At 39.1% G+C, this 71,465-nt stretch overlaps 4 protein-coding genes and 1 pseudogene across 5 annotated transcripts; 4 read left to right on the top strand and 1 right to left on the bottom strand.

Moving 5' to 3' along the window:
- Positions 1-861: 861 nt before the first annotated feature.
- On the top strand, positions 862-2,292 carry LOC148720109 (adenosine receptor A3-like). The gene has a single exon (XM_088739404.1). The coding sequence runs from the start codon at positions 1,202-1,204 to the stop codon at positions 2,042-2,044; it is 843 nt and encodes a 280-aa protein (XP_088595530.1). The 5' UTR covers positions 862-1,201; the 3' UTR covers positions 2,045-2,292.
- Positions 2,293-21,392: 19,100 nt separating this feature from the next.
- LOC111319086 (E3 ubiquitin-protein ligase RNF213-like) lies at positions 21,393-26,909 on the top strand. Its single transcript, XM_022921917.2, has 6 exons — positions 21,393-21,542; positions 23,438-23,645; positions 23,971-24,045; positions 24,860-25,057; positions 25,431-25,520; positions 26,736-26,909. Exons 1-6 carry the CDS (start codon positions 21,400-21,402, stop codon positions 26,907-26,909), a joined length of 888 nt encoding a protein of 295 aa, XP_022777652.2. The 5' UTR covers positions 21,393-21,399.
- Positions 26,910-37,311: 10,402 nt separating this feature from the next.
- Positions 37,312-62,705, bottom strand: LOC148720108 (transient receptor potential cation channel subfamily A member 1-like). 2 transcript variants are annotated; one of them, XM_088738363.1, is made up of 30 exons: positions 62,399-62,705; positions 61,128-61,221; positions 60,295-60,470; positions 59,891-59,998; positions 59,424-59,532; positions 58,836-58,933; positions 58,477-58,524; positions 58,032-58,217; positions 57,587-57,775; positions 57,168-57,254; positions 56,785-56,870; positions 56,500-56,661; positions 55,766-55,880; positions 55,201-55,370; positions 53,062-53,146; positions 50,896-50,952; positions 50,168-50,248; positions 49,730-49,800; positions 49,024-49,192; positions 48,340-48,384; positions 47,668-47,748; positions 47,169-47,335; positions 46,308-46,368; positions 46,075-46,143; positions 45,330-45,503; positions 44,944-45,012; positions 43,933-44,043; positions 38,843-38,952; positions 38,428-38,493; positions 37,853-37,989 (listed from the first exon to the last, which is right to left on the bottom strand). In XM_088738363.1, exons 1-29 carry the CDS (start codon positions 62,426-62,428, stop codon positions 38,469-38,471), a joined length of 3,033 nt encoding a protein of 1,010 aa, XP_088594489.1. In that variant the 5' UTR covers positions 62,429-62,705; the 3' UTR covers positions 37,853-37,989; positions 38,428-38,468. The 2 variants fall into 2 exon arrangements, with proteins under 2 accessions (XP_088594488.1, XP_088594489.1); XM_088738362.1 differs by lacking the exon at positions 38,428-38,493 and having other exon boundaries at positions 37,312-37,989; positions 62,399-62,691.
- A 2,318-nt stretch (positions 62,706-65,023) lies between these two features.
- Positions 65,024-68,997, top strand: LOC148720107 (serine protease 33-like). The gene is made up of 2 exons (XM_088739496.1): positions 65,024-65,220; positions 66,355-68,997. Exons 1-2 carry the CDS (start codon positions 65,130-65,132, stop codon positions 66,555-66,557), a joined length of 294 nt encoding a protein of 97 aa, XP_088595622.1. The 5' UTR covers positions 65,024-65,129; the 3' UTR covers positions 66,558-68,997.
- Positions 68,998-69,031: 34 nt separating this feature from the next.
- Positions 69,032-70,023, top strand: LOC148720106 (adenosine receptor A3-like; annotated as a pseudogene).
- The last annotated feature ends 1,442 nt before the right edge of the window (positions 70,024-71,465 follow it).

Below are 71,465 nucleotides of genomic sequence, written 5' to 3'. Positions count from 1 at the left end.
CCATTTGCAGCTTAAAAGTCAAACAGGTATTGTCACTCACTAAATTGGCTCGCCATTAAGTCTTGTGATCGCCTTCGTATGAAATTTTGTTGTTGTTGTTGTTGTTGTTGTTGTTAAGTCCGCGTTTTACTAGTCCGCGTTTTACTAGTCCGTGTTTTACTAGTCCGCGTTTTACTAGTCCGCGTTTTACTAGTCCGCGTTTTACTAGTCCACGTTTTACTAGTCCGCGTTTTACTAGTCCGCGTTTTACTAGTCCCCGTTTTACTAGTCCGCGCTTTACTAGTCCGCGCTTTACTAGTCCGCGTTTTACTAGTCCAGTACAGTCCAGTCCCGTCCTCGAAATACCATATGCCGTCGTCAACGTAACGTAACGTAACGTAGCGGTATCGTTCGTCGGCAAGTCGAAAGGGCGCGGTTTTTCTTTCATTGCTCTATTTTTATCTTGACAGCAAAGCGGCCTTCTTTTACGAATTAATTTTGAATGGCTTTTATTTAAATAGTTTGGTTATTAAAGTTGGAAAGTGGGACTAGCCTGTCTAATTTCGATTTTCCCTATGGACAGCGTCTTTCATGTTTTGACGATTGAAAAACATTCCTCAGGCTTAGCTTGCTATTTTTTTATATTTCAATTTTATATTGTTTCAGTGTCGTCGCCAATCTAAAATGGAAATAAAGACTTGCGACCGAAACGGGGGATGATATCGCAATAAATGACTGAGTTGATGGAAACACATTGAGTTCTATATATTATTCATTTTAGGAACTACTTCACATGTCACGCTGTCAGTCTTTAATTCATTCTGTCTCCTCTCAAAATAGCTGAGACATCTGACTCGGCGTTGGCTCTAACCACGCACATGCATATTCAAACTGACAAGCTTTCAGCTTTAACAAGACTGTTTGGATTCGAAATTTTCCTAAAATTTCAGTTTACTAGCTAAACGCATTCAATATCATGTCCTTAATTTTAATTTGGTAGGAAATAGTGCCTAAAATACGCAAGAGTAAAAAGTAGTCTGGATTGTTTGATATTTAGAGAAAACAGATGACAACAACTGGATGCTCAGCTTCTTAATAAATTAAACTGCAAAAGAATTGAGAATGCGTTTTAACCATCTGTTGTATTCTAAGATCAATTTATTTAGTCTGGAACCGCGGAAGGCAGTTTCGTTTCCGTACAATAAATTGTACTCAGTGCAGAATGGCAAACGCAGAAGTCCCATCCACTTCAGAGTACATTATTATTGCCTTTGTGAACGCCCTTTCAGCATTTACAACGATCGCTTTCAACAGCTTAACAATCCATGCCATAAGGAAAAATTCCTCTTTATCAAAACCTTTGAAAACATTGCTGCTGAGTCTTGCCGTTTCTGATGTCGCTGTTGGTTTAATTGTTCAGCCAATATTCATTGTAAAGTTGAAAATTTCGAAGGAAACAGCAGAAACAGTATTCTGGTTCATCCAAGTTGCATTCGTTAACGCTTCATTCCTCGGTATTATGGCTCTGAGTCTGGACAGATTCCTGGCGGTTCATCTTCATCTCAGATATCAGGAACTTGTGACTAACAAGCGCGTTCTTGGTGTGGCAATTTTAGCATGGGTGGTCAGTGCTCTTATTTCATTCTTTTGCTTTCTGATCTATGAAATGACAAAGAAACCTAAAATCATCGAAATCATCGTTTGGGGTCTTTGCTTCATTGTAATAACTGTTATAAGCTTCAGACTTTATTTTGCAGTAAGACGCCATGCAAACCACATTAAAGCTTTACAGGTACAACAAGCAGCACAGAATGGTGAATTAGCAAATGCCACGAGGCTAAGCAAATCTGCGGTCAGCACATTTTACGTATATTTTGTGTTTTTAGCTTGTTATCTGCCATATTATGCTAGTATTATAATGGAAATATCTAAGGACCGTCCAAATTGGCAAAGCTGGCCTCAAACATTAATGTTCATTAATTCGTTGCTGAATCCTATCATTTATTGCTGGAGAATGAAGGATGTTCGACAATCTATCATGAGCATACTTCGAAATAGTTTTTGAGAGGCTTAATGCCAATCATCAAAACAGAACATTGCGCCAGTAAGTAACGCGAACTACACAACGAATACGCTTTATTTATACACGGCGAAACAAGATGGAAGACACACAATGGAGAGAAAACAGTCAGGCGTCACTCGTATGAGCGCGCGCATAAAACTAAACAAACACCGCAGGACAACCTGCTGGCGTTGTGTAATTTATTACTTATCAGTCCATCTATACGTACATTAGATCTTTTTTACAATTTATTTCCCCGGCTTTTTTTCTTTTCTTTTTCCTGTTTTTCGCGATTCTATTTTGGTTGAAGTTGCTAGTTTGTGTAGAAAATTGTCAAGATTACCGAAAAAGTACAATTTTCATTTTTTATATGATTACAAATGCACTAAGAGGGTACTACGAAAGGACGAGACTGAAAACAGTCGAACATAGTGATACACAAACTCGACTCTTAGGTGCGCTAGGTCTCCGTGAATAAATACCGGTCCATAAAACAGCTAAAACTATCTGTTGATACCACTATGTTGAGGACTAAGCACGAACAAAGGAGTCACAGAACAGAAATTCTCATTTACTGTTCGTTTTTATTCTGACATCACAATCTGTTGTCAAAACATGGAGTTACAACTTGATTGACTTGATTTTTTAAAATTTAGTACAAAAACTAGAGCTGGAAAATTAGATCTTATTCTATGGTCTTCTGCTGTGATGGGTAAAGGTTAGGGTTAGGTTGAAGAAGCTCAAAGAGGAACTGTACAAAATGAAGCTAAAAAAAAAAACAACATAAAATGAAGCTCATTGAAGAACTGTAAAAAAATTGAACGTTGCCTTTTCTTGTAATAGTCTGTTGATGTCTCAAAAACTGAAGCAATGCATTTTGGGTCCGCCCTAAGGTTTTCTGGTGCAAACTCTTTTGATATACATATTGATGGTTCACAAGTTAACTTATTTAAACGTGTAACAGTCATGAAAAGAAAATGATTTCTAAGGCGGGCAAGCGCGTAGGAATGTCAGGCCTTCTTCACCGTAATTGGACGACTCAGAGTGCCAATATTGCCTACATCTTGTTAATAATTAGATAAACATTAGATTACTGTGATACTGTGTGGGGTTGCTGCGGCAAGGAAAATAGCTAAGCATTACAGGCTTTGCAGTAGAGTACAGATAGAATTGTTACCACAACGACTCGCAACAATCCCACAATGGACATTCTCAAGTGGCCTGCGCTGGGAGAAAGACGCCAAGAACATATCTATCACCTTGTAAAGAAATCTCTCTCTATTTATATATATATATAAATTCTGTATACGAGGGAAACCCTGACCCTGTACGCCCCAAGTAATCGTACTTAAATAGAATAAGTGTTTGAAAAGAAAATTTGCCCTGAGCGGGATATATATATATATATATATATAAATATTATGAGAGGAAAAAAGGACGTAACTACATTTCCCGACAAGCCTGTTTCGTGAATCGCTTCAGAGTGAAGCGATTCACGAAACAGGCTTGTCGGGAAATGTAGTTACGTCCTTTTTTCCTCTCATAATATTTATTCTGCTCTGCTTCAACGTATTGAGCACTGTTCCACGCGAAAATCGACTTGCAGACTTCCTATATATATATATATATATATATATATATATATAACTAACTGCAGACAGTACTGTTTCGGCCTTCTGGGCCTCATCAGTGCAGTTTGTTTTTTTTTTTTTGTTTTTGTTTTTCAGGCGCCCCCGGCCACGGACCCTTTAGTGCAATGGTCAGTGCTGCAACGGCCGGACGACATCAGTGCAGTACTAATGCTAGGATGGGGGAGAACCGAGACGGTCACCCCAAACGACCCAACCTTTGTGGTATCGTCTAAGCCATGCCAGAGTGCTCAAACTAGAGTAAACTAGCGAGCATGCGCAATGCAGTATATATATATATATACTGAAATAAATATATATATATATATATATATATATACTGAAATAAATGAAAAACGAAAGTCCTCTTTTTCTTTCTCTTTGCTTTTGCGCTACGCGTTTCACCACTGTTGCGGCTCTTCAGGCATAGCAAAGTGTGTTTATTGACTTATTACGTCACAGATCTAATTGTAACTACAATGGTTATTGTAAGTCGAAGCACGCGTGAGCAATTAGCGTAATTTCAAATCATTAAGAACGGGTTTATATTTAGAAATAAAAAATCTTCCTTTGTTCTTTCTCATGACCTCAGAAGGGCCGAGAATCTTTTAAAACTGAAAGATAGTGAACTGAGGGGTCAATCCCGCAGCACATTCATGAATATGTTTGCTGACTCCCAGCATATGTGTGTGCGGGTCTCTAATTTGTTGTTTGTGGACTGTCACTCTATTTCTCAGGACATCACCCGTTTCTCCTATATATATATATATATATCAATATTTCAAAGAATATTTTACTCCTATCAATAAGATTAACTCGCGCGTAACTAGATAGAGTGATCTGTATCATTTATCTGCTGTCAGAACATAAATCACGAAGACATCTTTTATTACCACAATTGTTTAGTTTTAAATCGTTTTTGTAGATGATGATATATTGCATAAACATTAACTTTTGACATAAAAATTTTATTATTATGCATGTGTTAACATCATTTTAATAGCTTAATACAACTTATATGACGTTTATGTAACTGTGCTCAGGGCCCCTATTGATAGCAAGTTGCTTTGAAGCACATGGAGAAGGGACCACGCTGAGTCTCAAAATAAATAAAAGCGTCTGAATAAAAGAGAAATAAAAGTCGTCCTTATTAATGAATGAAAGAAATTGGATCCAAAATCCCCGAAAAAAGTCGTAAGGAGCGTTAGCGATAAAGCTCAACATGAAAAATGCGTTCAGTCATTGTGAAAACAAATAATGAGCGTAACTTTAAATTTACAGAATTCTCAGTTGTTGACTTTTTCCTTACCGACAGAAAAATACTTTTCAGGTATACAGCCAAAATCGGCTCGTGGCAAATCTTCCAGATGTCAATTTTCTTTCTCGACCGCGAGAAATGTAATTACGAATTTTTAAGTGTTTTAGCAGCCATAATCTGGGCAAAACCTTGAACTGAGGTTGACGAAGGCTCTCCCAGTAATTCGTTAACATGATAGACTGGTGCGAAAGGCGAGTGGCTTTTCTTAGGGCCGGAAATCCTTGTATAACACCGCAGTTTATATGACAAAAGTAATTATTTGACCCACCTTTCTCTTCATTTTGTGATTCAGTTTGCAGAAGGAGTCTGGGTCAAAGTCACAGGGGAAGAAATTAGAGTAAAAATTTATACAATAAGAGTTCATAGGGCCTCACACTTTGGCTTGATCGCTTCCGATTGGCCAACAACTTAAGTGTTATTCGTCATCAATGTTCAGTTACCTAGTGCGGCTCTTTTTCTAAAGGATGATTACCGACACAGATGGGGCATGAAGTCGATCTCGTTCTCAGGCCTCACGTTTGAACTGACTGACGCTTGGACGAAGAAGATGAAAATTTGATATTTTTTTACGATAGAATTGGAAACAAAACAATTCGAAATTCTCTTTTACGCTCGATTTAAGTCCCTCTACAGTCTCACGAGTTCAGAACAACATGCACAAGACTGGAGTAAGTGTAAAAACTTTATTAATTCTTTTCAAAACAAAGTAAACAAGCCAAATTCGGGCTTTTCAAATACAACAAGAATCTCACAATGGTAAACTGAGAAATGCTGTGATCCACGTAAAATTTGCATTTTTACTCTATCATTTGGTGGTGTATTGCAGCCGTGTTACATTTGGACAACTTCGGTTGACTTTCAGTTATCTTTACTCTCAGAAGATAGTTTTGGTAAATTCATAGCGGAATCCCTTTGTCTACTGTCGGAGAATGAGAGGCTTTTGTACGCTCTCATGGGCATAATACCAAATACATTGTCCTGAAATATGAATATTTTAAAAGCTGACACCCTATAAGAGCTGTGTCAAACTTATGGGAACGTTGTTCATTTAATTTACTAATAAGTTCTTATATAGCGCATTAAAATTGAACTCTATGCGCTTATTCAGCGTCTAATTACTCGGGCTTTCCAAAGGAAACGCCCGAGGTATAAATTTGGTTTCGTTTTCTTTTTTTTTGCGTTCAGTCACAAAACACAGTTCCACAACAGCGCATGCGTGAAATGCAAGCGCATGCGTGAAATGCAAGCGCATGCGTGAAATGCAAGCGCATGCGTGAAATGCAAGCGCATGCGTGAAATGCAAGCGCATGCGTGAAATGCAAGCGCATGCGTGAAATGCAAGCGCATGCGTGAAATGCAAGCGCATGCGTGAAATGCAAGCGCATACGTGGAATGAACCTTAGAGCGCATGGTTTAAAGGAATGGCTGCCCCCGTGGAGAATTCCTTGCTTGATTTGCGCGAAAGAAATTCGATGGCTATTATGCTCAATATACATGCAAAGTCACACAGCGTTCGCCGTAGACCCACACTAAAACTTGTGGAGCGTTTTGTGAACAGGTCGGTCCGCGAACTTTAAGAGAGATCAACTTGCGAGCGATCCTTCACGAGTGAACCTTCTATAGAGAAATATCAAGCGAAACCATGTAAACACAACCGTGTAATCGAGACGTAATCGAGAACCCAGTAGAATACCAGAAGCTACTCTGAAACGTCTCAGAAGAAAGGGCAGAAAACTGAAGGAATTTGTTTATTTGTATTCGTCCGATCTTACCGAACAAAATTCATTATAGTCCAGCAGACAAAAATAAACACGTCAAGTAGACTTATTCATGACCGGCAATGACGAAATTGCGTGACGTTAGTAACCATGGCAATATGGCAGTCCCCTAAAGATAACTCCAAACGTGCGATATTGAAAGCTCGAGTTCACGCAGCTATGTGTTTAGATTTTAGTTAAGAGTGTTTTCAGAAAATGTAGTCAGTAGTAAGCGCTGCAAGCTGTTAGTCTGCAAGGCATACTGTAGACTAAAGGTTGAAAGTTTCTAAAGAAACTGTGGTGCTGCATCGGTGGGGGTAACAAAGTAATTTGGTTTTATCAACTAAGTTGAAATTGTGCATTGGCCACCGTAAAGAGTTAAAAAGCTGACGTTTCAAGCGTTAGCCCTTCGTCAGAGCGAAAGGGCTAACGATTGTTGACAACGTGCAGTCTGAGGTAGCAAGTCAATAAGTAGCCACAGATAGTGAAGGTGACGTTGCTTTTGAAGACATACGTATAGAACACTGTCACAGTGAAGAGAGCCCTAAAGAGAATGCTGCAAAAGGCGGAAAGAAGGACGAGAAATTGATTATCATGCTAAAAGGAGCCGTCCAGGAGAAAGTCAGGGGCATATCCGATTTTACGTATGTTGTTGAAGATGCCAGTGTCCTCCAAAATGCCCTCGATTCTTTAGAAAACGTAATGAAAGCCATGGATGCTGCTTGCGTGAAACAAGAAGGTCTTCCAGTTCGCCAAAGCCCAAGAAAGCGGAAGCTCAACGTCAAGAGTGTGGATTACCAAAAACTTTTCCATTCCAAGTTACCTCTTCGCAAACGATTTAAAAGATCGAAGTCGAAAAAAGCACCCAAAGGTATCACGATTTGACTGAAGCTTATGACTTTGAGCCACCAGTTAAGCATCGCATACCAGGAGTGTGCGATGTGTCTAGTGTAAGTACCTTATACATTCTAAATAAACATATTAAAAATTTCAAAACTTCTCTTTTAAACGTATTTAAATGGCCTTAAAAATTGTAACTAGATTGGTGAAAATTTCCAGGCTTTTATTGTTGACCATGAAATTACACAAGAGTGTTTCGGGGATGAAGACGTTATTGGTGAAGGTACTGGAGAAGGTGATACACTTGATATTAGTCAATTAACTAGGTAAGCCAGCAGCCTTCTTATAGTAGATGTTAACGTACATTTCTATATATTGCATCTCTCCTCCTACATGATGTTGAGTTTCTTTTTATCATTATTATTATTCGTTTAGCAATCATCCGCAGAAAGACGATCAACATACAGAGGCTGCTTTCTTCGAAAGAAGAAGGCAGGCCACCAAATGTGGTCTGTCCTTGATGGATGCGATAACGACATTTGGGCCGGCAAAAAAAACGGTTGGAGACTTATGGACACTGATACCACCAGGAGAGCAAACGCTGAGAGATGAGCGAAAACTGCAAGAGGGTATTGTACGGGTCCGCAAATGATCCCGGACCGCAAATGATCCCCCAAAGCGGGCCGCAAATAATCCCGGACCGCAAATGATCCCCACACCGAATCGCAAATGATCCAAGGATCATTTGCGGTTGCAGTTCCTATTAAATAATAAGGAATGGCATGGATTGATATGAAAACACGTTTTATTATTTTATAAGAAAAATTCCATAGCTGATGTTTTTTTTTTTTTCGATTTTAGCGGAAAATCTGTGACATTGCGTGACGTTCTGTCGAGTAACACACCGTTTTAAGGGCCAAAGATTTTGTCGATTTCAAGACCTTTAGCGTAGTAGAATAATTTTTTAAAGACATTTGTTGTGATCGTGGGCTGTGAATCCTCTGTTTATTGTGTAGAACGTTGGAGAACATGCTTAATCGGATTTCATTTCTGTTGCATATGATCAATGCTTCCCGCCGGTGCACGTGTGATTTCAGTGAAATCGAGCATGTAAAAATCATAAGGACAAAGGAGAATTAAAATACACACATAGTATGATAGCTGTAAAAAAAAAAAAAACTTAAATTTCCGCAGTTGATTTCACCGATTGTCTGTTGAAAGGAAATGTCTTTTGTTCAGCATCCTCGTTACAAATTGTACCCAGAGTAGAGATATGGCCTTGCTGGGCCATGAAGCTGAGCTTCATTACCATATAATTTGAATATATCAACAAAGTTGAAATTGTAAATTGGCCACCGTTACGATAATAAAAGCCGACGTTTCGAGCGTTAGCCCTTTGTCGGAGCGAATTCGTCGGAGCCCTTCGTCATTCGCTCCGACGAAGGGCTAACGCTCGAAACGTCAGCTTTTATAATCGTAACGGTGGCCAATTTACCATTTCAACTTTGTTGATATATTTAAAGTACTTCATTACCATAGCCTGGAACCAACAGCATCGCAGAATTCCCAACTAGCAGTTGTTCAGGAATTAAAGCAGAAATACGGCGAGGGGAAAATAACTGAAAAAATTTGCCCTAGATGTGGAAGGCAGTTCGATTGTTACTCACACGATGTCTTTCAGAGCGGTGAAGGTGGAGCGTTGGCAACAAAAAAGCAAGCAGCGCTGCATATGTTGGACGAAATATTATTATCTAAAACATCAAGTTCTTGTTATTGTTGCTGCCGTTAATGGACTGATTAGATTTGATTTGAAGATACTGTAACACCAAAATAACAATGTTTAGCTGAGCAGAGATACGAGGCGTATGTTGCGTCACTAAAGAAAATCTATTAAAGGTATTCTGGTTGCAAAGAAAACAAAACTTCTGGCCTGCAGTTCAAATCAGCAGTTTTATTTGTGAGTTGTCAGTTGTTAGAGTTAATAAAAAATACTCAGCACAAAGTGTGGAAAAGATACCAGTTGTGAACCATGAAAATCATTGTTGACGCTAATTTCCTATCCACACTATTTCAGCATCCGTGCCATTCGTTATTTTTTAGTCAGGATCATTTGCGGTTCGGTGTGGGGATCATTTGCGGTCTTGGGATCATTTGCGGTCTTGGGATCATTTGCGGACCCGTACAGTATACTTGATTATACTCCCGGCTGGCTCACGTCAATGGTATAAAAGAATTAAAGATGAATGAATGAATGAATAATTGAAGTCTCCAATTCTATATATTTATTTTTTATTTCCCTATCTAACCAACAGATCATCGAGGCTTATCTCTGGTCCGTACAGCTGGAAAATAGCAATTTTTTTGCTGCAGACACCACTGTTTTCCAGTTAGTTGCCATGGGTGGCAGCACGCGCCGCTTGTGGAAAGATGTGAACTTCAAACGGACGGAAGTTATGGTCGTGCCTATGAATATTACAACTCGGCACTGGACACTAACTACTGATACCTTTAGTTACATCTACAATTTGACAAAAGAGTGACGTTCACGATGGCTTGAAAACAAATGAAATTTCCATTTACAGGCGGTAGATGTGAAACTGAACGTGCGTTGGTACTTTGATTCCCTTCATTCCAAGGAAAGGAAAATTGATGGCACCAGTGACAACCTTTGCTCCTTGATTGACAACATAAGGTGCGAATATGATTTAAGGGGCACATGTAACCATTTATTTATTTCAAGTCAGCGATATTTTACACATCAACCCTTGTTTTTTTTATATCTTCCTTATTTTTGTGATACGCAATTGCAGTCAGCTAATCAGAGTGAAAACAGGATGAAAATGTACAGAGTGGCCATGCGTCGAGCCTCTTCACCATCACCAGGAGGATAGTTACAACTGTGGAGTCATCATTTGTCTGGTAATTCTCTCACTGACATAAATTTCAGGGTTATGTCGACAACTAGCGAGGTTATTACCCTTGTAATGTTAACTGAATAACCTCAAGTTCTTTGTATTTATGTTCCTTTACTTTAGTATAGTTTGCCAGACGTCTAGCTAAAGGACTTAACTGCAACGGAAGGTTCTCTAGGAGAATGGAGAGGCAACGGATGGCCAGCACACTACTTGGATCCTGCTACAATGATATAGCGAGGTATGGTTCGCATTAAGGCAGAAACGTATGTGAGAACGATCTTCGCAGTGAGCAGCACCGTTGTAAGAAATAAAGACCTGAAAAAATTTCCGGCCTGTACTCTTTCCAAACTAATACTTCTTTCCTGCAATCCTACTTACATGAGAAACACCAATGTGTGCAAAATTTGCCGTGATGATGATGAAAAAGACTGGGTGGGCTGTGATGGTTGCACCCAGTATTTCCATGCAGAGTGCCTTGGTCTTGATTACTCCGAAGTTCTCTCACAACCTTTTTTTTTTTTTGCCCCCGTTAAGAGCTGCCTGTAGTTGAAAAGCGTACCACCTATTAACATGCAATTTTCGGGACACGTTCATTATGTATCTTATATTGTTTTATCATCTCACATTATAATAATGATAATAATAATAATAATAATAATAATAATAATAATAATTTAAACATATTTATACAGGATTGCTGCTTCAGTTTAGGAAAGAAAACTGCTATCAATGCAGGTCCTGTTAAAAAATGAATAGAAATCAATTTAAAGCAAATTATAAAATAGTTACAATAAACGAAAGTAAATTCGGACAATAATAAATTCTACGAATTATTAAAAATTATTTTAAATCATTAAAGATTTTTGCACCTTTATAAAAAAAAAAGTATAGTAGAATAGTAGAACCAATGAATCCATCATGGTGAATGGGGATGTAGTAGACGAGGTTGATCTTTACTTACCTAGGGTCCAAGGTATCTACCAGCGGAGATGGTGAAGAAAAGATCCAAGTCCGGATTTCAAAGGCAAGTCAGGCTTTTGCTGCGCTTCGGGGCACTTGGAGATCCAAGAACATCAGCTAGAAGACTAAGATCCGACTCTTCAAGAGCAATGTCTTAAGCACTCTACTGTATGGCGCAGAATCCTGGAAGATGACCAAAACCATCGGTCACAAGCTAGAAGTCTTCCAGAACAGGTGCCTGCGTAGGATTCTTCGTATATACTGGCCCCAGACAATCTTAAACTACGAGTTGCGTAGAAGAACACGAACAGTACCAATCACACAGCAAGTCCAGAAGATGAGATGGAAATGGATTGGGCATGTGCTGCGCATGCCACCAGCAGCACTACCACGAGTTGCTCTCAGATGGACCCCTGATGGACGTAGGAAGAGAGGAAGACCGAAAGAAACCTGGAGGAGGACGGTGGAAAGGGAAATGAAGGACAACAACTGAACTTGGGGGCACCTGGAGCGGCAAGCACCCGCCAGACATCAATGGCAAACTCTGGTCGAGGCCTTATGTGTCTCTGAGTGACACGAAGAGGATTATTATTATTAAAAAAAAAAGCGCGCTTGGTGCATTCTAATTTAACTTTTTCTAAAATAAGACCATCATTATTTCTGGGATTGTAGCGGTGAATGTCGCGAATTCTTACATTAAAATAATTAAAAAGATATCTGGGAACTCTATTTGCAATGCACTCATTAAAAAATCTTAAAATTAATATGTGTTCGTCTTCTATAATAGAGGGGTTTCCAGCCCAGTTTAGTCATAGCTTGATCAGTTGTTAGTTTTGAGGCATCTTTGGAGTAGACGATCCTCGCTGCTCGTCGCTGTAGTCGTTCAATCTTGTCACTGTTTCCTTGCCCACATTCATGCCACACAGTATCTACGATGGCCCAGAAGGCTCAACGCAAACAAAAAATATACTGCAGCAAATAAAAAATATACTGCGGCAAATAAAAGATATACTGCAGCAAATAAAAAATATACTGCAGTAAATAAAAAATATACTGCAGCAAATAAAAAATATACTGCAGCAAATAAAAACTATACTGCAGCAAATAAAAAATATACTGCAGCAAATAAAAATATACTGCAGCAAAGAAAAAAAATCAAAACGCAAAGAAAAAAAGTACCGCAGAAAATAAAAAATGCAACGCAAACAAAAAGTACTGCAGCAAATAAAATATGCAACGCAAACGAAAAAAAAGAAAACGCAAACAAAAAAAATTGGAACGCAACGCCAAGGAAGACTGGGTAATAGTTTTTAGTTTCCCGCCAAAACAGCATGAACTGGAACTCGCCTTTGGTTACGGACGAAAGCGATCTGCGTAGGATTATAGAAGATTACTTTCATCAAGGTTATGAAAATAGAATTACTATCGATTTTTTAAAGGAGCAGCATGGTACTGTCATAAGTTCGCTGCAAAACATGGTTTCGCAAAGGCGAACAAGCAAAGGATGGAACGAGTGTTGGCGGGAACGAAGAACTATTACCCAGTCTTCCTTGGCGTTGCGTTCCAATTTTTTTTGTTTGCGTTTTCTTTTTTTTCGTTTGCGTTGCATATGTTATTTGCTGCAGCATTTTTTGTTTGCGTTGCATTTTTTTATTTGCTGCGGTACGTTTTTTCTTTACGTTTTGATTTTTGTATTTGCTGCAGTATATTTTTTATTTGCTGCAGTATATTTTTTATTTCCTGCAGTATATTTTTTGTTTGCGTTGAGCCTTCTGGGCCACCGTAAGTATCACAATAATCTAGAACCGGGAGGACCATGGCCTTATAAAGTCTATTTGCAGCTTCTAGCGTTAGTGAAGGTCTTATTCGAGAGAACATACAGAGTATCTTAGAAACCTCGATCCTCACATAATCCACGTGGTCATTAAAGGAAAGGGTGCCATCAAGAACTATACCCAAGTACTTAAAAGTGTCCGTATGCTTAATTGACTGTCCATTGAGGCTTATATCAGTTTCATCACACTTTAGTCTCGCGAGCCTTTGGCGGGTGCCGAATGTCATAAATTCCGTCTTCTTCATGTTGAGAACAAGTTCATTATAGTGTAGCCACTGAGACAGATTAGCTAGATCAAGGTTTAAATTAAGGTCAATGTCCACGGCGGATGTGGACGACAGATAGATCACTGTATCGTCCGCGCACATCATGATGTTGGAGAATTGGACACAGGACGGTAGATCGTTTATATACAGAGTAAACAGTACAGGGCCGAGGATGCTACCTTGCGGTACGCCACTGAGAACAGGCATTGGACTGGATAGTTCATCTTCGACACAAACAGCCTGGGTTCTGTTAGTAAGGTAGCTCGTCAACCATGCGAAAGAGTTATCCTCCAAACCAAATCTTTTGAGCTTGCGAATGAGATCATCATGGGGGACGGTATCAAAGGCCATTTTTAGATCGATAAATAAGGCCCCAGTTAGTTTTCCCGCCTCTGTGCTTCTTCTAATTGTGTCACAAAGATATGTTACGCGGTCTGCGTCGAATGATAACGTCTAAACCCTGATTGAAATGAATTGAAGAGGCCATGTTGATTTAGATACTGTTGAAATTGAACATTTACGGCTTTTTCAGCAATCTTCGAAATTACTGGTAAGATCGAAATGGGCCGGTAATTGTCCATAACTTCCCGACCTCCTTATTTGTACAGAGGAACAACTCTCGCCTGCTTCCACTCATCTGGTACAGTGCCTGTGGTCAAAAAGAGATTTACAAGAAAAGTGATTGACTGGGTGATAACAGCAGCACTGTCTTTCAGCAAACACGCAGGGATTCTATCTAAGCCCGTAGCTTTCTTCACCTTTAGGCCTTTTAATTGTTTAAATACAAAACTCTTCGTAACTGGTAGAAGACACAATACCGTTTTAGTTTTAATTTCATTTTTTTTTTGTTACTTTCTAGTTTTATTTTTTCATTAAATTTCTAAGAATTTTTTATTTTACCAAAAGTTGCGTTATTTTGTTGCGTGACTTCCCTCCGATCAACTGACGAGCTGGGCACGATAACAATCGTGTCTTCAATTGCCGGTAATAATTACAAATTTTATTAAAGATAAGTGATGAAGCTCCGGTTTAGTTGATGTCCGAAACTGTGAATTGCACAGATTTTATTGAAGATACATATGTAAGTGACGAGATTTCTGTTTGATTTATATCCGAAACTGTGAACTGTGCTGCTTGTTTTAGTCCTTTCCGGTTGCCCAGTCGCGCCCATAATAGAGTGGAGACAATTCATGACACTTAAATGATCTAACAGAATTAGAGGCATGTCCGCGGAAGACCCCACACTCCGCCCGGGCGTTAGTTTTTCCCCTTGTGAACTCGCCAAGCTTGCATGAAAGCATTTTTGGCGGTCCAGTCTATATGAAACCACCTCTCACCTCTTTTTCCTTCAGAGGCTTGCCTCTACCCACATTCCAACTTAATGATGCTGTCGTGAGGGCTTCTGTAGAGAGAAAATGGCTCGAAAAACACTTATAAACGGCCAGAAAAGCGAGAAACCGAATCAATTTGATCCAAACACGAACTGCTGATCTAGGTCACGTGACCCTAAAGTCTGGGCCCATGGTGTTTCAAAACCGCAAATATTGTAACGGATACTCCCTATAAGGACCAACAAAGGGAGGTTAAGTTTGTATCGCCAAATTACAACTGAAAAAAAAAAAAGTCTTTTTCGTATTCAAAGGGTTAATTTGAATAACGTTTGTGTTCTTTATAACTCACTCGCTATCAAATTGTTAAGTTCAAGGAGGATTTTCCCGTAATTAAACTCGTAATTGTAGCCCTAAATCATTCGGGTTCGTTTGGCAATCATTTTTTTATGTGTTAAAAAAAAAAAATGTTATTCACTAGCATAGGTCGGTCCGTATTGGGAAAAACTGTGCCCTCGGCCTCGGGCGGTATCCAAGAACTCAGGCAAAGTTTTTCCCAATACGGACCTTCCGGCTGGTGAATAACATATATGTATTGAGCGACGGTCCCTTATTTTGCTATAGGAAACGGAAATGGGTCTGTTGAGTCGGCCGAGGTAGACCGTTAATTGTTATTGATGTCGTTGAACTGTTCAGAGATTTGTGTAGCATCTCGGATTGTTAGTTAAGTAAAATTGTCTTAACTTATTTGCGTCAGAAAACGAAAATTGTCGGCTCGCGTCTCCAAAGTTATGCAGTTTTTATTGCTATGACCCAAAATACAATCACATTCATTTCTGGATAAAACTATGAGGCCTTTCCCGATTGCGCTCGTAAAATCCTGAAAAAGTGCTGGCAAAAATGGCCAAAAAGTGCTCAAAAAGTGCTCAGAATCTCAAAATAGTGCTCAGAGTGCTACAAGTTGTGGACAGTTACCCCTAAGCTTTTTGCCCTCTTCTGCAGGCATTCTTTGATGGAATGCTGTTCCAATTTATTTCTCTCAATATCAACCAGGCCCTACTCATGTTTCTTTGATTTCGTGTGTCTTTCAATAGGACTTTTCTTATTACTGAGAACTTTGCTGCAAGCGTTACATCTAAGCTTTCCTCTTACCAAGGCAAAGTGTTGGTTTGGGTACTCTTTGAGACGATCCCGTGTACTCACATTGGTGGTTTTGACGCTTCCTCTTTGCTTGTTCTACCCTTTGTTGATCGGAACTTTTCGCTTTCGTGCTAACGAAGCACTTTCTGGAGCATTAAGGGATGCTCCAGCATTTACTGTTATTGTAATTATTTTTTTAAGTCATTTACTCGTTGCATTAAAAAGTTTTACTACTCGATACCACTCTCAACCAAATAGAACACTGTTAGTTAGTTTTTTTTTTCAGAAGTCGTTCATCACTTTTTAAGATAAAGTTCGGATCTAACGTGCACTGCTTGGTTTAAAGAGCGTGCTCTATCAGAGTACAAAACACGGAGCTTAGCCAAAGCTTACTATCTGTCAATTTGTATTATGTCCGACCATTTTCCGGACTTCTCTCTAGCTCTGTTTACGTTAATTGAAAGTAAAATTTCTGAACAAGCTAACCGGCTAGTAACAACAGTACGACCAAGCAAGGTTTTGTAAACATGCCAAGCGCCATAACAAACAAAAATAATACAAGAGTGAGTGATAATCAAGTGGCGTGATTAAGAAATTGTTTTCTGAATTAATTTATCCTTTATTTATTTAATTATTTATTAGTGGCTTGTTTATTTTGTCACTTCGTCATAAAGATCTTTCCCACATTTTTCGACGGAATCTATATCTGCAGACCTTGATGCCAAAAGTTCACTTTGAATAATAAAATTGGTGAAAATTGAAACTGCTACCCTTTTTTCTTGGTGGAATACTTTGTATGCGGCCTGCTAACGCAATATTTTCATTCACAGAAATCCTCTAATCAATAGCCTTATTGCTTGTGTTTAAAACACTAATTACTGGCTTGTGTCAAGTTTCTCCGTGGGTAAAATTGCAACTAATAATGGAGAACGTCTGATTGTGTAATTTTTCTTGTACAGCGGAAGTGATCGCACAAAAACGGGTCACGTTCTTGGCCATGCTTACAATAGGGGAAAAGGTCTTGTTCCTGAAAGGAATTTGTCGCCTGTTATCGTTGGCATCACAAGGGTTCTAATGCATTGTGCCATGATCGAGGGAGCTTACAGGCATCCAGAGGTGAGCTTTATGTTAGCCTGTGTGTCCTTTACATCTATTGCAAACAGCTTCATACTCACTGAATCATCCTCAGCTTCGTATTCCTGTTTCCCCCTTGAGCCTACCAGCATCCAGAAGAGAGCTTTATATTAGCCTGTCTGTCTTTATTGTTGTCCTTGACTTTGCCACCGCTAGAGTTTTAAGCGTATGCTTTAAATGCCCCGCTTTTGCTTTCATTTCATCTGCAAATAAGTCATAGAAAATGGATTATGAATCGGTATTTGAGATTTGAGACCCATTTGTTTTGTTAGTTTAGCTTTTCTTTTCTTTCACTTTGCTTTGTGCAGGATATTTCCACCCTCATAAACGTCGATCCTAGAAACCCCCCCCCCCTTCAAATTTGGCACGCTTTTTATGGGATCACCTGGCGTTAGACGTGGTTGCTCACAACGATAGCTTGGGGAGGAGTATAGACGATACATCGAAGGTAAGCTAAATCCTTTGTCAATGGAACTCTAGAGGGCTGCAGAACATCACCTGCAAAGGAAAACTATATGTACCTTTTGTACTTGCTCGGGGTAATAAAAATTTTTGCTCTGGCGAATTCTCCATCCATTTTTCGTTTTGAAGGAAAGCAGATATTCTCTATTGAAAAGCATATTCGTGCTGGGGGAAATTCCTGAAGGGGAACCTTTAGAACATACAAGTTGTGAACGAAGCAACCTTTGATAAGCATTTTGTCGTTTTTGCAAAAGTTACTCAAATTTACATTCAAACTGTTTGAAATCAATGTCACACTTGCCTCTTTTTTAACAAGGGACAAAAATTAAGGTGGGAAACTAAGAGTTCGTAGGAAACACCGGTGTTCTGAACGAAGCAGTTCTGGTCCTAACAAACGAATAATCTTAATTGGTCCATTTGGTGGATAGTCTGAGTTTTTTGAGCATTTGGATGAGAGACCGGGAAGCCAAGACTTGGCAATATACATAAGTGTGCTTTTCTCGCATTTTGGTTTTCTTGTCATAATGCTCGTTTTAAGAGTTTTGGTTAGCTATATTTTACGCCACCTATATTCATGTTGTTCCGCCTGTACCATGGAATTCCCTACCAATCCTGCAATTTGATGACTATCGTAAGCGTAGATAGACTCGTCTTTTTCCGAAATATAATATCTGTACGATCATTTTGAAACACACTTTGCAACAGACCTGATCGAGCGTAGACCGTCGGGAACACCCACTTAAAAACATCCTCAGCGTTCTTTTCATCATATTGAAAGATACTGGAACCCTGCTTTACAAGCTCTCTGTTAGAGTAAAATCCATTGACTTTTCCCTATCAAAATACCGCTTTTTGCGCTTGTAAGAGTATCACAGTCGAGGCATGTCCACCTCCTAATAGAAAAACTTTAAACACAGATATGGAAATGCAGAGGGGCCCTTTTGAATACACACGAAAACTCGCTAAGGCGATCTATCGCTGGAACGATATATCGCAATGACTTATCCCTGACCCAGCGATAAATCGTTGGAACGACATATCGTTCGAACACTTAAGCGTTGGAACACTTATTCGTTGGAATACTGAATCGTTGGAATGAGATATCGCAGGGAAGTTTCGATATCTCGTCGATTTATCGTTCTAAGGAGTAAAAGAATTAATGATATATCTGCGATTTATAACATAACCAAAGTAAAGCGCGCGCTCTGATTAATCAATTTAGCGTCCCCCATTTGCCCATGGGTGTACGCTGCTGACTTGAGCAAATGCAAAGACTATTTTTCCGCGCGCGCTTGTTTTTTCTGGTCACGTAAGATTTGTTAAATAAAAGGGAACTTTTTAGCTACAATGTGTTAATGTTATGTTATAAAACAAATGGTAAACACCACAGCGTACACTATTGAGTTATGGATGCACGCGGGAGGTTGCTAAGCACGAAAGGAGCTAGAGTCGCTCGAGGCGATAGCCTCGAGCGACTCTTACGCTTCTTTCGTGCTTAGCAACCTCCCGCGTGCATCCATAACTCAATAGTGTACGCTGTGGTGTTTAACATTTGTTAAATATTCGAAGAACAAAGCGCAATAAACGACGACAATCGTTTGCATTAATTTTGCACAGTACTGTATGACAAGCAACCCCCCCAAAAAAAACTTTAAAAAGCTAAGAAACTTTTTGAAATAAACTTCAGCAAACTAATATATTAGTTCTTTACCTATACTGAATGCTTAATGCGGTTAAAACCACAGACTGTGTCGGTATTAATTCTTTATTTTACTTTTTAAGGAGGAAAAGCCTACAAAAAAGTTGACCTTAAAAGGAAGAATGATCGTAAAGAGTGGGAAACAGCTTTCAGTGAAAGAGTTGTAGCACCAGTTTTAATGGTATGTCTTTAATGGTATTCCTTGAAGTTTAGGTTTAACACCTTCGAAGTTTTCACTTGTCATTTTCGTTCTTTCTTCTTTAAGAACCTTGAGGAAAGGATTCAACAATCTATGCAATTGCTAGTCTGTTACAACCGTCTTGGTAAGTTTATCATGACGCGATGTCTAGAGGTACGTTTGAAATCGTAGACCCTTGCCAACATTAACTTATTCTAAAGGGAAACATCACAAAGAGACAGGATCCATGTGACATATAGCCTACCAACGAGAATGAAATTATTTTGAAATTCGTTCAGAATGAAAATTAAAACAAAACCTCCGGGTCTAAATGGCTGTTAGCAAAACTACACGTGGAAGGGAAAATTTAAGACCCTACTAGTACTCTCATGGTACAGTGAAAAATAGTTCTGTCTGTACCATTTAATCATAGTTTGGCGCGAAAACGCCCGCTGACCAGCATACGAGCATCTAATTTCTCGGTCGACAAAAAAATTCTTGATTGGCCAAAAAGATTCTAGATCAACAAAAAATTCTCAACTTGTTAAAATACTGTTCAATCGATGAAAAAGTTTCCTCGATCCTTTAAATCATTTCTTGACTATCGAAAACATTTCTCGTCAAGCAAAATTATTTTTCGACTGATAGAAAAGTTTTCTCGATCGTGAAAAATGCTTCTGGACCAATGGAAATATTTCTCGACAGACAAACATTATTTATCAGCCAAGAGAATTTTTCTCGGCCAACTTTTTTGTGTATGGCTTTCCATACATGCAGCCGTGGTAGCCATTAAACAGAATATGATTTCTCCTTAGGTAACAATCCCCTTATACGTCAGCTGTTTGAGATAGACTTTCCTTTCGGGACCGTTTCCGCTGTTATCCATCCTACTTGCCCTGCTCTGTGGCAGTATCGGACTCAGGTTACTTTGGATCACTTTTCGCACACTTTTCAACAGGAAGTTCTCTCTACTGACCCTGAGAGACACAAAGTGTTAGCGGAGTTTTTACGCCAGGTAAACCCCTTTGATACGTTAGGGAGGACTTATTGCAAAATTTACATTTTTCGGAATGTCCGTTGTACCATTACAGTAATAACTACCTATCTGTGATAACAGCATCACTACCTTAGAGCTTCTACAATTTAGAAGGATAGTTTCTTTTCGTGTACAGAATAACATGCTTTATTTTGGCACCTTTCTTCCTTTCTTCTTCCGAAAGCCTTGTTATCTTGTTCATGTATTCATTACCAGGCGATTTAAGATGCGTGTTTTCACCAACAGGAACACAAACTAAGAACTCTCCGCTTTCTTCCTGACATCATAAAACTACAACGCCTTCTCGTGGAAAAATTCCATCGTAGATTCGACAGAGAAGAAGCACAAGGCCTCAAAATACAAGACTTTCTTGAGAAAATTACTTCAAGTAGGTCGAATATATTTTTGTTTTCCTAATTTTTTAAATCAAATCACTCAAGTTTTAATGCATCTCACTTCATAGTTACAGAGAGAATTGAACTCGAATCACTGATGGCAAGCTTTAAAAATGCATGGAATCATGTGCGGTTGTCTCTTAATGAGGATGGTCCAGGTAAGTCAAGAGTGGCTGTATTTATAAAATAAATCCCTCGCGATCAGATGACTACCCTGTCTTGGAAACAGAATTATAGTATTTCTAAGGAAATGCGAAAAGTTATCGTGATATTAACCTCCTACCGAGTAAAAGGAGATAACAATAAATCTTTGATACCTTTAAGTACGCTGAACGTTACTTTCTTTCTCTTTACATAGTAATTCGACTTTCAAAAGGAGCTAGGTACATGTATCTTAGATCTTTTATTATCCATTCCTTTCCTAAAACAGGTCGTCTTCGACCACCAAAGGACTTGTGTGAGCAGGTCATGAATGATAAATCTCCTATCGCTGTGCTCCTTCCCAACGGCGAAGGGAAGAGTATCTGCTCCTTGGCTCTAGTATTTTTCCTCACTACAGTACACAACGACTTCAATGAAAGATATCAGAACTTGATTGGTGAGAGAGTAAAGTAAGTATGCTAGACATGCTGCATTCAATCCTTATTTTGATCAACACCCGGCTGCATCTAGTTGACTAATCGGAGAGAGCAGGCGCACAAATTAAAATGAGCAAGAAATAAATAAGAACCCGGGTAGCAGCTGATGCGTGTTTATTATCTCAATTACCGTTGCAAAGCTACCATCAAATGTGTAGAGTCCACGAGAGACATTTTGTGTAACTGTGCATGCGTCACGTGTGGTCAATGTCAAAACATCGTATCGAAGTTTCTCGAGTGAGCCAACTCAAAAAGTACGCAAGCTTGAATACTAAAGATTATTGTAATTCGGTCTTGTTTGTGCAGTAAGAATGGCGGTTTTGACTTGAATTGTATAAAATCATTAGGAAAATGGCAGGGCTTATGGTTTGCAATGCAACTGCACTATCTCGAGAAAATAATGGGATAAAGGATGAAGCTCCTGTTCTAGGCCCCAGGCTATTGATGGACAATTTCTCGTAAGGAAGTGTTTTCCAAGTCGTCCTCCTGAAAGCCTGAAAGTTTATATCTATGTGAGCTTCTGTAGAAGCGACCACTTTAAGCTTTCAACGTGTGATTGAAAGCTATATATTTAAAACAGGCTGCTCAGGCTTATTTTCGTCTATGCTAAAATGTGCGTCAAATGCGAAGCAAATGTGAATCGTAAAGCGACCATAACAACTTTACGAATAACAGAAGCGTGACTATGGCCTTCTACCATATGTAAGTTTTGCTTTACAACGTTAATTTCGTACCTGGACCATTCAATTAGTGTATTGACAAGTAATACAAATCCCCCCCCCTTCCATTGAAAGATACAATCAATGGCGGTTACATAAAGTAAGAGCAGGATAACTAAGTTTTCAGACTCAACAAAAGAGGGGCCCTTAAATGATACTAATCATAATAAGATCCCTTGGCAGGGCCTCCGAGTCTAATCAACACCTAAAAGGCTGACAAAATCCAAGAAAAGGGCCTTTGAACGATTAATCAGTAACGCCTAATATAGGATGGAAAATTAATTATAGCAAATTCTGTTTTTCGAATGAAGTTCCTTTCTTTTATTCAAACCATGGGGTGCCAAAGAGAACAGCTGAGCACTCCAAGAAGCATCTTTCGTGATTAAAAGCCCATCGATCTCTTTAGAACCGCTGGGGGCCTGTACCTGATCAATACATTGGAACGAAGAATCACCTCGGGTGTCAACAGAATTATTTATAGGGATAAAAGAAAAACACAAAAGCTGGTGCAAAATTACCAAACTCTTTCTTTCACCTTCGCACAATGACAAAAGGTCTAGTTGCTTTGATATGAAATATACATGCATCGTCCATCACCTTTTTGATAAGAAAATAAAAGGTATATTCTATGTATCTATTTTCAAATTCCAACGTTTTTAAGGAGCCTTTTAGTATCGAAGGAATGGTATCAGGCTAGCAACCCCTTGCAGGAGAAATGTTCCCAGAATTTTCAACTCTGTGCACTTACTTTCATAGCTTATAAATTTTATGACAGCGAAGCCGTTAAATATGGCATTGAATGTATCTATTATGGTATGTATAACCTCCAGCTAGACTTTTTAATCATAGCTTGCTTACTCTGAAAGACATATAGCCCTTTTAATGTTACTTTTATCACTGATTTGAGTCTGAACCTATGTTTGATAAATTAGTCAAAACAATAGATAATAATTAAAGTTTACAACGGGGTCAGTTTTTGCAACCATCCAAGAACTGGTTAACTTTATTGACGATTTCCGGGAAAACAACAATAACAAAAAGTAAAAAATCACTCAGGACTTTGACTTAAGGTTAACCTCAATCTGCTTGGTTTCATGTGTTAGCGAATGGCTTCTAAATGTTACGTTGATCTCGTTATCTGATTGTTAGAGACCTGCCTCACATACAGCTGCAAAACGTGATGAGGTCACATTTGATATCATACGACATTCAGCAGGATCTTTTACCCCTTATTATGGCTCAGTGCAGCTACTCTCTGGAGGTGGGTCAAGGAACTTTGGTTTATTACAATTGGGAAGCTTTGGAAAGGCAGCTAATAGACCGGTTCCTGAGGGGAAAACCGATTATTGATTTCAAGGTAAGTAGTAACTTGAACCATCTACTCCAAGTCTCTCCGGATTTTCGAAGTTGTATCCGCAAATGTTTTTCTTGAAGGCGGGAGTCGGCAGACACACCTTGTCTCTGGTCATTTAATTGCATGAGGCCCAGGGTCAAACTTAACACGCTGTAGTAGCCTATCAGAGAGAGGATTACTGGTAGTGGTGTTTCAAGTAACAGGGATGGGAGGGTAGAATTTTGAAATTTCAGCCGTTTTTAGTTTGACCTTTAGTTCAGATGTTTTGTTGTGTTTATTATTATGTCTTTTAAAATGATTTTTTCATCGTATTGCGTTAACTCCATAGGATGAGAGGTTTTCATTCAGTAAAGACGTCCACTTGCACTCTGTTTTCACAAAAGTGAGAAACAAGGTTCCACAGGTAAAAAATTTGTTGTATGAGTGATCCAACTTTACACATTACCTACTATTGCTGTAATTGGTTACCTGCGCATTCAGCTCTATTTGACCACCTGATGCGCTCCAAGACAACTTAAAACATGGCTGTAGCGTCTTAAGCTGTTGCTCATTTCAAATCGAGAATGTGGGTTTAAAATTTGCAATACACATTTTACTGCAATGGGAGGGAGTTTTATTCGTGTACTTTGTTCGTCAATGAGCAGGGTTATGTCAGTCTGTCCGTGGACAAAATTTCACTTTAACAAATTAGAAAGAACTGGTTTAGAAAGTATTGTTTGTGGGTAAATTTTGATCTCGAAGGCAAACATGACAAACAAAAAAACAAACACAAAAAAAGCCTCCCGGAACCGTCGCTACCTGGAGTCTCGAAAAACAGAAAGCCGATCTGAGTCGGCCGCATGTTCACCACTCATTTGTCTGAGACTCACAAACATTAATAAAAAAGAAATCAACTCAAATTAATTACATTACAAAAACTTACTAAAAGTTGAAAAAGCTCTTTCCAAAATGTACCTTCATGTTAAAATCCACCTTCTCCTTTAATTCGCCATTCTAACTGCTTAGTCCTCGATTAGCTCAGACCTCAGTGGCAGCGGTGGCCTCTTCGTCGAAATATGTAAAAGCAGGTTTCCAATTAATAAATTACTCTTTGGAGTCTCTAAGAGATGATGACGGAGAGAAAAACATTATGATTTCTCTTAAGAGATGATCGCAGCTGATGAATAACATCCATATTTTGTAACAAGCTCCTCAGGAAATTTTATTTGTCTTCGTAGGTTCCTCTGAGCTCAGCAGTGAGCACACAAATTTTAGCTGAGTTTCACTCGCTTGAAGACGTCTGTGATTTTTTAAAATCACTCGACATCGGTATTTCTTTCCTGTCTTCCACAGGAGGGCAACCTGAAACATCTCTAAATTACTACGTGGAGAGTGTTCTGCGTATGCCTCGACCAATTCGACAATTCAGTCAAAAGGTATAACATTTTGGTGTAGCGTTAATTAATCAACTGTACAGTTTCATGGAGTGGTTACGTTTTCACTTTGCAACCATTACACTCAACTAAAACAGCGCTTATGAAAGGTGATAGTTTATTCATAGAACTTGTCATTTATTAGAAATTATGTATCTTCCTTAATTTGATGAAAGGAGAATATAGTTAAAAACTGAAGTAGGAAGAAAAAGATAAATATAATTTATATTTGAAGCAATGAAAATAGCCATTTGTTAGAAAAGGAGTTTTACTCTCTCATATTTTGGATCGCCCATGGTTTTATCTAGGTAGCTATGATCATTTTTAGAAAGTATAATCAAAACTCAGGAAGAAACACATTTTGTACCTTTCTTAGGCGGAGCAGTACTGTCAGTTGAAACATGTTCTCTTTCTCTGGCGCGTCTTGAGCCTTCAGAGGGCAACAATTTTCATAAGGGGACATGAGGTAAGAGAAATTTTTTCCTTGATGAAGGGGATAATCCTTATTTTCGGCCCGCTCAATACACCGAATCGAAATATGACGTCCAATTTTAACTGCCAATGTTCTGGACTTACTAGCCTCTCACACATGTAATAATCCTTTTGTGTTTCTTCGTGAAGTCGAGGCTAGTAAGTCCAGAACAATGGTAATTCAAATTGGACGCTATATTTCAATTCGGTGTATAGGGAGCTTGAGTGCCAACGTTTTTTAGACGCGGACGGTAGCCGGAAGTTAAAAGTTTATATTCCTGTTCTTCAGTAGACCTTTTTGGTCAGTGCAGTTTGTTTTAAAATACTAAAACGAAAAACTTACGGTCGATACATTAGCGTTAAAGCGCGTCAGAGTTGGTTTTATTCTTCTTCCGGTTGCCGTCCACATCTCAGAAGTCTCTGCTTAAGTTCTCTATCTGATCAAGGCGTAAGTCCAAGTAAATGCCACGTTAATAAACCAGAACAGAACAAAAAATACAAAGAAGTCTTTAAAGCTTTAGGACATCTAATCCCACAAAACAATTCCGAAAAAGGATTATTTTGATAACCTTTTCAAAAGGACAAAGATAGCAACGACAAAAAATTTCGATGACATAAGTGTTCTATGTATACATATAAGATATACGAATATTTTACACCAACTATCGATCTTCAGAGTAAAGTTCATTTTAGCGCGAGCAGAATCAACTTTAAAACTTATGATTGAGAATTCATTAATAGTTGAAATGTCGCTTTCTGTGGTTTGTCTCGGACAACATGTTTTTGAGGCAACATTTATCAACCAGCATGATTTCTTGCTCAGCTGGTTGACATTGCGGGCAACTAAAACGCTAGTTTCTCAGACAGGCATAAGTTGTGGGGAGAAAGGCTTCCCAGACAGGCGTTTGCACACTAGATAATGAAACATTTTAGGTCGTACCCTGTTCTCGAGAACTTTCATTCCCAGATATGCCATAAAGGAATCTTTTCACGGGAGTGCTTTCCATCAAGTTGGGGTTGTCGTATCTCTTTTTAAAGTCCTCCCTGTATTGCTGATGTAATCCTCTTTACCCCAGATGCTATCGTAGAATGATATCAATTTTTTTTACGTTAATATTATCATTATTAGCGTTATTATCTATTATCATTTTTCTTATTTTGCGATCTACAAAGTTGCGAGTTATTAAAATTGGCCTTCTTTTATACATAGGATCCGTTTGAACAGATTCCAGACATGTTCAAGGAGAAAATGCCAGTTAAGTTGAAAATGAAGTTTATCAAAAGCCTACCAATGATTGATTTGGGTCGCTTCGTGTTCGAGGTGTTGGAGCTAATTGCTCTCAACATTGTAGGGGAGTCTCTAGACAAAAACGATACGAGGTAATCTAGCCAGCGTTTTCATGGGTATGGGGAGTCAGCGGTAGTTTTATGACTCCTTCACGACCAAAAGTAATGGAAATGATGTTATATCTCTTGCCACTCACAACAAAGACTTTTTGTGCGAGAAATGGGTTTTTAAACAGTTTAAATAGTCTACGTTTTAGACCAGTTTAACAGGCATAGATAGATTTGGCGGACATGTTTGTATCCTCGTTAACACCCAACTCAGATCATCTTTCCGATCTTCAATATTCGACGTCATCACAGCTACGTCATCACAGCTACGATTTCCTCTTGAGCGGCAAAAAAATTTTGACTGTAGACCCGCCTGTAAACTAGTAATTGTGTGAAACTGACATCCTTTTGATTTTATAGAAAATAAAGTTGCCTTTTTCCATCCTAACATTTGATTTAAATGTACTTCAGCTAATTGGTGATAAACAAACTGTTTTGGAGGCGTCTTCTGTTCAGAATAACGGCTCTCATCCGTCTTATAATCCTCACGTTGTCAAACAACTTACAGTGCGGATACAAATTCAAATTCCAGCAAAGCAACAGTTTCATATTGTAAACCGTTGTTGGGATGTTTTACTCATTTCCTTGTCTACTTATTTGGCAGATCTTCCTTTCGAAAGTTTCTGTGTATGAAAGACCAAATGGTATATCTGTCCAGTTATTTGCCCAAGGCAACCTTTCGAGACAAATCCCTCTCTAATATTTTCTTTCTCCAAATTTGTTGTACAGCAATTTAGGTACGTAATAGTTGCTCCTCGTACACTTGACTGATTCCCTCCCTTTCCAAATTTCTTTTGGCTCCCCTCTAACAAAATATAAAATCTGTCATTTCTAATTAATCTTGGGTACTCTTGTTAATAATTCATGTTCAAAAATAAACTTCCGACTGATCATTTCATTTCATGAGATTAAAGCCATTCTTGAATCATAAGCTGTTCATTGACTTGTTAATAGTAATTTTCTTATGGACAATAATGTCTTTTCGAATTTGACACATCTCTCAAACAAAGCATTACAGAACGCTGCCTGACCGGTGGAATAATATAAAAAATGCATGGATGGAAGAGGCATCAAATTAAGGGTCTGACCAAGAACAATGATGTAATATGCTGCCGATATGAGATAATCGCTATGACAGTAACAAATCGCCTCCAATTTTTTTCTTTTCAATGCAGAGGAAAAAGTCAAAATACGGGGTGTCAATTGAGTTGATTACAAAACTTTTTTTCCCTCATTCGTTAATGCAGCCAAACAATTATAGCTGTCAAATCTCTCGGAGATTCCTCAATTAGAACTTATATGGAGTCAAGATAAGCTGTGTAAAACAATCGAGTCAATTAATTGATCTATGTGCTGGTCCTTTCATACACATTTGCGCCTAAATGACGACACTGGCTTTCCCCTGGAAACACATCTGGTGTCTTACAACGGTTCCATTAAGTATGGTATCAGCAACTCCAAAAAATTTTATATTTTGTAGCTTTGGAGTAAAAGAAAAAAGACAAAACTTAGCTAGTAGTACTCTTCTAGTTACAAAATCTTTGCAAGATGTGTCACAGTTGCATTACTAAAGTTTCTATTTAATTTTTTTCAAATATTTGCAAAATTGCTTTTTTTCGTGTCTAAACAGCTTGAATTGGAGTTATAAAACACACTACCCCATTGAATGGGGTTCTCGCTTATTCGGTCAGTTTTTTTTAAACGTAATTCTATTTCAAGGTTACAGGCTCCTTTGATGACGTATCTCTGGCCTTAAATTCCTTATAAGGACAATGACCTATAGTAATATGATTTTTCTAATGGATGAGTTTCGCCATTTTGAAAAGATGCCACCTCCAAAACAGCGCATTCATCAGGAATTAGTTAGTTGATATTTACAAATCTAACGAAGTAACAGTCAAGGAACTTAATTTTCAAGAGTTAATGAACAAAAACAAAAAAAAAAAATTAAGACGAATGATTTTTCCGATTTCAAAATATTACGAGCGACTCTTCTGTCAAAATTTTCCGCGGCTCTGAGGAGAAAATCGTGATCTTTTAAATCAAATGAGACTTCAAATTTGGAAAATTCTATGTGCTTGGGTACTCAATTGTTGCGAATCATCGTTGAATATTGTATCCTTAGTTTTACAATTGATGAAACGTGTGCTCCATTATATATCCTTTCTGTAGCAGTTACTTATTACTGATATTTTGCCATCATATTTGTTCACCCAGTCTTTCAGCTTAAAGCTTTACGTTGAATGGCACCTCGACAACAACGAACATATGCCAATTCCTGGTCTCGACCCACTACCAGAAGATTTGAAGCTGACTCACGTGATCGACGTGTGGAAAACCTCTGTTGAGGAGAGGGAAGCGTTTTGGTTTTGAGGGATTCCGTGCCAGACTCTTTATGTTAAGTCCGAGTTCAAATTTTATGATTGCTCCAATTACAGAGCCAGACTGTATGTTACCTGTTGTTTACATGGTCTTTATTTCCTTCTTAGAGTTTTGAAAAATTCCAGTGAGGATAGGACCACGACAACAATTAAATTTGTTTAAAAAGGATGACGATTGGTCGTCTAAAAGCAAACAACCAAAAATCCTTTCAATGTAGTTACCTGGAGCTCTGCTTCATACCTTACAAGGGTTTATAGTGTTGCTAAACTAGTTGAAGGAAACTGTTGTTCATTCTTTTATCTTATTTATCCTATTATAAGCCCGTATTGCTTGCAAAGCCCTGACATTTAATGACAATAAATCTTCATCAGTTGTTTTAGTCATGTCTCAACTTTTGGAGAATGATCTTTTTAAAGTATGCTCGACGGCCGCGATTAAGTCAAAATGGAGCTAAAATTGGCGTGAGTGGAGCGGAAACCGATTGGGATTTTTCACAAGAAGTTTCAAAATAATAGCAGCGTGAAGTAGCATTAGACGCGAAGACCTATAATGTAGAAATGATTGGTCATTTTTTACTCAAAATTTCCTGGAGTCGTAGGAGGCATGGTAAAGAAATATCTAGCAAAGGGTGGATTCGACCTTCCCCCAATGTTGGGTCTGTAGGGAAGCTTTGGGGAGATTTCAAAGGTTTAAGGCTGTTGTGAACCTTGTGTTGACATATTCACCGAGGGGCAGGATAATGAACAGAGCTGTTTTGTCAGGGTTTATATTTTCATGGGGATGTTTTATGATTAAAACCACCCAGTATGGACTACTCAATAGCTGCGTTGATCACAATTCCTTTTTTTCGTAATTTGAGATAATTAGCACAACATGATATTTTGTCGGCACGTATCGGAGGGCTGGAGACGGGACGAGGCGCAGGTAATATTGTGGGATCGTTGTTTGTAAAATGGGATCGTTAGTAGGGTAAGCTATTCTATGGTCAGCCTTCGCCGTGTAAAGCTATTAGTTTTCTTTTCCAATAAAATCTATGTTTTTGTTTGTTATCTTTTTCTGAAATATTGTCGTTTTCCTTCCTTAAGTAGCTGTTACCTATCTGTGCGTACCATGTTATACATGGGATACCCTAAAACCCCGAGGGCGGGTGGCACAAGTGGTCGGAGTTACACGTTCCCGTTTTTTCTACCTGTTAGTTTTGAGTGGTTTTCGTGTCCCTCTTTAACGTTTCTTTCAATGGTATATACTTTTTTAAGCACGTTGGTACTATAGAAACTATTCGGCGGCTTAGTTGGCCAAACCGACCAGATATCATCGGTTTGTGTGCCCGATTGGGTCGTGGAGGCAAAATACACGATTTCTCACCGTCAGCTTCTCCTGCCTTTTTTTATTTTTGAGATATGATTTTTTACATGATTTAATAATTAGCTGTGATTAGCCCTTTGGTAAGAAATGTTCCCTCGACGGTCGCCTTTTTTCCCGAATGAGTAGTCAAGGAACACGATGTTTGAACTTTATTGTTTGCCCCAGAGTGAGTGCTCAGCGGTGTGGTAGGTGTGCTCTGAAACGGTGGAGGTTTATGTCCTAGTATGTTTAATAAATCTGTCACGTTCCTTGATACGTTCTAGCGGTGTTCCAGTCTCGCCCATGTAAACTTTACTTCACTTACAAAGCATCCTGTCATCCCGCCGTTCATTTGGCCGTTTCACCATCACCTACCGGCCTAACCAAGTACGATGATAGATTTTTCTTCTTCTTCGAGATGACAAAGGGGTTTGTCGCGCTCTAAAAGACACTCGAAAATACTTCATTTTAATGACTTTTGTTAGTGTGAATCACACGATAAGAATTGGTCAGTGTGCGTAAGCCTCCTGTATACTCTGTCAGTCAGGCGTGAGTCAGTTTCTCCTGAAACTTAGGTGTCAAGGAAAACGAATTTGCAGCTTTTTACTCGGGCTTCCGTAGGAAAGCCCGAGTCTGAAAATGCAAGCCGTTTTGGTCGCCAAAAGGTGGGGTCATGGTTCCAGGTGTTCCTTGCGTAAACCGCCGAAACTGGGGATGAGAGTGCGACAACTTGTGATCGTGAGCTCGTTCTTCGTAAACGACGTAATTTACAGAATGCTGCGTTTTACGACGACCGCTATGCAAAGATTCCTGTCTTATAAGCTCATCCCACATGCAAACGCACACGCCGTTCGTGATAGGCCCACGCTAAATGATGTCGAGTGCTTTCGGAATGGGCCGGTCCACGAACTTCATTGCTTGAAAGCTAACCAAATGTGGAAAGTTCATACTAGTTCTCACGAGATAACAAATAAGCCATATGTGAGTTCAAACTACGAAAATACTGGCAAAACTGTGACGGCCGATTGGACAAAAAACTATGATGCTGAGACGAATACCTCACTTGCTGAAAAAATTAAGAATGTTCATGAACACAACTTCGAAGGGGGCGCTAACAACAGCGCATTGGAAAAGGATACTGGCGGAAGCAACTTAAATAGTAAGGTTAGACATATAAGCTTAGCTCTTCCATTAAATATCCTGTTTCTGTTACTGGTTTTTATTGGGTTCAATACTTGTAAAGTACGATTTGGTATTTCGTACATAATCACTATTAACAATTGGTTAATGCGTTAGCGTGCGTTCATCGAGACTTGAAGCACGCGGGAAGTTTGGAGAGCACGAAAGATGCCTAGAAGTTGCTCGAGGCGCAGACCAATTTCTGAACTTTTTGGAGAATGAATTGTTTTAGGCATCTCCCTACTAATGCGAAAGGGGGAAAGGCATACCCCGTCAACTGAGCCCAGTCCAGGGTAAAAGCATCCACTGACCCTGGATCCGGCCTCCAGCCTGCGTACCTTGGGATCTGGTATGATAGTCGGAATGCAAAGAGATCTATTTCCAGGGGACCCCAAAGTCTCTGAATGCATTGTAAAATTGCTGGTTTGAGCTTCCAGTCGGAGTGGTCTATAACAGTACGTGACTCCTGGTCGGCTTGGAAGTTTTGGATTCCTGGAATATGTCGCGCCATTATACTGTTTTGGCGTTGAAGACACCAAGACCACAGTTCGAAGGCAAGACTTGACAAAATGGTGCCCCCCATTTTGTTGATATATGTCACTGCTGTTACATTGTCCATGAGCAAGAGAACCTTCACTTAAGTTTTGTGTTGAGTGAAGGTTTTCACTGCGAAGGCCCCTCCCATCAACTCCAGGCAGTTGATGTGGAGTAGTCTTTCGGATTGTGTCCAAAGGCCTCCGTACGTATTCCATTGCAGACAGCTCCCCACCCTAGAAGGGAAGCATCTGTCTCTATTGTTAGATCTGGGTGCCCATTCACCAAGGCTTTGCCGTTCCAAGCCATCAAGCTGTCTCTCCACCATATCAGTTCCTCTCGTGCCTGAGGAGATAGCTGCACCTCGCTTTCGTAATTCATTAAAGGGGAGAGCTGCTGATTCTTTAAGTTTTGCAAGTGGCGGTAATGAAGAGGCAAGCGTATCAAGCTTTCCAACTCTCGCAATATCAGGGAAGACACTGTTAGGGCCTTTTGGCACTCCCGCTGTATCTTCCGAACTTTCTCGCGGGGTAACGTTAGAGTCATAGTTGTTGAATCCACTTGGAAACCTAGGATTCCATCTGAGGGGAGGGAAGCATCGCTGACTTCTCGTAATTCACCACAAAGCCCAGATTTTCCAGTGTACTGAGAGCTAACTGGGTATGTTGATTTGGAAGTTGTTTGCTTTCTACCATTATCAAAATTTCGTCTGGGTAGACTATTAGCCTTACGCCCACTTTGCACAGCATCCCCACCACTGGTTTCATGAGCTTGGTGAAGACTCTTGGTGCACTGGCTAGGCCAAAGGGAAGGCAAGCGAATTCCCACATTGTGCCCTTCCAAAGAAATCTCAGATACTTTTGATGGCTTACCCACACTGGAACAGTGAAATACGCGTCCCTGAGGTCCAATTTGACCATGTAATCGGTTTTTCTTAAAAGCTCTCGCAGCATGTGTATCCCTTCAATTTTGAAATGAGAATACTCTACAAAATAGTTCGGGGCTTTCAAATTTATGACAGGCCTTTGACCACCACCTTTCTTGGTAATCATGAACAGGGAACTTACAAATCCTGGTTCTTTGTCTGACACTGGGGTTTTGTGAATCGCCCCTTTGTCTTGTAAGGATCTGATCCCCTTGTCCATAGCAAGATTCTCCTCCTCTGAGAAGGGGAGGAGTGGTGGGAGGGCTACTTGAACAGGAGTTTGTGTGAATTCGATATGGTAGCCTGTGATTGTTTCACATACCCATGGATCGTTTGTAATAAGAGACCAATTCTGAATAAAGTGGGCTAGTCTTCCTGCTACTGGATAATTGCTTGTACTTAAAACTGAATAAAGAGGAAAAATACCTTCGCTTAGACTTTTGGTGCTTGAGGAGTCCACTGTTGACCCCTGCCCCTGAAGTTGGTGGGCTGACCTCTGGGTTGAAAACGGCCTTTTCCGCGGTTGCGGAAAGCTCTGTTTGCACCTCTGCCGCGATATGGGCTGCCTCGGAAGGAGTGGGAGGTGCCTTTGTATAAAAAACGATTCTGGGTACGCCCACGATCTGCAGAGCTAGCATCCATCAGTGTCTGTGCTGTTTCAGCTCTGGCTTTGAGCCGGGCTTCGAACCCTGCACCAAATAGTTTCCGTCCAGCATTAGGGTAGTCCTCTTTTCCCAGTGAGGCCAAATAACCATGATTATTGATCTTGTTTAGTACAGCCGATCGGCGCGTAGCCGATATGAGGGAGGACACATTTCTCACTAGACGCATAGAGTATGAGACTGCTTGAAGCAGGCTTTGGACTTGATCTTGAGACAGTGTTAAGTCCTTACTAGATGAATCACTCATGGCAGTCAAGTGTTCAAACAGCATACACAAAGGTCCTGTGATGTCAAGGACTTTGTCTTGCAAGAGGCGGTTATCTTTATCAATTGCTTTCGCTCCCTGAAGCAATGTAATCATCCAGTTCAGGAGTATAAACAGCATCAAAATTAGGCCTGGGATATTCACGACACATAGTTTTCCTCTCAAAGTTTGTGAGAGGTTTTCTAGCAACAAGTTCCAGAAAACTGGAAAGTTCCTCGTTTGCCGCCCAACGTGCGGCTGAGGTACTATCATCAGAGGCAAGCGGCTATGTATCGAGCGCGTCCTCGTGGTCAATACTACGATCGTCAGAACCCGAAGTACCAGGGTTTGACATATCCCACCGTGGCTTTTTCGGTGGATCAGAATCAATGATGCCGATCTCTTGATCTAAAGGTTGTCGAGCCTTGGTCGCTCTTGTTTGTGCTGACGGCCCTTGATCGGCCTTGGTTATTCGTGCGTGTTGACTATCGGCCTTGATCGCCGATTTTAGCATGTCAAACGCTGATTTATCGGCCAAAACGGCACGAAACAAATCGCCAGGATGGACCTTACCTTCCTGATGGTAAAGGAGGTTCTGAAAAGTAAGGATGGATCCAGAATCTTGTGGAATATTTCCATCGACGTTCGTTATGACTTCTTCGTCAGAGGAGCATCAAGACAGGTGCCCCCTGTTATTTCAAAAAACGTTCAAGAAACGTCACTTCCTTCTTATCCACACTAATTCAGACGTCGGTTTAAGAGAGAAACTTCTGTCGAGTGATGCTTTCGGAAGCTGGAATGGAAATTAGGAAGTGGAGCATTATTTAAAGAAAAAAATAGAGGAAGAAACAGGTTGCAGCGATGAATATCGAAGACGATGCACCATCACCAGTCTCACAAAGCGATCACGCATTGTTAAAATCTGCTCTGAGAATTCGTAAGACTTGTTTTCCTTCCCATTGATTAGAAAGTCGCTGAGCTGAGAGACTTTCAAAACAGAACTTCATTTCCACCGACGCAATGTTTGATCGTCGAGGAGAATTCATGAAGATGTAACCAGCCACAGATAACAACGCAATTCTGGCGGAATCATGTACCACGTTTCGGTTACGGTGGAGAGACCAATGTCATTTTCGACGAAGTTATCATTAATGCTCTCAGTCTTGTCTTTAATAGATATAGAACTGAAAACAGCAAAGTTTAAAAATGTTGAACGCGAAGCAGGGGTAACACTAGTTGGTTCGTTGTTTTGAGCTACAGGTGTCGGTTAGCGCGTGGATGAGAAACGTAGGATTGAATTCTGTGAATATTTCGGGCTCTCCTTTCTCTAACCCGACGACCAGCATGACATCTCCCGCGGGCAGAGGACGATGGCAAGAGGATGATGGCAAGGGAAACAAGAGAGATGATGGAAAGTATGAACCACAAAAGCCAACATGGAAGTGATCAAAAGATTGGTTAGACGAGGGTTTGATACTTGTACTTGTGACCAAGTCAGACACTGCAGATATCGCAAGTAGAGAGGACCGCAAATGATCAGTTCTCCTCTGGACAAGACCAGGATTAAAGTAAACATCCATGTGCACGGTGAGATCTTTTGGTAGAGCCAAACAAATGATGTCGGAACATGCGTAAGCCAAATCGTAACAGGTCGTCTCGGAAAGTTTAGAAGGCGCTGAATGTTCTTGATCAGGGATACCCATACACTAAAATTAGCAAGACTCGAGTAACAAAGGCCGTAACGTTGCCAAACCAAACAGAAAAGTAAAACAAAAAGCAAATTCAGCAGCCAAATATGGCGAAAAATATGGACGCGGACGGCAGCCTTTTTGTGTCGGCGCTCGCATATGATACAATCTAAGATCAATTATTTCCAAGTACCTCAAAAATACAGCGTTGTTCTTCAACCAGAAAGACTGGGCCGCTCTGGGAGCTCATACTACGTCGGTCCTGTGCAAACATCCCACAAAATGGCTTCAGAATAAGGCTTTTTAGTATTTATCAGCCTCACTCGGCGGTTAGAAGGATAGGGCACAGTCGGATTGCCTCAATCAAGACTGATGCTGCAACATGATGAGATTTGAGCAGGATCGGTACTGTAACATTATAAATATTACAATAACATCGTAAAATTTGAAACATCGAGTATCAGCTTCTAGTCTGAGGCTAAGAGTAGTAGTTGGCCGAGTTTTAGCTTGACTCCCTAAATCTACCTAAATAACTAAACCAGCCTAAGTTGATTCAAATCTTTGATAATATTTAGCTTTGAACTTCGGGTCGTTTTAATTGATAAACTTCACCTGAGGAAGACCTGTGTACGCGTCTTAAATGGGTAAAAAATACATTTCTTCTTAACGAGACCCCGAAAGTGTCGCTTTGAGGAGGGGAAATTGATGTAAATTTGAGGCTTCCATTTTGAGCATCCGGCGGAATGTACATGAGGAAAATAGAAAAAGAAAAGAAAATAACAAACAAAAATACAAAAATCAAGGGGTAAAAAAAAAGAGGTAGCAGCCTGTGTAAATCGATCGGAGAATCGCCGCCGAGGAACTCAAATCAAAGAGTGATATAATTTTATGTTCGTTATATTCACGGAATACAACTCCAAGGCATTTCTTTTCATACCCTTCTGGTTTAATAGCATTGCTAGTGCGAAAAATTAAGATTTCTTATCGGCGTTGGCGTTGTCGCAAAGTGGACAAAAGGCTAGCAGCTCATTGTAGCAGTGGCATTTCCATCACTGTGGGCGAGAAATTACAGAACTTTCCGGCCAAGAGACGATGATTAGGGTCATTTTGCTACACTCACGGTATGTTAATCCGCAATGAGTTACCACTGGATACTTATTCTAAAATTTTCTTTGGTATAAATCGTTTATTTAGCTCCTATTTTTGGATTTTGTTCCAAAGGCGCAATAAAAATCACCCTGAGTGCCCTCCAAATTTTCCGCCTGCGTCCTAACCAAATTTTTTGGTGGACAAGACGCAGGTCTTTTGCTGAAACTTGTTAACAATGTGGCAAAGGGAAAAGCACCCCTATCCGCGCGTCCATGTATTATGCATTATCTCATGTACGCCCCTCTTCGCTTCGATAACGTGAAACAGAAACATGACACAAACGCTTTTCTTTACTTCAGTGATATATATTTGATGATTCTTCTAGTAATTGGATTTTACAACACTCCTCTACACTTAGTAACAAATCAGCTTTAACCTCTCATTAATCTTTAAAGCTGTTTATGAAACAATGTGCTGATGTTTATACGTTATGCGGGAATATGTACCGCAAGGTCACTGTATGGGATCTTTTATCATGCTAAAGCCGACAACATATATAAGTGAACTCCGTCGCTGATACCAATGTTAACATGTATTCTTATCACTATATGAAATAACATCAAGAAAGACAGAAGAGGAGCAAAAAACCTACAATCGTTACTTAGTTCTTTTTTCTTTGTTTTGAACTGCATTGATTATATTCACCGGCATTGACTGCATTACATCATTTAACAGCACTAGAAAAGAGAACGTAAATCTAAGATTCTACATGTCTTCGTCCACAAATTTTCAAAATTTTTTTTTTGAAGTCAAACTCTTAACATTCAAATGTAAACTTAAGCCATATTTTAGAAAAAAGAACACGGAGATAATTGCATGTGTTTCATTAAATCTAATGTTTCTTCAAGAACCGTCCGATAATACTCTTTCTGTTGGATGAAGCATCTGCCACTCCTTCACGGCGACCGATGGCTTTAAGGATCTCGGATTGTTCCTTCATCATGGCGTGTATTTCTTCTATCCTATGTTTTACAAGTAGAAAAGAAGGTATCGATGAAATGTAAAATGAATTGTTGCAACGAAATGAAGTAGAAATTTGGAAAAATATGAAGCAAAAAGGCTTTTTTTTTTCCAAAGGAGTGACAAACGATAAATGATAACAATTGTACTAAGTGGAGTGCACTGTGGTCTGAAATCATATGCGTAAATTTAAAAATCGAACGAACAAAGATCGAACGAGTTTGATGAAATCAGAAGCATTGTTTCAAACCAAAAGTGGACCCCAATCAGGTCAATTGCAACCCTATTAGATTATTTTTGAAATCGCAAAATCTAACAATTTAACGAGAGTTTTATCACAAAATTTGAGAAAAGGCTTGGGAACAAAGGATACGAAATTCACTCTATTATGACCACGGTCTTTCATTTCCCTGTAATTTGATTGGTTACTCTAAACAAACCTCGAAATATGATTGCTTGTTTTTTTTTTAGTGTTGCTATCTCATTGATTGGGGAAAAGATGCAACCTAAACCGAAAAAAAGAAGTGCGTTTCGTGAGTTAATATGCATGCAAAAAGTTCAACATGCTCATCGGCCAGGAAAACATCAATTAATCTCAAAGAGAGAAGGTTAAAATTGAAGGTCAAAAGTTAAAATTGTGAGCAGAAAGTTAGAATTAAATTGTTTGACAGGAACGTCACGAAAGCGCAACAAAACCATATGACAGAACAGGGAAAAGCTCAACTTCTCCGGCAACAAACAGGATGGTCTTCCTAGTGCTACATTCTCCTCTCAGTGATTAACAATAGTTTGGAGAAAGGGGGGATAAGCTCTTCGAAGTTCGGTTTGTTTATCTCCTAAATGAAAATTCCTTACTTTGCGTCTTGCTCCATCATCCTGTCAATAATCTGCACCATGGCTGGAGGGACGCCATCGTCCTCTCCTTGACTTTCTGCTTTTCCAAACCCAATGATCTTCTCGTAAAGCTTGAAAAATGAATCAATAACTCGATTAAGTAAATGGGTGATGTAGTGTTCGGAGAGACGAGAGTAGAGTCAATTGCAATATTAACTCAACTAGTTTAATGGCGGATGTAGTAACAACAACAACGCACGAGGTAAGTCACGTGCTTAGCATACGTCATAACATTCCTCCCTTCCTTAGGAAAGTATCACCGAACACTAAATAATAAAACGTCAGAGTTCCTTTGGACAGTCTCAAGCTCACTAAGGAACTTGTTCAATAAGGCGCTTAGGCGGTCTTCGGTCACGAACTGGGTAGCGTCTCTCTGGAAAAACAGTCTGGTCACGTCGATCAGACTTCTTGTATGAAACGGCTGCTTCTTGATTTACAAGATCCCTTGGTTGTTCTGGGGCTGGTTTCGCCTCCGTGGCACGAGGTTGACTCTGGTTGGGTGTTGGTTGACTATGTGAAGGAACGTGTCCTACTGTGGTGACGGGCGTTTCAGTTGGCGAATATGCTGCTAAAGACTGAGGCACAGTCACTTCCCAATCCTCTGATTGTTCCTGCTTATGGGGTTGAATCTTCGTTCCTGATAGGTCTTTCAAATGATCGATATGTCAACTCCTTTACCTGTACACGATAAGTCACAGGTCCTAACTTGGTAACTACCACTCCCTTGACCCAAGGATCTTGACTCTTCCTGTAGTCTTGTACCAAGACTGGATCTCCTACACTAAGCTGTCTCTTGGGCGCAGTAGGTTGTAACTTGGAGGGTTTAGATACTTTCTTTCGAAGATCTGGTCGTAAAAGATCTAGACGTGTCCGTAGTCTTCGGTTCATCAGCAATTCAGCGGGAGTACATCTTGTTGCCGTGTGTGGTGTAGTGCGATAGCTCAATAAGAATGAACAAATCTTCTGTGATATGGTACAAGGCTCACTTTTAGCTGCTTTCATCGCTTGTTTAAAGGTTCTAACTGCTCTCTCCGCTTCGCCGTTAGATGCTGGATGGTATGGCGCGCTGAGGATTTGTTTCCCATGGTTGTATCTTAGGAAATCTTTAAACTCTTGTGCAATAAATTGAGGGCCATTATCTGAGACAATCTCTTCGGGTAAACCATGAATAGCAAAGAGTGAGCGTAATGCGTCCACCGTTGCTTGAGCTGTTGTGCTTGACATGGGTATCACTTCTAGCCATTTAGACTTCGCGTCTACGACAACCAAAAAGAAACCACCAAGAAATGGACCACAATAATCGACATGAAATCGTTGCCAAGGTCGGTGCGGCCACATCCAGGGATTATCGGAGGTTGGTGGCGCTTTACTGTGCGTTATCTGACAGGTCCCACAGTCTCCAACTAACTGTTCGATATCTGAGTCTAACGCCGGCCACCAAACTTGAAGTCTAGCTAATGTTTTCATTCGTACAATTCCAGGGTGACTCAGATGTAACTCTGTTAACACAGTCTCCTGGTGTTTCGCTGGAATCACGACTCTTGTTCCTCTCAAAAGACATCCGTCCTCCACTGTAAACTCATTTCGTTTAGCAAAATAGCTTTTCAAATTGTCTGAAACCTCGGACTTGTCCGGCCATCCATAAAGGGTGAAGTCAATGACTCTCGATAACACTGGGTCTCGGGCTGCATCTTCCCGAAGCCGTTTAGAACTGATTGGAACTCTAGCAACTTGGATCCCGTTGACGTCTGCGGATTCTTCGTCAATGTGTAAGCCAACGTCTGTTCCTTTACACGAAAGTCTTGATAAGGCGTCTGCATTCTCATTCTGCTTTGATCTGCGGTACTTGATATCATACTGGTAAGCTGAAAGCTGGATTGCCCATCTTTGAATCCGTGATGCAGCTACGGCTGGAATCGCCTTCTTGGAACCAAACAATAACGTTAGGGGCTGATGGTCTGTCAGAAGGGTAAATCTGCGGCCATACAGAAATCGCTGGAATTTGCGAATACCGAAAATGATGGCTAGAGCTTCTTTTTCAATTACCGAATAATTTCGTTCAGATTTGGTTAAAGATCGCGAGGCGTAAGCAATAAGACGCTCAGTTCCATTAGCAGTGATGTGTGAAATTACTGCTCCCAGGCCTACTGGTGAAGCATCTACGGCTAACTGAACTTCAAGCTTGGGATTGTAATGAACTAAAACTTTTGAAGAAGCCAGAGTATCTTTAAGAGCTTGAAATGATACTTGACACTCCCTATTCCAACACCAGGGTGTGTCCTTCGATAGTAACTGGTTCAAAGGACTGACCAATGTTGACATGTTTGGGATGAATTTGCGATAGTAGTTTACCAAACCTAAAAATGATTGCAATTCTGTTCGGTTCTCAGGTTCACAAACTTCAAGGACTGCTTGAACTTTGGCTGGGGAAGGATGTATACCTTCCCGATCCAACACGAATGCAAAATATTCCACTTTAGGTTGCATAATCGCACACTTAGAAACTTTAAACTTTGCTCCACGTTCTTCAAATTTCTTGAGAGTATGGTGAAAGTTCTCGATATGCTGCTCATCGTTTTGACCAGTGACGATCAAATCATCCAATATTCCGCCAGTTTGGGTCAGGCCATCTAGCATTTTGTCAATCATCTTTTGGAATATTGCAGGTGCAGCTGCCACTCCAAATGGTAGTCTAGTGTACCGGTATAAACCTAAGTGGGTATTGATGGTGACATAGGGTTGGGACTTCTCATCCAGGACTACTTGCTGGTAGGCATGACTGAGGTCTAGCTTAGTAAATAATTCACCTCCATTCAACTTTGTGAATAATTCGTCTGGTGTCGGCATAGGGTACTCTGGGACATCTAAGTAAGGGTTAATGGTGAGTTTGAAATCGCCACAAACTCTTACTGTTCCGTCTGGTTTAAGAACGGGAACAATTGGTGTGGCCCAATCCGAACTTTCAACCTTTTTTAATACTCCTTCTTTCACCAGGCGCTTCAGCTCCTTTTTCACCTTCTCCCTGAGTGCGTAAGGCATCGGACGAGACTTGAAATACTGAGGTGTAGCATTCTCGTTCACTTTGAGCTGAGCTGTGAATCCAGTAATGGTACCTAGTTTACCATCAAACAATTTGGGGTACTTTTGAACTACGTCTTCTAACTTGGGTCTTGGTTGGTTAGCTTGTCGAACAGCATTAATGCGGTGCCAGTTCAACTTAATCTTTGACAACCAATCTCTTCCCATGAGAGCAACACCTTTCTCTTTAGTAACTATAATGGGTAGGTCAAGTTCTTGGGAGCCATACTTAACATGAACAGCAGTTTCTCCATACACTGGTATCGAATGCCCAGAATGGCTCCTTAAAGTCACGTTAGACTTTTGCAAAGGAATTGAGCCCAAATCTTTTTGCCATATTTCTTCAGGGATCACAGTCACTGCAGCTCCTGTGTTCAATTCTAATTTACAGGGAACATTATTGATATTAAGCGATATCAATATTTCATCCGATTTCTTTTTTGAGGAATTTCTCACAGAAAACATAGGCCATTCACGGTGATATGCGTCACCGGAGTTTTCAGGATGTGAGGAGTCAGAAGCCTCACTACCAGAACCACTTCCAGTGCCTAACAACTTAATTCTTGAATCTTTTTTCTTCTTCTTTCCCTGTTTAAATTTTTGTGGCTTGGGTTTACCTTGGGTTGGGGATTTCGCAGACTTCTTCTGCAGACATTGTGGACTGATGTGCCCTTTTCGTTTGCATATGTGACACTCGGAATCTTTATGAAAACACTTTTCAGGTGAATGATTTCGCCTACCACAACGAAGACATGGATCATGTACCTCCACCTTCCGAACGGGTTTAGGCTCACTAGAAATCTCGAATATTTCCTTGTCCGTCAACTCCATGCCAACGGCGATATCTATTGCTTTCTTTAGTGTTAAATCTGCTACTCCTAATAATTTTCTTCGAATCGTTTGTGAGGTAATGCCACACACCAGTCTATCCCTCAATGCTTCATCGCGATATGCCCCAAACTCACACGTTTCTGCCAATTTTTGCAACTTAGCTAAAAATTCACGAATTGACTGACCTTCCACTTGATTGTACTTGTGAAATTTGTACCTTTCGGCGATGATAATTGGTTTCGGCGTCAAATGTCGGCCCACAACTTCTACAATTTCCGTGAACGATAACCCCTTCGGTTTAGTCGGCGTAGTTAAACTCTTTAACAAAGCATACATCTTCCCACCAATCGAGGTAAGTAAACTGGCTGCCTTTTTCTCGTTGGGAACATTGTTCACCACAAAGAACATCTCCAAACGCTCCACGTATGTGGACCACTCTTCCACTTTCGGGTCAAAATTCTCCATTCGTCCGAAATAACCAGCAACTGGGGCACTGAATGAAGCTGCACTCGCTCCTTCGACTTCGAACTCGGTGGTATTATCTCCCCCGGGCATGTTACTTAATCCAGTAACTCGTCGCCAAAATTTGTAGTGTTCGGAGAGACGAGAATAGAGTCAATTGCAATATTAACTCAACTAGTTTAATGGCGGATGTACTAACAACAACAACGCACGAGGTAAGTCACGTGCTTAGCATACGTCATAACAGGTGAGTGAAAAATGAGTTTAGCAAAGTATCTTTATCCTACTTGTTCCTCACAAATGACCTGTCATTTTCAAAATCTAAAACATCGTCTTTGATTGGCTGAAATTTCAATATAATTCAGAATGAGCAACACCGATTTTAGTATACAACCGGCGAGCGTGATTAAAAAATTATGTTATCTCGTAGACTGACGAGAGCCTCAAGATTTCTATAAACACATATTTCCATGATCTTAAGCTTTTTTTCTAGCCCAGGTACTTTTAAGTTAAAATTATCTCATATTTTTTAATTGTACAATGAACGCGAGATTTTCAAAGTGAACTCGTCTACGGCCCGTGCCAGTCTGATCTTCGTCCACTCTAGACTCGGAACGTCCGACGTTAGCTGCTAAATCACACATATTGATCAGCCTCTAACTCTTACTACTACTGCTTACTCTGGTTTTTAGCTTGGATTTTCGGTTTGGAAACTCTTCATATTTATAAATCTGCACTCGTCTCAAAATCCATTGTGGGAGAGATTCCTCGAGCTCCAGAAGCAATTCAACCTGTAAAATACATCCATTTGACGCCTCACATATTTTTCAAAGCAGGAAATACAAATTTTTCATTGAAACTACTTCGCACCAAGAATGTGTGTTGAAATATCTAGCCTAAATTTGTTAGTTCACCGGGTGCAATTCAGTTGACCTCGGTTGACTTAAAAATCTCCGCTTCCTTGCAATTTGGTATTTTCTCTCTAATACAAAATAAGAAAATAGCAGAATATTTCAAGCTCATACCAATACAGTTTTAACAGTTGCACACTACGCGTAGGTCAGAATTCATAGTGGCGTATCTTCCTTAACACCGTTTATCATTGTTCAGTGTAGGACTGAGTGGAGTCCAATTGGGTGTGTGATTATACATGGAGTGATTTGTCAATCACAATTATGCTAAGAGACTGAATTGATCTACATGAATTCTTTTTACCAATTAATCGTAACCATTACAATTCCGAAAAATGGAAAATACATTTAATTTAGAAAATATCTCCCGTAAAGACATTGTAAAAAAAATTCCTCCATGTTCAACGAACATTCCCCAGTTTTGTAGGGTTGTCGCTTTTGTGGTCAATTCTGTGGCGGACCTAGCAGAGTGGATTTAATATGATTGGCTGTTTTAAATATTCGATTACAGGTGTCTGATTACGGCCAACAGTCCGATTCACATTGTCTGATTACAGCTCTCCAGAATAATTAGGAAAAAAAACAAAGCAGGTAACGCAGCAGCCACGTTTGAGGAAATTGTAATGGATGTGATTAATGGTGATATAACTACAGGCAGGTTTTCTTTCATTACTAGATACTTTCTATGATCCCTAGTTCTGTTTGTGGCGTAATTTCATTTGCAAGAGGATATAACAGCTACAAAATATGGACTTAACATGAGCTAGTCGTATGGTTTACCTGCATCACATAACGAGCCATAACAGACTTTTGCTGAATCTTGTCAATATCCCCAACAGCCAAACCGATCTGATTTAAAAGAAGAAACATTATACAATTAGAATTATTTAAATTACCAAGTTAAGTAAAAGTGCCTTTATAGAATTTCAGGTACTGGTCTATATCTTGCACATTTGGGGCGAAAAAACTTTCAATTTGTTTTGCTCTATAAAAAGGCACTGAAATTCCTCACTGATAAAGAAGGCACTACTAAACCAAGATGAATGGTGCCATGGCTCCCAAATCTTTCCACCTCACGCAGTATGTTTACCTAACGTAAAGAGTCTGGTTGTTTGTAATTACTGTCCTTCAACCCCTTCCAACATAGCTGAACAATGGAAACATACCAGCATGTTCATGAGTATGATGGGCATCGCCAGGGAGAAAAATACGAACATGACGTTTGAAGCCAGAGGATAGTGCAGTTTTATGTCGGGAATGAAGTCTGCTTCGTAGTTCAACTCTCCCAGAGTCATCGTAAAGGTTTTCATCAGGGCGTATTCCAATGTTTCAAAGTTAGTCTGAACATAACGAAATAAAACAAAAGTTAACTCTGTTTACAGCTAAACTATTCTAACCTCTCTATTGTAGACACTAAGCTCAGTGATCCATAAACCCATCCACCTACGTTGAGTTATGTTTTGGAAACGACAGAATGTAGTTATGGATACAATTACACTCTTTTGTTTCCAAAACATAACTCGCGTGCAGGTTTCATCTAATTTAAATTTCCCAAATATGCATCCAAGCTGTAGTGATATTGTAGAAGGATTGGTTTTTATGCTAAGCGTATACCGAGGTAGGTGCAGTTGGAAAATTTAACGGGACTTAGAAAACTCTTGTGCCCCCAATTTTCCTCGTCCTTCCATGACGAGAAGAAAGGAACAACTCTTACCTGTACTTAAATCGTATTTAATCATCTAAGTTAAACTCACTCCATTTTATATGCTATCCGATCAGCTCTTCTCCGACTTAGGTCGTCCAAGTGCAATTTAGAATGCATTAAAAAATGAACTTTCCTGAAAATGAGCCACGTTGAGCCTAAAACTCAAAATGTCAAGAAAGTAATGTTTCTACGTTAAAAGTACCCACCTTGTTGTACATGAGTAAGTAAAATGTTGTTCCGAAAGCTACAACAAACAGGAAGAATAGAAGCAGGACCTACAAAGAGTAAAAAAGTGAGAGTTTCTTTTCGTTTGCTGCGTAAAAAACCGCGACGCATGCTGGTGGTTTGCATGGTCTTTGGTTCATTTCTTTAAGACTAACTTCAATAAAATTAGGAAAGCTATTTTGACTAAAATTCAAACAGTAAAGTTAAACCAGACCTGGAAAAGTGTTTGAAACATCGTCATCAACATTATCACATACTTTCCATAGTACGACAATCTGAAGAGATAACAAAAATTACGATTAATTTTAGAAAATTAATTTTCTAATCAAACCCCGGGAAAATGAAGTATATTCGTGAATACATTCATCGATTCATCCTTCGCATAGAAAATACAAGTTTGTTGTCTTATCATCTGTTCGGTCATATGACTGCAAGGACTTTGGCTTTGGTATTAGACGTCCCTAACATAACCACAGGCTACCTACTCTAACCCCTCACTAAGCTATTTCATCGGTGGTTGTGGTCGTTCCCTAAATTTGGTAGGCTACCCTCGGAAGTTGTATGAAATAAACGACTTATTGAGTAAAAATGTTACATTGCATAGTCGCGGAACGAAGGAAAACCTTTAACTTTATCAGCTCCTGAAATTGGAGTTAGGAAGTAGTTTCTTTGCAGGGGACTTAGAATCGACACACATTTTCATACGTACAAAGAGAAGATGATGAAACATCTGACTGAGTTTCACGGTATTCAGTTGTTTGATTAAAATGTAGATTGCGACCTTAAGGCGGCACATTAGATCACTTGGCCATCTCAAGTATGTAGACATAGCGGTTAGGTTTTAAAACTTTTAAAGAAACCCATCAAAAATAGCGCTTACTTCTTCTGCATACTACCTTTAAGATAACTAAATTAAAACTGTTTTGTAATTCCATTTCAGAAATTCCGATATTAGGCATTTTGTCGATAAACATTAGGCACTGGTCCTAAAAACCAGGAAAGCTTTCACAGTATTATTGAATTATTTTTGCAATTCAATTGTGAATCTGGCTTTGGTTATAGCTTTGGGTCTTACCTTCTGAAGTAAAGAACAAGATTGAGCCAAGCAAAAAACAAGGAGAATGCTGCTGCCTCAGATTTAAAATGCGCTTTGCAGGCACAGATCGGGTACACGAACACCAGAGCAGACCCGTAAATCGCCCACTCGATGTAGTTTGTGATGGTAGTCCAATACTTTAGGCGCTGCAACAAAAAAAAATTATCGGATTAGTAAACAGGCAGAATAGTGAACAGGTAGATAAGTTTATTGACTTCCGTTTTGGGTTTTTTAGAAAACAGTTGTAAAATGTAATCCAAAGTTGATCGAAAGATACAACATCCTAAAAGACAATGAAGGTAAAAGAAAATACATATAAACTATTTCTGTGTATCTAAATTGACGGGAAGCAGTTGAAGGAGACTGTCAAAATTAGTATGAAATAGGTTTGGCTACGTAGTCGAAAAGTTGCTCTTCTGACCACTCAGCATCACTCAATAGATATTAGATTCAATATTAGATTGGATACTATACTAACCTGTCTGAAGATTTGCACAATTTCCTTCATGAGATGAATCAGGGCGAACACGATCACAACGTAATGGAGAAGCACAACAGTCTTAAAGTTATGAAAATAGATATAAAAATCAGTGGGATCCAGTAGGTAGATATAGAGGCCTCCAATCTTACAAATCTCATTGTCAAATGTACATTCAGTATAGACTGCGAGTCACTTTAGTTGAGTTTTCAAAGGAGGATTCGAACATCGGAATATCGCAAAAATAGCTAAAAAAAAAAAAGCATTACCTCGCGGAGGTTGACGAAAAATCGATACCTCAATACACTTGTGCTGCTTTCTGGGTCTTACTGTATATTTCTATATCAGTATGTTGATTTCAAGTTCTTATAACCTTGGTTGGAAACCCTCTATGGTAGCAGGAAAAATCCATTAAATGACTCCCGAGTCATTTAATGGATTTTTCCTGCTACCATAGGGTAATTAGCAGAATAAGGCTCTGGCGAGATAGGCAGGGGCCATGATTGTGTAATGGTCCAATCAACAAGAAACCAAAGCAACACAAATAATTTCGTTTCACTATACATTTACGCTTTGATGACACAATTCACATGACAGGATTTGATGAGATCATCGTGGAATACTTTTTTTTCATCGAGGTACCGTATGAAACGTAAGTCCCCCCTCTATTACCTTTTGAGAACCATTGCATGTTATGCTGTCGTCATCGTGCCAGTCCTGGTGAAAAGAGGAAACGAATATTACATAATCCAGTTATAAATTACATAGATCGTTTTTGAGTTGGTGATAAAAATAAAATGTCTTGCAAACTACGGCTGGAAAAGATGAGCTTTTATACTTTTGAATTGAATGCATTTATGACAACCTAGACACAACACGCGCTCTGATTGGTCAAAAATCTACTGTAAATGTGCCAGTATACCCATAGAAAACTGAAACATCTTCCCGTCCCCTCAAATTGCGCTACAAACAGCTGCACCTCCTGGTTTACAAACTTTTCTCGTGTTCTCCCAACATCTCAAGTGGCTTCTTAGCGGGTAAACCGATAAATATGTAGAAAGTGCGGTTAAATTCTTCGGTATATGTAACAGTTGGTAACAATACTGCACTTTCTACATGAAAAAATTGTTAAATAAAACCTTACCTCTGGTTAATCTCAAACACAAGGTCGTAACGACGAAGGAACATTGTATTTGAGTATTTACATAAACCGCAAAAAAGAAACTAGTTGTTTGATTTATGATATGAAGCCGGTATTGAACACTGGTTGGCGGAAAGGTTGCGAGGTAAAGAATTGTGGCATTTGTGGCATTTGTGGCATTTGTGGCATCAGCATTTGAAAAGCAAGTTACTCACCGAAATGTGCAAATAGTAGCCTACGTGATCTGTTGTCAAGTTGTCAAACTTATAACCACACAACGCAACACTGTTGGTTTTGAGATAAACGGCGAGTCCACTAAATGGCAAAAGAAAGGCCAGGTACAAAGAAAGATTCACGATAAATGTGATCCAACCAAATTTCTTCCTATAAAGTCAAAGTTATCAAAAAACTGCTCATTATTCTGTACAGTTCTACATCCTGAATTGTAAGCGGGCAACCCTCAGGACCATTGCTATTACCTGTCAGTTAGTGGTTACTGGTTTGAGTTTGCGGCGACAACTGACGAGAGGATTCGGCCTTACAGATCCTGAAAAACGCCTACCTAAGAACAGCTTTCATTGTGCTTAGTTGAGCTAACTTTCATTAACATCTTTTCATTTTGTTAGTTTTCATTGATAACCTATATACATATTTACTCAGTCTTAAGCTATTAGTACTTTCGTTCTTAGGTCTGTCTTATAGCACTAACTATGACTTTATATCAATAAGTGGAGGGACAGAGACGAAATCGACTACGAAAGTTACAAAGGACTTGGCGACTCAACTTCGAAGCAATGAATGGAAAATAACTAAACAATGAATAAATTTTAGAAGATATTTTGGTTGTAATCAGTCCAAATGAATATTTGGTCTATTATTACTTTCAGTGGTAGTGAAGTCATTTAAGCCTCCTGATTTTACCATTTGCTGTTCATCAGCACATAGCATACTGGATGAGTCAAGCAGTTCTCTCGCCGTCTTTCTGCCATAGTCTGTATTCAGGAAAAGATAGAGATACCTTTCATTTGATGTCAAAATTACTTCCATTTCAGTTGGTACACTCTCTTATGAAGAAAGCTCTTTGAGGATAATGGGTCTAGTGCGTCAAGAGACTACGTAGCAGCTTGTAACTCGACAAGAAAACTGTCTTAGAGACAACTGTCACCTGAGGTTTACCAATCTTGACGATCAATAAATTTATCTAATCCATGCAGCTTGCAGGCTTAACTTATGAGTCATCCAGATAGTTAGAATGTTCTTTGTAAATTGGCGTAAATTTGTATACGAATGGTTATTCTTCCTCGCATCCAGAAACAAAACGTTCAGTGGTTATTAACAAGACTGTAATGAATTGTTCACCTTTAGCGCATCTAATGAATGTTCAAACGAACTTGTGAGACTGCTTTGCTTTCCTTGAATCAGCCGCAGATCATACGTTACCTGCAAAAATATTTAGATAGATTGATGAATAACTAAAAGAGCAGATAAATGACTGAAACGAACTGAATAAATAAACATGGAGTATGGAATGGGTAAAGCTTAGATTAAACCTTGCTTAGTCTAATCTTGCTCAGATTAAGGCTTGCTTAATCTGTTGAAATGTGATAGCAGGACTGGACTTTGACCTCGAACCTCCAACAACTTTGTTTCCTTGCCTACATTCTTCCTCTCGATATTCTAATTCTGTGTTTAGTTCTCCTTTTCCTGACTTTGTCCGTTTTTGGTTTTTTAAAACCAAATTCGTATGACCCTGACCAACTGTAATTCAGAAATAGACGTCGTGAGACACTCTAGCTAAGTAGGATGTTTTCTTCAAATCCGAGTCATATTTATTTTTTAATGATTAACGACAATAGTTTTACACGTAATAATGACAATGATAATAGGAATTATGACTTAACCAAATGAACATTGAGAAGCCAATAGCATATGACTGTGTGAAGAGCATTATAAGATAAAATGATTACAAACCCTGACAGCACATTACAACCATCTCAGGACTTAGAAACTAAGTAAACGTACTGCGTACAGCCTGTTGCTTTTATTTTTAGAGTAAACTATCAATTAAGATTGAACAAGCAGCTTACTTTGAAATCCTTACTGCTTGGGTCGCCTTCTTCTTCAACACACTGATCAAGGACACGCTAGAAAACAGGAAAAGAATTAAAAGAAGAGAATTAGAAACGATACTACAGATTCATTAGAACTACAATTGGAATGGTCCGGAATTCCACCCGAAGACCTTATTAACATATTTTATGCCTTGGTACGATCGGTCCTCGAATACGCCTGCGTCACTTGGTCTACTAGCCTACCAATTTACCTCAAGGACATGATCGAAAGAGTTCAGAAAAGAGCTCTGCGTATATTATTTCCGGCGCTGAGCTACAAAGACGCCATTGTGGCTGCAAACTCCACTCGCCTAAATGTGAGAAGAGACGAACTCTGCAAGAAAGTTTGGGGCGGTATCTGTGTGCCTGGGTCACGGCTGTACCACCTTATTCCACCAAAGCGCGCCGATTGCCACGTTTATGAGTTGCGCAACAAAAACCATGTATCACTCTTTAAATGCCGGACCGAAAGATTTAAAAAATCTTTCTTTCCAACAATGGCGTCTAACGCCCAGTTCTTGTAGTCAAGCAAACCTAAGCGTTTTTCATTGGTATGTAACTGCGATTCTTGTAATTCCCAGTCCCTTTAGACTCTTAATTTTAATGTCAAATGTAAGATTTTCGTATTTTTTAAATATTTAAAGCATATTTGTAAATTCACATGTATTTCACCACTTAGGTGCCATTTTTGAATGCTTTTAATAAACCTTCTATCATCATCATCAATGAGACACTGGCCAAGCAAGATGACTGTAATAAAATCAGGTAGAAATTTAAATATTAGTATTACTAAAAGGTATGTATACGAAAAACCGTTTAGTTGAAGAATCAAATATTTTTCTATAGATGAAACAATTTTTAGTGTAATAGAAAAAATCCGAGCCCCAGATGGGACTTGAACCCACGACCCTCCGTGATCTAGTCGGATGCTCTAACCACTGAGCTACTGGAGACTCTATGGTGAGCTAGGGTCAACTTGTGGGCCTCGACTGGAACCGCATCGCGCGGCTACACAGCCAAGTATTGGTAAGCACCTGTGAAAACTCACTAACAGCATCACGCTGTCACATTAAGGCATATCAAGATGCGGCCAACCAACCTCCAAAGTGAGCATGTAAAGATGAAACAATTTTTAGTGTAACAGAAAAAATCCGAGCCCCAGATGGGACTTGAACCCACGACCCTCCGTGATCTAGTCGGATGCTCTAACCACTGAGCTACTGGAGACTCTATGGTGAGCAAGGGTCAATTTGTGGGCCTCGACTGGAACCGCATCGCGCGGCTACACAGCCAAGTATTGGTAAGCACCTGTGAAAACTCACTAACAGCATCACGCTGTCACATTAAGGCATATCAAGATGCGGCCAACCAACCTCCAAAGTGAGCATGTAAAGATGAAACAATTTTTAGAGTCTCCAGTAGCATCCGACTAGATCACGGAGGGTCGTGGGTTCAAGTCCCATCTGGGGCTCGGATTTTTTCTATTACACTAAAAATTGTTTCATCTTTACATGCTCACTTTGGAGGTTGGTTGGCCGCATCTTGATATGCCTTAATGTGACAGCGTGATGCTGTTAGTGAGTTTTCACAGGTGCTTACCAATACTTGGCTGTGTAGCCGCGCGATGCGGTTCCAGTCGAGGCCCACAAGTTGACCCTTGCTCACCATAGAGTCTCCAGTAGCTCAGTGGTTAGAGCATCCGACTAGATCACGGAGGGTCGTGGGTTCAAGTCCCATCTGGGGCTCGGATTTTTTCTATTAAATATTTTTCTGTGGCTGGTATTATAGTTTTATTTCTTTTTTTAGTCTTGTTTCATATAAATCATTTATTTATCTCATGGACTTTTTTTAAGAATATACTTTTTTTAGTAAACACTAAACCAGTGGAAACTCAAACTCCGATTATCCTTTGCTATTCATTTCCAAGCAACTCACATGGGATTTGCACACAAAAATATTATAATCGTTGCAGGAATAAGTGAGTTAAAATCCTCTTTTTGTGTTATGTTATTTTAATGTTATTTTACTTTTTTTATAGTATATACTAAAACAACGATTCAACTAAGTGTTGGTGGGCTGCACACACAAAAAACTGAGAACTGAGTTCATCGCATTGAGTGTTAAATTGTGCATGTCACTCACCTCTGCCACTTCCGGCATCTTTTCTACCAAAGTTTGAATCTGAGACACCCCTCCACCCACAGCTGAATCCATTACCTCCTTCCATCTGTGTAGTGGACGAATGAATATCAAATAACTTGGTGGGGGCAATCGCTCACATGTAGTGCAATTAATAAAACCGTAAGAGCATGAGCCTAAGTAACCTCGAAATACTGAACAATAGCTCTAACTGAACCTCCTCACCATGTGCTACTTGGAAAAATTTAGCCGAGGTTTTCCATTATATGGATAATTGTTGACATCCTTAATCCTAAATCACCCTTTCCAATAACTGTTACTCAATTGCTATTACTTCCCACGCGGTGTGCGCACTCTGATTGCGTTGCATCATGGTCGTAAAAAAATTGAGTCATTTTCATCTTGACACGTTGGAGTGAACTTCTTTGGTGGAAGCATGATAGTGTGAATATAGGTGGATTGTAATGGGGATTCACAGTCTGTTGCCATTCCTTCGAAAGTTAAACCGTTTGACAGGCCTGCACGACTCCTGTCATTTCTCCGTGACGAATTCGTTCTTAGGAGGTAACTGAAATTATTAAGAAAGATACGAAACTGCAATCTGCCCAAGAATCTCGACACAAATGGCAACAGTTACACACACAACCGATGGCGAGATGAATAATTTCAGAGTCAGATTTTTTTTTCCTAGACGCGAGTTATTTAACAGGGAATTGACCCTTGACATGCAAACGCATATTAAAGAGACAGAGACCTTGTAATACACGAACTTTTTCCACCGAGCGTAAATACGGGATTTTGTAAAAGAAGAAACCCCACGCCTCCTAAGAGCGAAATTTTCTCGCCCCGCGTTTAGTAAAAACGTACAGAGTTTCAAAATACCCTTAGAGAATAGAGGAAACTTATATGAGGGTTTTGAGAAACCTGTCTCTGGAGTTATTACTTCAGGAGAGAATCGAAGTATACTCTGAAACAAAGAAAATAGCGCGCGCACAAAAGAAAGCATTGCCTTTTGTAAAACAATCTCATCCGGCTTTGCTAGACCTCGAGAACAAAGTGCTACAGATGCCGGGGGAAATGACACTTCAAAACTGACCCTTATTATCACATCGCAGAGGAAAGTCATCGAGAGTTATCCTAATAAGAGCTAAACTTTTAAGGGTAGAAGATTTAAAAGCGCTAGCAAATGATAGGAGACACACCTTTCAACGGTCGACTGCCTTTTGCTTTCCGGCTTTCCGGCGTGTCGCCCCACGCAAGGTAGAGGTTTTCATAGATCAAGTCACTCTTTTCATTGCTCTAATTAAACTGTCTTTCATTCAGTGATCAAGATAGAAAATTTACCACACAACGCTCGCGATTATTTAATTTTCCTTCACTTAGGAAAGTAGATTTGCAACACGATTGATAAATGTCCTTGCAATAGTAACGCTATGTAACGCGACACACTAAACCCAACAATGGGCCTTTTCGCTGCACAAAAGGGTCTCAAACACCATCACTTAAAATACATAAAATATTTGTACCGTTGGAGCACGTTTGAGCGCGTTTGGTCAGAGCTGTTGAAGAAGGATCAAAGTGGACATACAAATCTTTGAAAGGCTTCAAACTACGACTTACAACGAATTTGGCCTTCTGGAAAACCGGTCTCAAATTACATGCTAAAAGCAGTGCTTGTGTTTGTCTTTGATAACGATATAATACGTGAAAAATACGCACGAAAAATACTTCTAAACGTTCAGAATATATCAAATTATATTTAGCTATAATGAAAGGAACGAGAACCGGCCTAGCTTTTAAGGAATGTTCAGTCAAACTCTGCCCATTTCTACCGCTTTTACCGCCATATTGAAAATAACGCACACTGCATGATTACTTTCTTTGTGTTGGCTTTGAGGTAAATTTCCAAGCCTATAAACCCAAACTGTACATGTGACGGGGTGGCTCTCTCTATGGCTACATGTACATAAGTTGTCACAGCTACGCTGCCATAACGGATCTCAGGCGAATTATAAAACCACCAGCTACCCGAAAAGTGAAGATTCCTCGTAAGAAGCATTACCGCCAGTCTTTTTCATAGAAAGATCACAAAGTTATCATCTATGCGTACAAGAAAGTCGTCCTTCCTGGGAAAGTGCTTACCTTGAATGTTCGATTATTGCCATAGCAACCGCTGCTTTGTGGTTAGAGATGGCAAGATCAAGAACGTTTTGATTTTGCGAGTTTAACAGGATCTCTTGTTCTTTAACAGTGAGCAGGTAAGTTACTAGGGACGCATGGCCAGCAGTCGCTGCCAGATTGAGAGCCGTGTTCTGTGTCGATAAGAGTAGTAAACTCGTTACTCTTGAAGTCAATGAATTTAAGCATCCAAAAGGATAGGGAATACATAACCCATAAGAAAATTTTTCTTTTAAACATCTAGGAAACCCTAGTTAGTTAATGAAAATGCATGAATAAGTTACAAAGCGCAAAATGCTTCGTGTTTATGTCAAAATGTTTGTATGAAACGATTAGTTCGGAGGAAGCAAAAGCGAATTTTTTAAACAGTTGAAAATGGTTTCACGCACCAGGGGTGTACAAAGAAGTAACATGCCTCGTTTCATTTCGAATTTTCCACTTCGCAGCAAAATGTTACACCAATCCACAGCTTTAAATATAAACCTTTTGTCTGGTAACTGATAAATATAAGTTTAAGTGAAATGAATACCTGATGTTTGTCAAGAGCGTTTAAACTTTCTGGATGCGTATTCAGTATGTACTCTACGCAACCCTCTGAGCCTCTTGCAGCTGCCAGGTGAAGTGGTGTGCGGTCATGATGATCCCTTATGAAAGCGTTAACCATAAAATTAGAGTCAATCTTTCCTCCTTAGTTCCTCAAAGTGCTCCGGGGCCGCAAAAATAATGCATCGACTTACATTTTTCGCCTATATATCTTACAAGCCCGCGTATGATTGACCATTTAATTGTTGACTAACTGACTAAAATGGATGGATGGATGCCTTTATTTAAAAATAAAAATAAACCTCAAGATAGTCCCGTCAGAAGCCCTAAAGAGCTACCTGCTATCAATGGGAGCCCTGAGTATAAACTAAATAAAATACATTACAATTTCAAGCGAAATACAAACACGAAGATATAAAACGCATTTATCAGGCTATATTTAAAATTATTAAAATTATTATTATTTAAAATTATTATTATTTAAAATTATAACGCTATATTTAAAATTATTACTCTTCTTTGATAAATTATAAATTATGAATCCATAGTAACAAAACGATCGTTTTTCAGTTTCTGTCCGTACTGGACAATCAATACTGGCCAGCAATCTAAAGCTATGATCCATTCTATTTCAAAGTTCATTAACTATTCAAGTAGTTAAAATATGTTTAAAATACTAGAGAGGAAAAAGAGAAAAGCATAATGCTCTATCAGTTTTACCTTTCAATGGTTGCACCTTTCAACAAGAGAAGTTTCACTATTTGTTCATGGCCCTCATGACAGGCAAAATGCAGGGGTGTTTTTCCTTGGCTATTTTGTACATTTATGATTCTCTTATTTCTTTTTTTAAGTAGCATTTGAGCAATCTCCAACCAGCCATAGCTATAGAGAAAAAATTCTTTAAAGCTTCACAATGAAAACATATGATTACCAAAAGAACATCACCATTTGAAGCATCAAAAAGAAAAAAAATCGATCGAAATGCTACAGGTCTGAAAAGCATACCGAGAAACGATATGAAGAGGCGTATCCAGTGAATCTGATGTGACTTGTGCAGCAGCTTTGTTCTTGCTAGTAAAGAGTGTGATGTGCTTCAGAGAGAAAACAAATATCAACAAACGAAAAGAAACAGTTGGTATTTTTTACACTTTCTTGTACTGCTCGGGAGTTTTCAGAGATTAGGATCATATGTTTGCGTTGAAGTTAAAGGGATGATTAGCATAAAAAAGAGTTCATCTCCCACACACTAGCTCTTACCAACAATTTTGCTGTTAACAGAATATTTTCTTTCGACAATATGGACAGCATCACGTTCCATGAAAACGACCTTCTTTACTTACTTGTAACTTAAAATCAGCAGAAAAACAGACTGACTTTGATCTCAGTACCTGAAGATATCCAGCTCGTGCTGCATAATGTACCGGAGTATATCCAGTTGCATCTTTGTCAACCACTAATGACTTGGATGCAGGACTCTGTAATCAATTAAGAGGATAATATACATGGTCACATGTAATCTTACGAAAGTGCAAAGGGTTTCATTGTCGTTCGGGCTAGAGCATATTTTGGACGTGGCGAAAAATTTTAACGATAGTTCATTACTCTTGATTGGTTTATGAATGTACTAGAATCAATTACAACAACAAAGAGAGCAGACCTGTGTTTATATAAGAAGCGGAGGCTTGCATACATTTTAACAAAGTGTGTTCCCAGCGGTGAAAAAACAAATTCTTACATAATTTGTCCAATAATAAGAAAAAGTGATTAATGAAAACAACTTTAATTAATGATGTTGTGGCGTAGGTACCTTCATTAAGGCTTCCATGGTATTTGTGTTCCCAATAGCTACATGTAGAGCCGAGTGTAACTCCATATCTTTGAGTGTTAAATCTGCTCCCCGATCCATCAGGAGCTGAACAGTCTCTGTTCCACCCACTGAGGCGGCCAAGAAAAGAGGAGTTCGGCCTTCAATGTCGCGGGGGTCAGCTTGGGCACCCTGAATAAAAATAATTCATATGTAATAAATGGAAAGGACTCAGGATGACCCAAGCATGTATCCAAATGAGACAAATGAAACATAAGAACAGCGCCTTATCACCGTCATTGTCCCAATTAATGTGTTTTCAGGTTAGGTTCGAAAAGACTCAGCTTTTCTGAGATACTCTATAGAGTTGCTGGAAGAAGGAAAAGAAACGGAATAACAGCAGGAAAAAAGCACTTTCTGTAGAATATAATTTTAACGAATCCCTCACCTGATCTAATAAAAAGTTTACCACCAGGGAGTGATTGTTCACTGCTGCACGGTGAATGGGAAACATGCCTTGTTCATCGATGATCTCTTCTTTGCAGATATCTCGGACCTCACTGGTCAGAAGTTGAACGATCTCCAGAGAGCCTTGTGAGCATGCCAGATGTAAAGCAGTACTGTTATCTGATCCCTATTATGGGGTAAATTGTAAACATTAATAAAATCATTTCTTTAAAATATCCACGAGTTGCTAAAATTATAGGTAAAAAAGTATAAATGACTCTGAAGGAGGTAAATTACGAGTTCTATTGTCGATTTACCGTAGAGTTTATTTCACTTTAAGAAATTTGATTTAAATAAAGCAAGTAACCGAGTTTTTTCATGCGCTCAAACCCTTGGACACAAATTATTTTTTCTTTAGGATTACGATACGAGTAAAAATGTGTTACCTTTGTTTGCCGCACATTTGATCCAAGCTTTAAACACAGTTCTACAATCTAGATTAGTGAAGAGAAGATTATGTCAACGAAAGAAATCAAGTTTGATGCACTAAATAAAATCAGGCTCAGTCCCTTTAAAGATCATGAAAATGTTCGATTGTTTTTTGTTTGTTTGTTTGTTTGTTTTCGTGGGAGCATTTATTTCTTTAGAGGTTGAACTATACTTATCGCTGCAGATATTACATATCCTACCACTTCCCTTCACCATAACCCATAATTACGTCAGGTGAAGAGTCTATTTCAAGCGTTTCAAATATTCCTATTGTCGCAGTAAAAAAAAGGGGGTTCAGTTCGTAAATGTGTCTCACCGGGAGAATCCCGCTATCCACCGCAAGATGGAGCAAGGTGCTACCTTCATCGTCAACGTTGTAGAGGAGACCCTCTAAATTCAGGTCTTTTTCTTTCACTAAAAAGGAAAGCGAGAAATTGCAGTCGGGAAATTCTTTCGAAAAATGTTTTGACTGGTTTATACGGATAAGGATTAAGATAGAGAAGGAGCAGGATATATAGTGGAAAAATATAGTGGTGCACTATTCTGGCACAAGTGATCATACTGGTCACACCAGTGGACACAGTCTGGTGTCAAATTCCCTGAAAATTGTAAGATTTACTATATGTCATTGAAGGGACTCAAAGGATATATAGAGACTCGACTCACGTCCCTTGTGGGAGAATAATCCACGTTAGTGGACAGTGCTCTGGGCGAATATGCAGAGGGTACCGTAACAAGTATCTTGGTTTAAACGGTTAGTTGCATCATTAAAGAAAATAAAAGGGCGAATAGGTTCTTCTGTTAGCAGACATTTTTCACCGGAAATATCTCTGATGAGTTCTGATGATCTCTGATGAGTTTACCGCCTAACTCATACTTTTCCCCGAAAGTTGAATTGAATTACCGATTCCAGCAAAGTATTCAGACACAGACTGCGCTCCCTTAGCGATTGCTAAACCAAAGGGAGTCATGTTGTCTTCAGCTGCCTGAGCGATGTCGCCTTCATGCTCCACCTAAAAAAGTAGAACATTTTGTAAAAGGTGGGAAATGAATCTCTTCAGTTTTGTGGATTCAAGCACTGATTGACCACTACCTTTTAAACCTGAGTAACATTCTCGGAGAGAACAACAATTCACTTGCTTCGGTAGATTTATAGTTCACTATGTACAATATGTTACTGCTACCTGTTTTCTTGACAACTAATTCAAGTGCATCTCGATTTTATCATCCCTAGCGAATTATCTTGCTGGGGGTACATATCATCACAAAGGTTTAGCCACTAATGCCTTTTCATATGATATTCAGTGGCTTGTCTCAAAAATTCTCTAACATTAAACCTGTAAGATTAAAATGCCACCCATAATTTCTTACCAATCGCTTGCAAATGTCGACGCAATCCATTTGAGCAGCAATGTGAAGAGGCGTGTAGGACCCGAATCCTTTCGCATTAGCACTGCTTTTACTGTCGTTCAACAATAGCTAGAGATATTAAAAATAGATGACCTTGTTAATAAGGCTTACTACAATCATGATGTACCGTGCGTTGTAGCTCACGCTACAGTTAGGTACACCTCACACGCCCAGATGGACACCACCTTCCATCCCGCGATGAGAATTGATCAAGAAAAGCGCAATTCTTCACAATAATCAATATAGTCTTAAGAAAGATCGAGACTTAATTTTCTACTCAAGATCCAGTAAAGAGGTGGACTGTTATACCAAACGACAAGTAGAAATGTATCAATAAAGCAAAAACAGACATTATGTTTTCTAACCACAACAATTGCCTCGCTATCAACTCTGACGGCAGCATGGAGAGGCGTGTCTCCTCGCTCATCAAGACACTTGACATCAGCTCCTGATTTCAGCAGCAAGTCAACGATGTTGAAATGTTTACCAATAATGGCATTATGCAACGGCGTCTTGCCAAATGAATCTGGAGTATTTATTTCTAGGGGAAACAAATATAAAGATATATCTTAGAGTTATCCGAAGCAATTAATGGGTAGATCAAAATGGACTTAGCAAACTGAAAACAAAAAAAGTTGTATCAGTCCTGATTTATCCTCAGAAAATGCAGCCATTTTGCATCGTTACACGCCCGCCAAGTGATAAAGAATAACAAGGTTTTAAGTGAATAACGCCAATTTGATTTACAAGCAATGGGAACTTGAATTCCATTTACAAAAATACACCTGAAGTGGATTTTTCAAGAAAGGAAGATACAAAACAATGTATGAAACACGCAAATCCTGATAAGGATATCCATAAGCTCACTTATTGATATGTAGCTTTTTCTTCACGTTAGCTTTCTCCCTGCTCACAGTTTCAATTCAAGATCTTAATTTAATTTCTGTAGTGTTCCTTTTGAAACTAATAATAATTTTGTTTCTCTTCTTTACATTAGTTACAGTACTTACATTCAATTCAAACAATGGGGGCTAGCTACGGTCATGATAATATTGGAACAAATATGGCAGAAAAAACAGTTCGAATGGAGTTCTGTTATCGTCCGGTATCAGTTGCTCGAAATGGGACTCAAAACAAATGTAGGAATAGTTGCCATAATTAGTCTAAATGAGTTTTAGAGTTGTAAGTCCACACTCACCAACTCCTTTTCCAAGTAATTTTTGCACTTCAGCCTCGTTTCCAGACAAAGCAGCATGATGCAGTTTCTGTCCTTTGTTGCCTTTGCTCGCTTTCTGTCCATGAAAAAAACCCGCAAATGTCAAGAATTAGTAAAAGTATAACGCTTGAATAACATATATTCAGCAACGAATACAGGATAGATATCTCTTGTTAAAATGTGTTAAACAAATGAGCCAATCAAATTTAGAAGATGACCGAGAGTCTGCCCATTCGAAAGTCTGAACATGCTAAGCGTGCACAAACATAGAACGAGACAGACAGATTTATGCGTTGAAAATAAACAACCCTCTTTCACACGTTCTAAACCAGGCGTCTCCAGAGGTTCATCATAATATGTAACCTTTACGGACTTTGTTTAACCATCTTTGATTCCCACAACAAATCGAGGATATGACGTAAGTTCTCTAATCACATTCATGGTGTCCGATTTGCTTTAGGATGATGAATTCTTGAACTATTTAAATTGATAAATTGAGTGTTATCAGCTGACCCGATTTATCCCCGATTACTCTCTTTGCAGTGAATGTAACCGCCAATCATCTCAACAGTGGATTCTGCAGGTTTTTGCCGTCATCTTTACATTAGATTTTTTTTTATCGTCCTCTGAATATTACCCGATACACTTTGCACGAAATGAGAAAATAACTTTAACAGCGAAAGTTTCCTGAGAGTATCCCAGAATGATTCTCTTTACCTTTCTTCGCTCTCTTAGTACAAGGAAACTTTGCAATAGTTCTAGGCATTATTAATTAAAATAAATGCCAAGAGATCCGGATGAACTTCTTCCTTCGCATTTAGCAGAACTTTTTGAGTGTTCACACTACTGTCGGGTATGTTTACACCCTATCCACTCGATGGAAAGCACTGGTTGAAAAAAAATTTCGGTTAAAAAATGAAATTGTTTGTTTCCTGAATTTAATCTTAGACCAAATAAAATGGATAGCTCACTTGCAAACTCTTGGGATGAGACTTTGAACAGTCCCTTGCAATGCTCATGGCGAGAAGAACTCTTGTGAAGCATGTATTCATTGACATATGGTCTAATATTTCGTACCTCTTTTTGAGTGCAAATACGTACATTTGCAGCCAACAAAAGCCTAATCATCCTGCAAGTCTTTGGCCCGAAGCATGCTTAACAAGTTACCGGTTTGTAGCTACGCTATTTGCTCAGTACTTATTACCTTACAGAAACCTATAACAGTGAAATTTAAAAATAAGTACAACACTCACCAGCTTTTTATAAGATGAAAAGTCCATCATGATATGTATTGGTTGTGGACCAATACATATATACTCACTGTATTCTGACTTATATTGTCCAGTTTGTTACACTGGTGTACTCATGAGTTAATGCGACCGCATGCGAACAATGTATTTTAGATATATTCGAACAGGCTGTGCCACAAATAAACTCTTTAGAGAGTGAGTGTCTTATTAAAAGTTATGAACATCGGACGTCAATAATAATTACATTCGGCTCGATTAGAGCTACGGTGGCCTAATCTGTTAAGCTTTCTGTTTTGAATGGCTAAAATTAAGTATCAAACCTCAAGGCTGGTCCGGCCAGACTAAATAAATTGATCTTAGAATACAACAGATGGTTAAAACGCATTCCCAATTCTTTTGCAGTTTAATTTATTAAGAAGCTGAGCATTCAGTTGTTGTCATCTGTTTTCTCTAAATATCAAACAATCCAGACTACTTTTTACTCTTGCGTATTTTAGGCACTATTTCCTCCCAAATTAAAATTAAGGACATGATATTAAATGCGTTTAGCCAGTAAGCTGAAATTCTAGGTAAATTTCGATTCCAAACAGTCTTGTCAAAGCTGAAAGCTTGTTAGTTTGAATATGCATATACGTGGTTAGAGCCAACGCCGAGTCAGATGTCTAAGCTACTTTGAGAGGAGACAGAATGAAAGACTGACAGCGTGACATGTAAAGTAGTTCCTAAAATGAATAATATATAGAACTCAATGTGTTTCCATCAACTCAGTCATTTATTGTGATATCATCCCCCGTTTCGGTCGCAAGTCTTAATTTCCATTTTAGATTGGCGACGACACTGAATGATTGCTAAACGAATAATATTGATGATAAAAAGATGAACCGCCAGGAATCTGTCCAGACTCAGAGCCATAATACCGAGGAATGAAGCGTTAACGAATGCAACTTGGATGAACCAGAATACTGTTTCTACTGTTTTACTCGAAATTTTCAACTTTACAATGAATATTGGCTGAACAATTAAACCAACAGCGACATCAGAAACGGCAAGACTCAGCAGCAATGTTTTCAAAGGTTTTGATAAAGAGGAATTTTTCCTTATGGCTTGGATTGTTAAGCTGTTGAAAGCGATCGTTGTAAATGCTGAAAGGGCGTTCACAAAGGCAATAATAATGTACTCTGAAGTGGATGGGACTTCTGCGTTTGCCATTCTGCACTGAGTACAATTTATTGTAAGGAAACGAAACTGCCTCCCCACCGGTTCCAGACTAAATAAATTGATCTTAGAATACAACAGATGGTTAAAACGCATTCCCAATTCTTTTGCAGTTTAATTTATTAAGAAGCTGAGCATTCAGTTGTTGTCATCTGTTTTCTCTAAATATCAAACAATCCAGACTACTTTTTACTCTTGCGTATTTTAGGCACTATTTCCTCCCAAATTAAAATTAAGGACATGATATTGAATGCGTTTAGCCAGTAAACTGAAATTCTAGGTAAATTTCGATTCCAAACAGTCTTGTTAAAGCTGAAAGCTTGTCAGTTTGAATATGCATGTGCGTGGTTAGAGCCAACGCCGAGTCAGATGTCTAAGCTGCTTTGAGAGGAGACAGAATGAAAGACTGACAGCGTGACATGTAAAGTAGTTCCTAAAATGAATAATATATAGAACTCAATGTGTTTCCATCAACTCAGTCATTTATTGTGATATCATCTCCCGTTTCGGTCGCAAGTCTTAATTTCCATTTTAGATTGGCGACGACTCTGAGACAATATAAAATTGAAATATAAAAAAATAGCAAGCTAAGCCTGAGGAATGGTTTTCAATCGTCAAAACATGAAAGACGCTATCCATGAGGAAAATCGAAATTAGACAGGCTAGTCCCACTTTCCAACTTTAATAACCAAACTATTTCAATAAAAGCCATTCAAAATTAATTCGTAAAAGAAGGCCGCTTTGCTGTCAAGATAAAAATAGAGCAATGAAAGAAAAATCCTTAAAGTGCCACTGAAACGAGATTTTCGTATCTGAGATTTTGCATGATAATAAAGTTTGAACCTTACTAACAAGTGCTGTGGGTTTTTTTGGTCCAACGGAGCGCGGAAAGCTTTCTTCTAGCCCTTTAAACTCGGCATATGGTATTTCGTGGGCTGGACTGCACTGGACTGGACTAGTAAACGCGGACAGTACGGACCTCGCTGCGCTTGGTCCGTACTGTCAAGACCTCTGGCCGATATTCTCCTAGTACGGCCCTCGTGCTTGGTTAATAAGATATATGTAACAACCTTTGCCCTGGCACAAGCAACTTAATTCCGTTACAATGTTTTATGAAAGAAGGCGTGATATTGAACAGTATAGCGACTCGCTTTGTTCTTACAAAAGTTTTAAACTTATTACATAATAAGAAAAATTGACGAAAAAAGCGTTTTTTGTCGCTCGTACGGTATACAGATGGAAGTCTTGCGTAGTAAGAGACAATTTTTTTCAATTGCCATGACCTGTATTCAAGATTTGTGATAATAAATTTTTCAGCAACTTGGCCTCAGTCTCACCTCTTCAGATGAAAAAAATATAAATTGATAGATAGATCTATTTGTATAATATGATACGCCTATATCGAAAATGTACCCTATTCTTAAGTAAAGTCGGCATTTGCCGGGATTTTATGTTGCACTAAGACTTTTTCGGCGCCGGATGATTTAAATACGGGAAATTACCTCATAACCTTAATTCCATGCTTGTTGATCACAGGTCGACTGGAAAAGCTAAAAAAGTCGAGTGGACTGTTTGTCTTGTGGTGCTGGTTTGTTCCTTTAACGGAAAAGGTAAGTTTGATACAGAAACATTTGTAAATAGAGTCCTGTATCTCGTGCAGAATGTGATTTCAGGATGTACTATATTAAGGAAGATCCAAAAAAATCAAGCTCCATGTAGCTAAACTTTTTCGATTCAAGAACGTGTTGGGTTATAACTATTGGGGATTGACTGGACCGATTCGTGTCGGCAAGGTATTGGTTTTTCGCAGATTATCTTTCTTGCATTTTGGTAGGTATGCTAACAATAAACCAATACCATTTTTCAAAGCCTGAGGCATTGTTCGAGGCGAGAATCTTTCCTCAAAAAGACAAGACTTCGATCGGCCACAGCCATGGCTTACACCTAGATCCTTTCGATCAGAAATTCAGCCGTTCTCGGCGATTAGTTGGTATAAAGAAGCGAGATGAATTGAGTTAAATGGTAAAGGTTAATGGCAAACGCTTTTTACATGTCCGCAGGCATAAACATGTTTCGGGCCCGACTCAGAGTCATTTTAGCCCGAGTCGCTAGGCTGAACAATTACGCGAGTGCGCAAGCGGTCTAAAATATATTAAATAAAGGCTGATAGTTTCGAAAGAAACTGTTTGGGGCTGCGTCGATGGGAGTAACGAAATAATTTGGATATATCAACAAAGTTGAAATGGTAAATTGGCCACCGTAACGATTACGAAAGCTGAAGTTTCGAGCTTTAGCCCTTCGTCGGAGCGAAGTATATTGGGCTTGAATACAAATCCACGTAAGACGTTTTCTTTCATTTGTTTAACTATCCTAATGAAAATGTAGAACCGGTTATTTACTCGAGCTCTAACCCAAACCACGGTTTTTAAGCAATCAGTGAAAAGAGGTCTTTGGTGAAATGTTTCTATTAGACGCTCGAGAGAACGATCGAAAACAACATCAATAACAAATGGCGTATTCTCTTCCCATTGCATCCATGCGCAACACGATATCGAGACCATCTGAGGTTGTTACACCAGTCAGAGATAGCGTTGCCACCTTGAAATCAAATAGCAGGGCAGTCGATACCCGCGGTACAATCTTAGATAAACCCTTGGTGTTACAACCGACCTGATAACTGTGCGTTCTCTTCCGTCAATCGGTAAATTGCAATAATTAAAAGAATTATCTTTTTATCATGCTAGGTCAGGAATGTGGAAGACAGTTTTTCGATGACGCCGCTGAAAATTCTTCCAAGCGTATTATGGGAGGGCAAAGTTGTCGTGTGTCCCGCTGGCCATGGCAAGTAGCACTGATCTCAAATGGCGAACAAGTCTGCGGGGGGTCTCTGGTAACCTCTGACTGGATTGTGACTGCTGCTCACTGCTTCGATAAAGGTATATCATAACAAAAACTCTTTACAAACCCGTTAATACATTTGTGGTTTTGGGTTTAACACACACACACACACACACACACACACACACACACACACACACACACACATTCATACATTCATTCATTCATTCATTCATTCATTCATTTTATTTGCCATTACCAGAGAAAAATTAACCGAATACAAAATTTATGATACATCAAAGATAAAAAGAACTATTCTAACTAAATTAACTTCAAAATCAAAGGAACTGAAGAGGTAACAGCAAGGAAGCCTATTAGAAGCCAGGGGGCTTACAAAGTATAGGCTTCCTTAAACTATAGGATAAACCATACTAATCAAAGGTGCTGAAAGAAAATTTATATTAAGTTAAAAAAAAAAAGAAAAGAAAAGAAAAAAAGAATAGGTGTGTAGCTTATCAAAGAATATATTTAACTAAGAAAGAAGAATTTTTTTAAGCCTTTTGCTAAACAAGCTGATGCTTTCAGAGTATTGAATTTCCCGACTAGCACTCAGCGTGTTGAAAAACTTAGGACCTTGCAACCACATTGAGAATATGCGAAAATTAGTTCGACAATGAGGTATGTGGAAAAAGCTGGAATTTCTTGTATTATAAGAATGTATCTGGCTAGCAAGAGTAAACATGTCATGAATTTAATTAAGAAGTAAGCCTCTTTTAAACAGATACATAAATTTACCTATTTGGGAGAAATAGATGTCCGAGAATTTCAAGATCCCATGTTCTTTAAAAAGAACATCGGTGTGTGTATCAAAAACAACTTTAGATATGATTCTGATTATCTTCTTTTGTAGAATAACAATACGATTTAAATTAGACTGATATGTCGATCCCCAAACTGAAAGACAATCTGTTAAGTAAGGGTAAACTAAACTAATATAAGGAGCGCAAGGAAGTTTTGGAAAGGCAGAAACCGGACTTGTAAATAATACCAACTGATTTTGATATTTTTCTAGAAACGCTAGGAATGTGAGGCTTCCATGACAAATGCTCATCGAGTATAACACCTAGAAATACTGTTTCTTTCACACGTCCAATGACATTGTTGTCAATTTGAATAGATATATCAAGTGTCTGCCCTTTTTGGCGAGGACTAAACATCATAAAATTCGATTTTTTAAAGTTAATGGACAGCTTATTCGCTCGACACCATTGAGTTAATTTAAGCAATTCAGAGTTAAAAAATTCAGGAAGTAAATTAAAATCTTTGTGGGACAAAAATATATTTGTGTCATCAACAAAGAGAATAAAATCTAACACCTCTGACACATTGCACAGATCATTTATATAAAGTAGAAAGAGCAGGGGGCCTAGTATCGAGCCCTGAGGCACCCCGCACTTTATTTCACAAGAATGATCTGAACTGATACCATTGAATTCCACATATTGTTCCCTACTGCTTCGATAGCTTTTAAACCATCTAAGTGCGGTGCCTCGAACACCATAATGCTCTAATTTTGAAATTAAAATGTTATGATCAACGGTGTCAAAGACTTTAGACAAATCAATAAAAATACCTACTGTATATTCCTTACTTTCAATAGCAGAAGAGATTTTATAGAAAAATTCACTGCCTGACGAGTGAATTCCACGTTAAATTTCACGCGAAAAACCGATATCGCACGAATCGCTTCGCGATTCGTGCGATATCGATTTTTCAAGTGAAATTTAACGTGGAATTCACGAGTCAGGTAGTGAATTTTTCTTGAATCGCATAACTGAATAAAAATAAGAAAACAAGAAATTAAAACGGCAATGTTATTGTCTGTTTTTATTTCGTACGCGAAAGCTTAAGAAAGCCATTTTAAAGTCAACTGTCAGAACTGTCATTGTTAAGGGAATGGAAAGCAAGGTAAGTCGCTCACGTTTGAACCGTCGACAATTTTAATTGTACCTCGTGAATTTTTCTTGAATCACATAGCTAAAGCCACCAAATCACTGGGCGAAACCAGATGTTCTGTACTTTTGTGCGCCACGCCAGTGCGCAAACGATGGAAACCCTTTCAAAGTCAGGTGTCAATATCTAGCGAATAGAGGGAACAAGATATTTTTAGAATGAAAACCACTTTTATTTCAAACTCGTGGAGAAAGCGGTGTCTCACATTTTACAATCTTCAGCAAAAACACTAAAAGTACACAACACGGAGTTATTTAAGACAGAGATTTGCCTGCTACCACTCAACTTGGCAAAATGTGGCGCCGACAATCAACAACTGAATGGTCAAATCCTCAAGCGAAATGAAAATTTCAATCGTTCCGGTATCAAAGCCAGATCTACAAATAACCGGTAAGTGCTTTACAGTTGTTAAAAAAAGTGTATTCAAAATATGATGATTAAGACTGGAATTTCTCGGTAAACTCTGGCGAAAAACAGTTCAGTTAAAAGTCACAATTTTAACTGTTTTTCTTTCATCGCAGGGAGTCGCTCGTTGGTGTCAATCTGTTGTATTCTAAGATCAATTTATTTAGTCTGGAACCGGCGGGGAGGCAGTTTCGTTTCCTTACAATAAATTGTACTCAGTGCAGAATGGCAAACGCAGAAGTCCCATCCACTTTAGAGTACATTATTATTGCCTTTGTGAACGCCCTTTCAGCATTTACAACGATCGCTTTCAACAGCTTAACAATCCAAGCCATAAGGAAAAATTCCTCTTTATCAAAACCTTTGAAAACATTGCTGCTGAGTCTTGCCGTTTCTGATGTCGCTGTTGGTTTAATTGTCCAGCCAATATTCATTGTAAAGTTGAAAATTTCGAGTAAAACAGTAGAAACAGTATTCTGGTTCATCCAAGTTGCATTCGTTAACGCTTCATTCCTCGGTATTATGGCTCTGAGTCTGGACAGATTCTTGGCGGTTCATCTTCATCTCAGATATCAGGAACTTGTGACTAACAAGCGCGTTCTTGGTGTGGCAATTTTAGCATGGGTGGTCAGTGCTCTTATTCCATTCTTTTGCTTTCTGATCTATGAAATGACAAAGAAACCTAAAATCATCGAAATCATCGTTTGGGGTCTTTGCTTCATTGTATTAACTGTTATAAGCTTCAGACTTTATTTTGCAGTAAGACGCCATGCAAACCACATTAAAGCTTTACAGGTACAACAAGCAGCACAGAATGGTGAATTAGCAAATGCCACGAGGCTAAGCAAATCTGCGGTCAGCACATTTTACGTATATTTTGTGTTTTTAGCTTGTTATCTGCCATTTTATGCTAGTATTATAATGGAAATGTCTAAGGACCGTCCAAATTGACAAAGATGGCCTCAAACATTAATGTTCATTAATTCGTTGCTGAATCCTATCATTTATTGCTGGAGAATGAAGGATGTTCGACAAGCTATCATGAGCATATTTCGAAATAGTTTTTGAGAGACTTAATGCCAATTATCAAAACAGAACATTGTGTAATTTATTACTTATCAGTCCATCTATACGTACATTAGATCTTTTTTACAATTTATTTCCCCGGCTTTTTTTCTTTTCTTTTTTCCTGTTTTTCGCGATTCTATTTTGGTGAAAGTTGCTAGTTTGTGTAGAAAATTGTCAAGATTACCGAAAAAGTACAGTTTTCATTTTTTATATGATTACAGATGCACTAAGAGGGTACTACGAAAGGACGAGACTGAAAACAGTCGAACATAGTAATACACAAACTCGACTCTTAGGTGCGCTAGGTCTCCGTGAATAAATACCGGTCCATAAAATAGCTAAAACTATCTGTCGATACCACTATGTTGAGGACTAAGCACGAACAAAGGAGTCACTGAGGAAAAATTCTCATTTACTGTTCGTTTTTATTCTGACATCACAATCTGTTGTCAAAACATCGAGTTACAACTTGATTGACTTGATTTTTCAAAATTTAGTACAAAAACTAGAGCTGGAAAATTAGATCTTATTCTATGGTCTTCTGCTGTGATGGGTAAAGGTTAGGGTTAGGTTGAAGAAGCTCAAAGAGGAACTGTACAAAATAAAGCTAAAAAAAAAAAACAACATAAAATGAAGCTCATTGAAGAACTGTAAAAAAATTGAACGTTGCCTTTTTTTGTAATAGTCTGTTGATGTCTCAAAAACTGAAGCCATGCATTTTGGGTCTGCCCCAAGGTTTTCTGGTGCAAACCCTTTAGATATACGTATTGATGGTTCACAAGTTAACTTATTTAAGCGTGTAACAGTCATGAAAAGAAAATGATTTCTAGGGCGGGCAAGCGCGTAGGAATGTCAGGCCTTCTTCACCGTAATTGGACGACTCAGAGTGCCAATATTGCCTACATCTTGTTAATAATTAGATAAACATTAGATTACTGTGATACTGTGTGGGGTTGCTGCGGTAAGGAAAATAGCTAGGCATTACAGGCTTTGCAGTAGAGAACAGATAGAATTGTTACCACAACGACTCGCAACAATCCCACAATGGACATTCTCAAGTGGCCTGCGCTGGGAGAAAGACGCCAAGAACATATCTATCACCTTGTAAAGAAATCTCTCTCTATTTATATATATATTTATATATATAACTAACTGCAGACAGTACTGTTTCGGCCTTCTGGGCCTCATCAGTGCAGTGCTAATGCTAGGATGGGGGAGAACCGAGACGGTCACCCCAAACGACCCAACCTTTGTGGTATCGTCTAAGCCATATATATATATATATATATATATATATATAAATTCTGTATACGAGAGAAACCCTGACCCTGTACACCCCAAGTAATCATACTTAAATAGAATAAGTGTTTGAAAAGAAAATTTGCCCTGAGCGGGATATATATATATATCCCGCATGCTCGCTGGTTTATATATATATCCCGCATGCGCATGCTCGCTGGTTTACTCTAGTTTGAGCACTCTGGCATGGCTTAGACGATACCACAAAGGTTGGGTCGTTTGGGGTGACCGT

Source organism: Stylophora pistillata, chromosome 11 (assembly GCF_964205215.1).
Source record: "Stylophora pistillata chromosome 11, jaStyPist1.2, whole genome shotgun sequence".
Taxonomy (NCBI): Eukaryota; Metazoa; Cnidaria; class Anthozoa; order Scleractinia; family Pocilloporidae; genus Stylophora; species Stylophora pistillata.
Note: the sequence above shows the minus strand (reverse complement) of the source record. Positions and strands in the feature narration are given on the sequence as shown.

What these genes read in the sequence shown, in the direction of transcription:
- LOC111319086 (XM_022921917.2), top strand. Translation starts at nt 21,400, where the DNA reads ATGAATGATAAATCTCCTATCGCTGTGCTCCTTCCCAACGGCGAAGGG. An exon ending in TTGATTGGTGAGAGAGTAAA is followed by an intron (nt 21,543 to 23,437) that starts GTAAGTATGCTA and finishes TCTGATTGTTAG; the next exon opens with AGACCTGCCTCACATACAGC. An exon ending in TGAGAAACAAGGTTCCACAG is followed by an intron (nt 24,046 to 24,859) that starts GTAAAAAATTTG and finishes TTGTCTTCGTAG; the next exon opens with GTTCCTCTGAGCTCAGCAGT.
- LOC148720107 (XM_088739496.1), top strand. Translation starts at nt 65,130, where the DNA reads ATGCTTGTTGATCACAGGTCGACTGGAAAAGCTAAAAAAGTCGAGTGG. An exon ending in TTGTTCCTTTAACGGAAAAG is followed by an intron (nt 65,221 to 66,354) that starts GTAAGTTTGATA and finishes TTATCATGCTAG; the next exon opens with GTCAGGAATGTGGAAGACAG.
- LOC148720108 (XM_088738362.1), bottom strand. Translation starts at nt 62,428, where the DNA reads ATGATGGACTTTTCATCTTATAAAAAGCTG. An exon ending in TGGATAGCGGGATTCTCCCG is followed by an intron (nt 58,525 to 58,835) that starts GTGAGACACATT and finishes TCACTAATCTAG; the next exon opens with ATTGTAGAACTGTGTTTAAA. An exon ending in TAAACTTTTTATTAGATCAG is followed by an intron (nt 57,776 to 58,031) that starts GTGAGGGATTCG and finishes ATTTTTATTCAG; the next exon opens with GGTGCCCAAGCTGACCCCCG.
- LOC148720109 (XM_088739404.1), top strand. Translation starts at nt 1,202, where the DNA reads ATGGCAAACGCAGAAGTCCCATCCACTTCAGAGTACATTATTATTGCC.